Raw genomic sequence first — 72,089 nt, forward strand, 5'->3', positions numbered from 1 at the left:
AAAGCGGGAAGTTTGTTCCTGTGTGCTCAGTTTTGTATCCTGATATGTATTCAGGAGAGTCTCCAGAGAGTACCCACAGATCAGACATCAGAAATGAACCATTTTTGACCCTCTGAGGCAAGGCATGCAGATGAAAAAACATGCTCTGTACTTTACTGCAGATAACCTGATCATCAGAGGCAAGTCCACTCCAGATTTGACAGCTGTGAGCCAGTTAAGCAGTGAAGGATATTGAAAGTGCTGTGAGGAAAAGTTCTAGGCATTGTATGTGCTGTCTAAACAATATTAATTTCCTGAGGTGTTTTTTTTGGTTGGTTGGTTGGTTGGTTTTTTTGTTGCTGTTGGTTTTGTGTACTCCTAAAACACAATTGCAAAGCTTGTTTCAGAGGAGGAAAATAATGTGAAAGCAAGAGGTCTCCAAAGACTCCAGTTACCACTGTATTTGTGTAAATAGGGTGAAGCTTCTCGTTCACAGTGAGGGAGCTCTTTCACTGCTTTGGTTGCAGTGAACTGTGGTCTTTAGAGTAAGAGAGAAAATAAAAAATCCTCCACAGGAATGAGTTAAAGCCAAAGAGCTGGAAAACAGCCAAGTCTTTCCAGTGTTTATTTCAGCAGTCCTAGAAAGACACAGCAGGAAGCAACAAGGCCTGTGACATTTGAGGAAATAGTGTCCTCTTACATGGTGATGAAATTTCCTAAAACAACACCTCTTTCACCCAGTGTAGCATTCTGACAACTTAAATGTGTTGTGTGTAACATTCAAAATAAAAAAGCAGGAATTATGGGGGAAAATGTTCTCTGTATAAATGAAAACACACTGACTTTCCCTTTTCTTTCCCCAGGAGGAAGTAGAGATGCCAACCCACCACACCTCCATTTTCTTCCCATATCTCTCATCCACCTTCAAAATTATTTACAAGATGTTGCGAATGAGTGGTTTAGGTTGCTCAAAGAATCACTAGAAAGGATATTGGCAAAAGAAGGTTTACTATTAAAGTGTAAGTATGACAAAGTTAATTGGCAGGGTTTGCTCTACTACTTACTAGATGGTTAAAGCCTACGGAGAAAAATTGTGCTAAAAATCTACAGTCATTCAATCTAAAACTAAAATCAACCAAGAGTTATTTAGTTGGAGACTAGAGATGGGAAAAGGGTAAGGAAGGAAAAGGGTAATAAGGGAGACCTTCCCCTTGAGTAACAAAGTTCAGAGGGGACCCCTTTGCCAAACTTGGCTCTGGACTTGACCAATGGTTTAGGCTTAAAGGTTTAACAGCACTTAAACCTTAGCAATATTCAATTGATAGCCTAATTTAAACAATTTAACAAAAGATTCTTATATCATTTAATATAAGTACCACAGTAGCTCACTTATAGGCCTAACTTACAAATCTAACATACTTAAGAATCTAGGAAAGCAATTTTCATAGTACATTTTCTGCAGCATATTGACACTCACATACAGACAGACCTAAAGAGTATGTGCAAGAAATATACTCATGAAAAATTCCCATTGAGTTCAGTGAAGTAGTCTTGTCAGATGCCCTTGCATCCTCTCAGTGGGCAAAGAGTTGAGCCTTCAGGAGTGGGGATATCAGCCCAGGATCCATCAGCAAAGTTCGCAAGCAGTCCTATGAGTATAACAAATGGCTCTGAGATGTGTCCCAGTCACAGGGGCATCACTGGTCACAGCCCACTGTGGTCAAGGAGGGCTCAAAGGATCTCACTTAGGATTGCTGCTTATAGGAGGGTCACAAGAGTTGGCTATAGTCATGACAGTTTTTCATGCTGGCTGCAATTTGAGTGGGAAACTTTCTTTGAAAGTTCAGTCAGAAAAGTGTTGTTCTGCTTGGACTTTTATTCAGGCAAGAAAAATAAGTTTCCAGCACAAGTCCCTGAACAGACAGTGTTTCTGATAAGCTCAAGAGTTGCTCAGCCAGGTGTTGTTCATCAGGGCTGAGGCCTAACGAGTGTTTCTGAGGCCATAGTGTGGCCAAGGGGTGGGGCAGGGAGCAGTTTTACCACCACGAAGCCCTAAGATTTATAAAAAGGGGAAACATACTTTAAAAGACTTTTATGACCTCAAAGTGCTGAAAATATACTACCTACAAAAGCATAAACAAAGTCAGAGACATACTCAAGAGTAAAGAAGCAATAGTTTCCTTCCCTCCACCCACTCCTTCCCAGCAGTTGATGTCATTTTTAAAATGCTTTATGTCAGTTTCTGATAGGAAACTTGAAGAAATTTTCTGATAAGAAACTTGAAGAAATTTTGACAGCAAACACCACCATCATTTCATTTTGTGAAGCCCTATTGAAATGTTTTAAGACCCACCCCAGAAAAGGAGGGGGTAACCCAGGTTCTTATTAATAAATCCCTTGGGGTGGATTAGAGTGAAACAACTGAATAATTGGCGTTTGAAAACATATGTAGGTAGGGCTTATTTTAGAAAAATTTTGTTTCAAAGGTAAACAGGTATGTTAGCATTTTGGGTGTTATCATCTATATCTCTCATCTATAGCAATATGTCATAAAATTAACCTTTGGGGAAAAGGCATAAGGGAGAGAAAGACAGGATAAGGGTAAGGGAGAGTAAGGGAAAGAAAAGATGAGAGTGGAAAGATGTATATAGTCACTGCCCACGGGGTCCAGCGATGAAACTTGGTAGTTGCAGCGTCCATGTCTGGCTGTTGAAGTGGAGGCCTTGACCCCTTGGTGGTTGGGGAGGGAAGCCCCCCACACTCAAAGAAGTTATGAGTTATTGTATCCATGGATAGTGCCACGGGCCGTGCCATGAGCCTCCAACATTTCCTGGGCCTGTGCAGAGCTCCTGTGAGGGGCCTGGTAAAAGGGTTTTTCCTGCCTTTCAGGATTGGCAGGGCGATGGGCTTTGATGGGCCATGCCATGAACCTCCAAATCTCGGACAGCCCAGCGCAGAGTTCATGTGGAGGGCATGGTAAACACGGCTCTTCTCGCCTTTTCAGGGCTTGACACCTTCAGCAACACTGGAGGGGGAGATGGACCCAGCTGCCCATCATAGGTATAATGCAAAAGTCTTGCAAAAGCCTACAAAAGCCTCCTGGCAATTCTAGAATGCATAAATCATTAACCGTTTCAGTCTATGACAAAATGTTATCAGTACAAAATGCTACTACCTTTGGTTCAAATTTCAGTGACAGAATCTCTGCAAATACCCAGCTCTCACTCTCTAGTGCCTTGATAGCTGTCTTTTGTGAGGCCCAAACTGCTAAGCACCTTTCTCTTCCAGGACAGGATTTTCTGCCTCCCCTCATACTTTCCTTCATCTTGTTTATGAACAATTCCCTTTTTTAATAACTTGTTTTTATTACCAGAATGTTCTCCAGACAGAAGGCAAACTCTTTCTTTCATCAGTGAGCTCAGAGTCACTGAAACACAAGTGACATACTTGGCTTTGCAGTAAAAAGTATTCTATCCAACTCCATGACCAAATTTTCATATGTGGCTAATTTTAGCATGTGACATAACTATCAACCTTACCAGATGAACGTCCAGCACATTCAGGAATTAACATATTTTCTGAGTCGCTGATATTCAGGTGTCTTTTTCAGGCTTGGTTGGAGTTTAGGAGTAATAATTAATGGATTCCCTGGCCAATCAATTTAATGGTTTTAATTGAAGGAAAAAATTAAGTTCAAGCATGAGTAATCATGGATAACACCCGATAGCATACTATGTAAGGGAGGGAGTCATCTGGAAAAAAGCTCAAAGCATAGTGGTGGCAAGAATAAGCAAAGTTTTCTGGTGATAATTTGTAGAATGCAAAAGAGATTGGCATTTTAGGCAGCAAGACAGACTAGAAGACTGGCCTTGGAGAATAACAGCATGCAAGAGAGATTGAGCAGACATATGAGGTTGAGGAAGAGCCAAAGTTCAAGAACATTAAGTGAAAAGAGAGCAAAAATGTTGTGTGAATACATTATTTGAATTAACAGTGGACTATAAAAGGTTGAGGTACTGTAGGTATCAAAATTAAAGTGTCAAAACAGAGAACAAAAAGGCATGAGCAATGTGAACTAAATAGGGAGTTTAGCAGTGAAGTTCATCTATTTCAGAAGGACATTGGATAGATTTCTACTAGTATGGCAGATGCCCATTACTATATGGATGTTTGAGACAGGGAATTCTGAATTGCCTACAGAGAAGAGGGAAAATTTAAAAGTGTGGAAAGGATAACAATGCCTTACTCAGAATTACAGCACTTAGACCTCTGAGTGGGGAGAGAGACATGATTCTCTCACAAAACTCCTCAGCCAGTTTCAGGGAAAAGGAATAGCTGTGATGACTGAACCCGTCACAAATCCTCATCAGATCAGTGGGTGTAAAGTTGTGCCTCCTAGTTAAAATACATATTCACCAAGGTATGCTTTGGAGAACTGTATGGCTCTCATGAATCTGGCATGCATTTCAGAAATTTTGTCTCAGCTTTGCCTACAAAAGAAAGAATAAACTCAAGTTTTCTTAATCTTTCCTCATTATGAGAACACATAGGTCTGAAGCGTCTTTGACTGAGAGTGCTTTTATGGCCTTTTTGGAACACCATCAAAAAATAAAGATGAAAAAACAACTCCTTACTTTGAGTTATCTTACACTATTGAGCCTCACTTAACTCATTAGGATCTAGTAATTTCTAATATTTCTCTGGCATTTTTATGTTCAGTTGTGTCTGTAGAAATGTAAACTAAAACTCATTGCTTTCTATAGATTTTTCCTTAGTTAAACCAACCAAACAAACAAACAAAAAAACCCTACAAAAACCACAACACCAAAACTCCAAAAAGACAATATTTTGATCTCAAGGGAGAAAGTTAATTTAATGCAAGGTAGATGTAGTTGAAGCACTTCAGTATGCTGTCATAAGTACAGCTTATTCCACTTCCAAGTCATTTCAGTCTAGTATGAACATCCTTTCTTTGCATATGAAATTTGCCCAAAGTTGTCCAAAGGGTAAGAGCCCAAAGTGAAGGAGCCCTATACGTTTTTTTTTTCAAAATGTGTGTACCTTTTTCAGCTCCAGGATTTCTCCCTTTGCTCCTGACCCTGGAGAAGGGTATCAGGGAAGGCTCCAGCAGCTCCACAAGGACTGGAGAGCCAGGAGCTATGTGTAAGCAGCAAGCTCACCAACCAGAAGTTGGGATGAAGAGCGGCAATCCCAGGTCAAAGAAAATCCAGTTTTCTTTGCATAGATAAAGACATGTTCTTACTTAAAATTGTAATATTAAAGTTACTTTTGTGTTCATTTCCTAAGATAAAAAATTATTTTAAGTATAGCAAAGTTTAAGAGACAGCAAGATTCGCAGTCTTGGCTTAAGCTACTGCAACAAGAAAGTCGTCTCCATAGGTGCTGAATAATGACAATATTCCTGCAGAGATGCACCTAGCCCAGTCTCTTCAACCAGTCAATAACAGGATGTCTGTGAAAGAATTTAATAAACAAGGAAGAAGTGGAGAGCATGTTTCCAGTTGAAGGATTGGAGTCCTAAGGAACTTAGATAGCCAAATCCCTACACACTTGTCTCAAGAATTTGTATTCCTCATCTCCACTGGGTCACAACTGTAGTTCCATTCCTACTGCCTCACAGTTACCAATAATTTATGTGACTGTGGTGAATAGCAATGCCATAGCACCACTTGACTCTGCCAACTGTATTGCTTCCGCTCTTATTTCTGAAAGCAGTAATAAAAAAATAGACCCTGAGTTAGAAGCTTCATGTTTTGCAAATGTGTCTAAAGGAGAAGGGAAATACGCAAATTAATTTTTATCTCTAGAGCTGAAATTAAGTTTTTCAATTAGCAAAAGTTGCCAACTAAAGGCCCTACTCATTATCATAAAATCCCTAAAGTGTGGTCCTGACTATGCTGAAATATCTCTTTAATTTACCTTTAGATACATTGTGAAGAACGAGTTCCTGAATTAATACCAACTAAGTTCTGGCTGTTTCCTTGCAATTGATTTCTATCCTGATAGATGCTTCTGTAGTTTAGTGGCTTGCAGTAAAAGTCTTTTCTACTGTTCACTCTTCTTCCAGTGGTCTATGCTAGAATGTGTGATTGTACTTTCATAATTATTTTCAAACAGACAGGTTTTGTGCTGAGTTTTCAAACAGAAAGTGTCTTTACTGATGCAAACACAGCACCCCTATCTGATGGCAATTTCCAGTGTTAAGCAGCCTTCTCAGACCAACCAGAACCCTGAAGACTAAACAGCAAGTAAAGTCTTTTAAGACTTTAATTTTTATTTCCAGAAGATTGGTTTTAAGACTGACTGAGAACTATAAGACTATAAGGAGAACAAATACTTCATTTATTTAAAATTAAAAGCAATGGGAAATTATTTGGGAACCATAGATTGCTATGGGAAAACATTCAGATACTTCTCCCTCTTGTCCAGGAGACATTTGCTATTTCTGCGTTCCAAGGCAGAATACCATGTTTTTGCTACACTCTGGACAGAAAGACGACCAACCACATATCACCAGCATGTGCCAAGAGCAGTCCTGTCTTAATCACAACCATGTGGACACCAGTCCCAAGTGAACATAAGGATTACTGGGGTGTTTCTTTCTGTGGAAAGGATCCTGAGGAGACGAAGGAGATGGAGGTCGGCTGTCAGCTCCATGTGTTGCTGCTTTCTCCTCCTCAGCTGAACACATGCCAGTGACAACTTTTCCATTCACACTGAAGTGTTTCCAAGTTGCTTGTTTTGATTCACTGGGCTGTAAATCAAGCCTACTGCAATTTTAGACCCTGTTTTTAGCTCTCCATGCAATTATAGTGGTTCATTGTAATAGAGATCGGGTACTGCAGCAAGATTTAGCAGCACAAAAACTAGGAAGTCCCAACACTACAGTGGCAACAGCTTTCAATATCTGAGTAATAAAATAAGAAATCATTACTATGTACGCTCAATTTTGATTCCTTATCTTATTGAATTTTAAGGGTGTTCACACTCTAAAAAATGTTAATGCTTCAGTTTTATGAACCTGATATATCAGCTTCTTACTCTTTTCTCATCTGTATTTTCCTATGTATCAAGAAATCTGAGTGTAGGGTAGATAGACTCATGAATGATAAGCCTCAGTGCTACTTGCCTTGCATTTCAATTTCTTTTCTGTCTTTCTGTGCCAAATTTGCATAACCCCTGAAATCAAGATGAGCTTTAGCTTTCAGATTTTTATGGCTTCCCAACTGTGTGCCTAATGGCCAACTCCACTTTTATGTGAGCAGTTTACTTTGCCCAATTAGTAGTAGTGCTAACAGCCAAATGCTTCATTCCTCAAACATACTCTAGTTTCATTTTACACTATTTCACTTAACCATAGAAAATTAGGTGAGTTTAAAATAAAATAAATAAAACAATAAAATAATAACACATTATTAATAGTGAGAACCTACTTCTTATGAAGAAAGATAATCTTATTAGTAACTCATGTCCTTGCACCTGCCCTCTGTTTCTGCATGCTCATAAGTTTAGTTGTTTTCCTCACCCTGTAGAGCTTTAATATTCTCATAGTCTTTCTTTACATGTCTCAGTCCTACTGCTAATTGTCAGTAAACCTAGCTTTTGCTTTCTTCCCTCTCCTTTCCAGTATTTTATCTATCTAGTTTCCCTTACCGTATCACACAAAAAAAAACCTCAAAAAAACCCCGAAAAACAAAATATAGAATATATCATGGTTTTTCTTGTAAATGCCACATAAAATTCAGACTGCTTCTGTCAATTTATTTCATAGCTCCACAGCTCTCCTTTCCTTCAGCAGTATACTGTGTTCCTGCTGACTCCTTGTTCATCACAACAGTCTACAAAATACATGTTTGCCCCTGCTTTCTCATTCCATATCCTTTGAAGTACCCACTACAAACAGGAGACAGTTTGGGGAATTCTTCAGATCCTTTACCTGCGTTATTTCAAGCCTCTGTAAGAATCATTTCAGCATGTTGTACTTTGCAACACTCCATTGAGACTAGAATAAAACAATAACTATTTTTTATTAATACATATATTTCAGTGCAACCAATGGACTCAGGCAAACAGTGATGTTTTAACTGCTTTATTATAACTTTTTAGTGATGTCACCTGACATTCCCAGGTTATGTGGTCCTAGGCAATAAAGCAGATGGTACCTGGCACAACAGATTCAAGGAACTCCACTGAGATGTACCTCGGTACAGACAGCCAACATGACTCTCTCATCTCTATTTCAAGCTGAAGCGGTTTGACAGTGACCACTAAAGGTCATGAAACTAATGTGCATGGTCAGCATGGAGGCAGGACAGCAGGAAACAGACATTCAACAGTCAATAAAAACAGGCAAAAGCAACCTGGAAAACCAGGAATTTGCTGTCGTGCCTCTTTGCATAGTTCACATCTAGGAATATTTTGTTGTAAACGTGTTACATGGAACATGTTTGTGTTGTAAAATTTGGTTGTAAACTTGGAAATCAGAATTATCAGATACCCAAAGTTTACCCAACCACTTGGAAGAAAGTTCTCAAAGTGCAATACATCTAGCCAGGTGTAGAGAAACAATTTTATTTTTCAAGTGCTGCAGTGCCCTCAGGGAAGTGAAGACAGATGCTTTCTTACCTCGGTATGTTGCTTGCACAGGAAGTGAATAACTACAATACTGTCAAAACATCACCATCTTAAAAACACTTGAAAAGCTGTGCAAGATTTAAGGAGATTTTTTCCCCTCATCCACCTGAAAACTTCGAGTCCCAAGCCCACAAAGTTATTACCTTGCCTGTCATTGAAGAAACAACTGATAAAACACATTCCCAGCACTGGCATTTATAGAGAAGGCTTCATGATCATCATCCATTGAGTTTCCAGAGTCAGAAGGCAAATGAAATTTTTTTACTTTAATTTCAGCCTCGTGATTTTTTTTTTTTAATCAGCCTGATCTGGCAGAAGTACTGATGGAAGCCAGAATCTTCAAGTTTCACCTCTATTAGTAAGTGGTTAGCACATGAGAAAAAATGAAGCACAAACTGGAAGATGCCCAACATTGTCTTAACTGTGTGAGGCATATTAATAGGAACAAAAACAGATCCAAACCCCAGGTGATGAAGAGAAGGATGATTGTGGTTGAGTATCTATTGGCTCTCAGCCCTAAGGATGTACTTTCTACTGTAGTTGTTAATTGCATGGGAAATACAAATGGGTAGCAGGTAAACAGCTGCTGTTTACCAGCTGGTTGCTGTTTTAGAGACAAAACCCAAGCACAGTTGTATTTGGCAACTGAGGAACTGGCTCGCTTCAGAGTGGAAGTTTTGATGATGCTTCACAGATCATTGTTCAAGAATTTGCAGAAAAGGATGTAAGCACAGTGCTTACATTTCATCTTAAATAGCCTGGTGCAATATACACATCAATATACTACAACTTGATCTGCCTAAAAGTTAGAAATTCATCTAACTATGTTGCTAAAGCCTAGGCCTGCAAATTGAAAGAATCAGTCTTTAGAGATTGGCATACTGGAAGATGATCCCAATTTTTTCCCGAAAATAATAAATTATTACTCGTTTCCCCTCCCCCTTCACTGTGTTCGGTTAAAAAAGGAACAACAACCCTGATGTGAGTTTGTGGCTGTTTTTAAAGAATTCCCTCCAAGTCTAATAGCCACAATATTATTTTTAAAATCCAGTGTAATAATTCTTAAAAAGTATGCAGCTGAAAAGCTGGAACTTTTTCATAAACAGGAAGGCAAAAAAAAAAAAAAAGAGAGGTTGAGGTCATTAATAAGAAAAACAGCTCTGGGACAATGATACTATAATTTAAGGAGAAATTGCACTAATTATCTAGGTCCAGAGGGTTTTTGCACAGTACCTTATTTACCCAGATCAGTGGTGTTGTCCAACCTACACATTTGCTGCTACGTTCATTAGGGTATATGACCCAACTGAGGATGGTTAACGATTTGTTAGTAGGGAAGATGACATTGTTGACACTGCTGCTTATGACAAAATAGCTGTTCCATCAGTGCTTCTGTTGTAGCATGCCTGAGTTTAACATGTGTTTTAGAGCCACAAAGATGACGGAGAGATGGGGGATCTTATCCAAGTGTGCAGATACCTGATTGAGGGCATTAAGAAAGAGGGAGTAAGATGTTTCTCAGTGTCATCCAAAGACAAGATCAGGGTCACTGGGCACAAATTAAAGCACAAGAGGAGGGAAGGAAGTGAGGGAGGGAAGGGAGGGAGGGAGGGGAGAAGGAAGGGAGGAAGGGAGGAAGGAGGGTAGGAAGGGAGGAAGGAGGGTAGGAAGGGAGGAAGGGAGGAAGGAAGGAAGATTTTTTTTAAGAAAAGGGAAAATTAAAGCAAAACACAGCAGCAACTCAAATTTAAGAACACATTTGTATGACCATTTCATCACATAAGGATGGGCTTGTTTCTTGTCCTATGTACTTTATCAGCAGCTCTGTATTGAATTCTACAATCCAGGGTTGCAGCCAAAACACTAAAAGTGAGAGAGGGACCAACAAAGTGACTTTTGTCCTTTAACCCTTCCCACAGATTCATGTATGATCCATAAAAGGATTAAAACCAGAGAGACCTACTCTCCCTCAGGGTGTTTGAATGTTTGTACTTGTAGCTCCAACAAGAGGTGAGCAGTATTAGTTAGAACTGTGCGGCTATGCTTACTTTCTACAGATGGGATTGCTAAGTGCATTAGAAGACGTTGTGGAATTCAAAGCCTTTTCCCAGGCTTATTCCCAGGTTCTGGTAAGGTCTGGTCAATACCTGGCACCTTCAGGTGTTATCTGTCACACTGCATAATTTTCTCAGGAGGCAAAGTAAAAATTTTCCCCTCTGGAATACTTGGATCAGAAAATTCTGCAGCAAAAGCAACATTGGTGAAAATTAGTTGATCTTGCAGAACTATGCATTTCATTTCTTGACATCTTATAAATGTCACCCTTATAATGTGATTAGAACAGAGGAATTAATAATCCTAACTTATTATGTTATTATGAGAGCTGAATGGGGAATTAAGTACATCTGGTCCTATTCTGAGCTCATAGTTATTGAACAGAACAGTTTCCATTTCTCCGAAGACTTTGTATCTGCCTAATTACTAAAGCAATCTGTTTAGCTTTCCCAGCTGCAGTAAAAACAGAGCTCTCGGATAGCTTGGGGCTGGTGTTCTCCAGTTCCTTTCAAAACAAAGTAAGACCCAGTTACTCTCTAAGGAACTGCCAGTGCTGGTTTGAAGGCACTGTACAGGCACACAGAGTTTGCCTCCAATCATAGGCAAACAGTTGAGCCTGTCAGGGCGTCAAGCCAGCACTACAATCTGGCATCAATAGCCAAGCTAAACAGATAATTAGGAAAAGCCAACTCATTTATGTTTAAATGGAATACAATCTCACTTTGTTAGTCTGCTGTGCAGTGATATTTACAGGATTGAGACTACAGATGTCAGGGCTTAAATCTTTAGAGGTACCTTGTTCTTTCTACCCGCAGATGAATAAGTTGACCCATATTTTAACAAGCATTTCAAATTTTCTGACTTCCTTGAAGTTCCTGGTCCCAGAGCTCTTGTGTAAATTTCTAATCTGCTGTGATTTATTCCCATAATGACACTGTCATTCATGAAAGCCAAGAAATCCTCCTTCTTTGCAAGTAGGTGTACATTTTTACAACATTGCACTGCTGCTGTCTGGAAATGTTATGACTTTAAAGTCAGTATATACGAAAACTCAGATGGGACCACTGTCATATCAGGACAGAACCACAGCACAGAATAGTCCAGGTCCTCTGCACTGATGCCTTAAGCCCATAATGGTTTTCTTATTTTTCTACCTTATAAGTTTTATAGGTAATAGAAGTAGATTTTAGAAACCCTTTCTCCCTCCTCCCCTAGCACCCCTTAGTTTATACATTCCTTAATCCTCTCACCCCATTCCATACTCCCCATATCAACCCTATTCCCATATCCAGTAGAAGATGTTTAGTCTCTTAGTCAAGGCAAGCCTGTCTTGTTTGGGGAACGCTTGTATCTTGGCCTAAACCGCAGGACAGAGTCAAGGAACTGGGTGACTCTGCTGTCTGTACCCCGAAGATGATGAAGGATGATGAAGAGGGGGTCCCAAAAAGCCCCCCGACCCAATTCCAGGAGGTGGGCCAGGGGATGGACCAGGCCAAAAGTTATAGGGTGGACACACTTGGGATTGGCCAGATATTGTTATAAATGTAACATCTCGGGCACAGCCCGGCGCGCGCGCATCGTTTACCATCTCTTGCCTTGGCATAATTAAACCCTTTCCTTATCTCACCCCAACTAACGGCTCCTAGATTTTTTTCTTAGCACCAGCAGAGCAAGCATCAACATATCAAGACAAAGAGCTGATATCCTAGAAGATTCTTCCTAGAAGAATTGCTGGAGGCCTCAGGTGAATCTCTGAGAAAATATCCTAAGGGCCTAACAGCTATGTTTTAACTGTCATGGAGTTTCAGTGTTACTGCACACAAATCCCTGCCTTCCTTTTTCCTTCCTTTTGCACAAACTCAGTAAGTCCTCTTTTCTTCCTACATTTCTTACTATTTTTCTTAAAAGGAGAAATCCAGGTTTTGGTTATTTCTGCAGTGATATATAACACAGATTTTTGTGCTCAGAGGCCAGTATCTTCACTGGAATTGGGAAATTTTTTGTCATAGAAGTATAAAATTAAGTGAGAAACCAAATAAACCAATTAAAGCTTCATCAACACTTGAACAGATGTATGTGATATCGAATGGAATTGGCTCTACATGACTGACTTAAGAATTCTTAGGGTTTTAGAATGGTAATCTGGAATGCACAATCCCTCAACTACTAAAGAGAGGGATCCCAATCTCGAGCAGTTACCTTGGGTGGTGTCCTGACCAGTGGTTTAACTCCAGTGGCTTAGTTCCTTTTGAGAGAAAAAAGGCAAAAATATGCTTCATTCCCTGCCTGAATTTGCTAAGTTTCAACTTCTACCCATGGATCTTGCCCTAACTTTTTACTACTACAGCAGACCTCTACACAAATTCAAGCCTGTTTAAGATTTTGTTAAAAACTCACAGATAATTGACATGTGTTCAGCTACCAGTGTAGTCAAAAGGACACCTCCAAGTGTCTCAAGGACAAGTATCTCCACAGAATGCTCTTGTAAATTCACTGTGCTGTACTCTGAAGATGTCATAAGTAACAAATATTGTTTTCAATCCACCAAAGGCCATTACACAGCAGATCTGATTGTAGTCCTAGGGATTTTGTCAAGTTCTTCCCACTCACTTTTCATTTTTATGCATGCTTCTTTATATTATCAGAGAACAAACTCATCCAAATTTTACTTAATCTTTGTAAATAGAAATATAATAATTGGATTAATACAAAAACGAGTCAATTTGCTGATCACAACAGTATTTCAGCTCAACGAAAAATTGTAACAGAGGAGCAAGCAACCGGATTCCTGCAATCTTTTAAAGCCTTTCTGAGCATATTCAAGTTTAACACGTTAGATGATGAGCATACTAATATTAGCAGTGTTTAGATTAGAAGTCAATTAAAGGGAAATTAAATGGATTTTTCTTTGGGTCTAAATTATTAATCATTTCTACACTGATACTCTCAGAATTATCCAGTGGACAGGTAAAATAATAAAACTGGTAAGCATTCTTATGTTATGTGTTTCCAATAAACCAGCTTACATACTCTACCATCAGTTTCTCAGAGGTTTCACGCTGTGTGGGATTGCAACTTTATTAAACCTCTTAGATGTAAACTTTTCAAACCAGTGTCAAACAAGTTTTAAACAGCTTCCCTTCGTTGTGCAGACTGATGGTGCCTCTATACCTAACAACCCAATGGAGAGGGAAAAGGTTAGGCTTCCATTGTTTCTTTCTCATACCCTGGGACTGTAGATACTATTGCGAACACAGTGATAATCTCAGTGCCAAATTGCAAGTACAGTGGTAGAAAATTAATCACAGCTCAAACACTTTAGCTTGCAAAGGAAGAAACGATTGCAAGGAAACGTGTTGTAGCAATTACTTCAATGAAATGGGACAGACCTGTGACAGAAAGGTCCTGGGGAAATTGTAAAGCACGATTTAATCTGAGCTATATGTCCATCAAAAGAACAATCCCCTGAAAGAAACTGAAAAATCTGATTTCACCTAAAAGCAGTTTCTCTTCTGACTCCAGAGAAAAGCATCAGCTCAGAGAGAGAAAGGTGTAATTTTTATATGCAAATTCTGATGAAATAGGGATTTCCCTGCAGGTGTGGCTTTCAACAACTTCAGAATAATTCCATTCATTTTACAGCTGTGGAAGTGGGGAAGCAGCCAACCCTCACAATATGTTTACTGACTAATAATACTGAAGCAGCTGAAAGCTGAAACTGTTTCTGATATAAGCATGTTCAGAAGCAATTCTGCCTTAGAGAAGTAAAATTGTGACCTTGAATCATAACAGTCCAGGGACCATTATGCAGCAAGCCTGAAAGCACCAAAAACCAATAAATCTCCCAAATATGTGAACAGTAGGGATAACTATGGAGGATGAGTGTTCTTGTGTAGGCTTTAGCTCACCTATGACAAGAGGATCGAAAAAAAGAACATGCAAGACAGCACTGCCACACAACCACCCCTCAGAGAAAGAATAATCAACATCATAAAGTGGACAACAATCATCACTAAACAGGAAGGAATGCAGCTGAGTGTTTTATTCAAGTAATAAAGCTAGGAAATCATACTGTTTTTTCCTAGCTTTCTGCCACGCTAAGGCTGTTTTGTGACCCCACATCCTTATTACCATGTTTTCACTGTAACAGCTCCTAGAGCATTACAGCTTCCAAGGCACCTTATTTCCCCAGCTGAGCTTTCTCAGAACTGACTCATGCTGAAAACTGTACTTTATATAGTTTCCTATACTACTTGGGAAGCTAAAACTATAATTAACTTTGGTAATTAGAGTTGGTATATTGCAATAACTCTTCCCCCAGAACTACATTTACCATGAAGTTATTAATCTTTGGAGCCTATTCTTGCGTGAGCCAATTAATACATTGACAACATTGGGATGTTCCATAAATAGTCTTAAAAAATGAAGCCCCAGAACACTGCAGTCTCAAGGATTAATGAACAACAACCCGAGCATCAGGTTTTAATAATGGCAGACACTGCATTTGAAATTTTTATATGAATTCTAATGAGTTAAGGGCCAGCTTCAGTCCTCAATGGTAATGAGGGGAAGAACCTGGCAGTAAAGCTTTTAACTTTATTACTTGCAATTGTATACTACTGAGGCTCTGCAGGTTTACAAGAAAGGAGGTCTTGATATGTTTTCTTTCATAGCATCATTCCACCACTTCATGACTTTCCACATAAACAGCCCACCACTGACTCCCATCTATTCCCTCAACAATCCTACACTGCAGTGACAAGGAAAGGTTGTTCAGAAAGCCCCTGGAAGGAGCCAAGCTCCACTTTTGCCAGGTGGGCTGTCACAGTGCACTGCAGGAAAAGCAAAGCAAAACCAATGCTGAGGGGTTTCAGAAGTTTCTGTGAGAATCACACAGATATGATTGGCTTAGCTGTTTCAAAATTTAAACTGGGCTGGAATTTTGAATCAAAGTCCATATTTTTATAAAAATTTTAGGTTTTACCAGAGCCTCTAAGATTCAGAACAACCAGAGTTTCTAAGATTCAGCTTCAGACCTGTCCAAATAGCACAGTATGGAGTCATCCTAATCCAGACTACTGCCACACTTCCACTTTATGGCAACTCTTTTTTGTGTTTGATCTTTCTTTCTTCTGTCTTTTCCAGAAACATTTTTTCCTCCTAGAGTCAAGCTGCCACAGCCCACAAGGAACAGCAAAGAGCTCTTTTTTTTTTTTTTTTTTTGCTACTTACAAAAGCTTGGCATTTCTACAACAAATAAAAAACCCAAATTAATGAAGCCAAAAAGAAATAGGGATGATGAAAATACCATGCAGTTAGTCGCTGCAAGTTAAGAAGTGGTTTAGGTAACATGGTTCACGTATTATCACATTATGTGTCAGGAACCGTCTGCCTTTTTCCCTTTTTATCAACACTCTGTATAAGTAAGAGTAGTGAGAATAAGTGATCCTCTTGAGCATCTGAATAGCAACATACAAACTTCTGTTTGGGTTTCAAGGTGGAAATGACATCCAGATTTTGAGTGGGAAATTTGAGAAACAGGAAGATAAAACCAATTTAAAGGCTCCATTAGCAGAAGTGGTACAGATTTTATCTGCCTAATTAAAACAGTTGTAATTCTTCTTCATGTTCTCAGAAAATAGTTTGCATTAATTTAAGAAAGTCAGTTTAAATTAAAGCAGTTGTTAAAATTAGTGGACCACCTTTATTCAGACAGCCTGGTCCTCTTGCTAAATCCATTCTTTCAAGAGAAAAGTATGACATTAGAGTTCAAGACTTCCTACAGGATTAGTAAAAATTATTACATGAGACAGGTCTTGAAAGGAATAAAATTTCACAGGAAAAAGATCCAAGTGCAAAGTCCTGACAATGTTTTTCTTAAAAGTACATATATTAGGAAATTAAACAAATTACAGCTTCTACACTTCATTTCTATTTTCAGAAAAGGAATCAGCATTGGTCAGGTTGATATTGATTTTCTAAGCTACCTTTAATATGCAAAAGAAATATACTAGGTAGTCAAAAGAGAACTCAAATGTTTCAACATACTCAGTTTTCTTTCTGTCACTGTTCCATTTCCTTAACTGAATACCTACACATAGACAGAAACACACCCATATGTATGTATGTATAGTGTCTCTTTTAAGAAACATTCTGATATTTTGAGTTTTCGGGGCTGGAAACCCTGGGGACATCCACATGCACATATGGATAATTCAGCAGCAGCAGTGTTGTTTTTCTGAAAGCCTGGATTAATGCACCATTTATGAGGTTTCTTGCCAGATGGTTCACTATTCACTTGATCTTTCAAAATTCAAAAAGTGCTTTCCTCTAAGTGAGCCCTGCTAGTGAGGGTTATACATCCTTAATTTCTTTTGTCCCACAGCACTCATCTGCCAAATTATTTGTTATATCTGGGTTGGGAGGGTAGTTGGTATTTTCCCTGCAACAATGTGTCTTCTAGATTTTACTTTGAATTCTATCCCTCTGTATGTCCTGTTTAGTGACATGTCACACTAAAGTCACCATTCAGTCAGTGTATAATGTTGCTTTTTAATTAATTTTAGGCTTTTTCTGCCATCTCCCTCCTTAGATATCTGTCATAAATGATTGTTTCTTTTAATATAGACTCTGTAATAAATGATATATTTTTTTTTGTTACTATATTGTTTGCCTTTTTAATATGGCAGAACAGAAAAAATAATAATCAGACTTATTTAAATATAAACTTCTGGAAAAGAAAACTTACAGGTCATTTTGAAAGTTAAAATACTCTTAAAAATATTTCCACTAAACATACCACTTCATTTTGTCCCCTTAAAAATCAATTTTCTCAAAACAGTGTAAAAACCATGCAAACTAGAAAGCACTCACAGATTTACTAATAGCCTCAAATATGTATGTTTTTGCAAATGTAAGTTTCTCCCTGAAACTTCTCCCAATCTCAAGAGATGCCATCATACAGATACTGTTTCTGAAATCACTATTTCAAAGCTTTATTCACCTATATCAGGAAATTACCCATCAAGTAGAAGAAAACACAAAATCTGGATTGGAAGGGGCAGTGCCCTAAATGGTTCAAATGAAATTTTATCTGTTTGTATGAGAGTGATATGGAATTGGACATCCTTTCATTGCCAGCATAGGTTTTCAAGTGACAAGCCTTAAAAGTTAGCCAGAAACAAAGCGACTGTAATAGCCTGATGACTGCACAGGCCAGCCTGTGCTTTTTTCAGTCAGATTTCTGTAGACAGTTGAGGTTGATTTTAACTGAGTCCGAAAACCTCACCCAAGTGACATGTTATTCTGGTAGCACGGAACCAACTACAATTTCATATACTCTGACCCTCTTTAGAAACTACAAATTATGTGCCACATTAGTAAAAGAATTGCCCTAAAATTAACACAAGACAGGTTTCATTGGCTTTCTTTAATTATTTTTCTCATTTCTGCTAAACTTCTTTAAAGCAGACATGAACAGAGAAAGTGATACCCTTTTCTCCCAATTTAGTACCAGCATTGCTGTCAAAAAAAGTTATCAGTTTCACCAAGCAGCTACAGAAAACTTCCATAATGCAAAGTGTTGGGACCAGATATGTTACAAACCACCATTTTTTTTTTTACTAAATTTGGTTCCACTGGAAAGTTCCTGACAAGCACCCATTATTGGCTGATAACAAGAGATAAAAGTTTTAGGTAGATGAAGATATTAGTGTTACCAGCACAGCAGTAGTCAACCTCATTGTACCACATGAGAAAAATCTTTATTTCCAGTCCATGTAGCTTGGTAGCTTTAGGAAATAATATACACATTCGGAGAATTCTGTTTTCAGAACATGTAAAATTAAAAATGAACAAACAAACTGAACAAAACAAAAAACAACCCCAAAACCTAACCAAATACCAAGAAAAAACAAAACAAACCTCTCATACAACATCTGAATTGTAATGGACAGCCTGGGACACATTGAATTATTTCTCACTTAATATTTTGTTGAATAGTGGTTTCCCTTGATTTATCTGGATGCTTAAAGCATTGCCATTCGTGTGGGTTTTTTTCAGGAGTACAAACAGAGATTATATTTTTATTTGATAATTTTTCAAGTCCTGCATGTGGGACCATCATGGGCAAAAGATGTGTTGTTCTCCTGTGGGCACAAGCTGTGAGAGTTGACAGCATGGCACTGAAAAAACTACCATACAGAGGCCTCTGAGACCCTTGGCCACAATAATGCGGAAAAACATTGAAGGGAGAGAAAGCAAAAATAAGAACTTCCAAGATACTTCCTATGGAGTTGCTGTATGTACTGTTAGCATATATGTCTACTGTTTAAAATGACCTCCAGTAAAGCTGTTCAGTAAGTAATTCACTCTCCACTCCAACTTTCCAAAAATCTCACATTTCAATGGCAATTGTATTGCCATGCATAGGGGTTATCCAAGTCTGAAGCAGTAAACCAAACTGTTAAAATTCACTCTGTAGATACCTTCCAAAGATGAGCATGGATGTTCCATTTCTTTAATTAACAGGAATTGACTGTTTGGATCTTTCAGGCAGCTTGGCTAAGGGGAAAGGAAAGGGATAGGAAGGAACTATAACAAATTAAAAATGCTCAAAAGTATGCAAATGCACTCTGATGTTCTCCTTATATGCCTTAAATCCAAGGATAGACTTCAGAATCTATGTAAAGACCCAAACTCCAGGGTCTTTTTGCATGCAAATTTTTAAGTCATGCCAAGAGATGAGTTGCAATGAACTGCAGAAAATCACAGCTGAAATTCTGCAGTAAGGCTGTTACAAAGCCACAGCCACTATTTTGCTATCCCATTTTTAATTCTGAACAACCTGAGCTGTGGAATGTCTTGTTTTTGCAGAAAAACTTAGGGCAAAGCCTCATAGAACCCAAATCCATTCAAACAAGCTGATGCTGCAGGCAAGAACCACAGGAAGTAAAGCACAAACTCTCAGGTCTAGACCAGGGTGTTGAAGGAAAACTGGACTCTGGCTTCTTATGGAAGGCTTCTTAGCATAGCAAAACTGACATTTTTTCACATTTTAAGCTGTCACAATTTCTGCTGAGTGTTACCTGGCACACTAGACTCCCCTATCTATGCATAATTCAGAGTAGCCATCAGGAAACTAGGTAAGGAGTGAAAGTCTTGCACACACTAAAACCAAGGAGTTTGAAGTTGGAATGTCACACACAGACACACACCTGTAGTTCAGGTTTGGATATTAGATGCTGATGATGATCCTCTAAACACTGACCTGGCCCAATATGCCAACACATGGTAAATGCCCACACCACCTACACCCTCGTTCCCACTCTTGTTGCACTGAAATACTACTGCCTGTCCCCAGCCTCCTGATATTTTCCTGCCACCACCCTCAGGCTGCTCTGAGGTCCTCCAGGTCAGAGCTGGGGTCTGTGCTACCCTTCCATGCTCATTTCAGTGATTCTGGCAGAGAGTTGTGTCTTTGCTTGGTGGGAAAAAAAAAAGAATAAAAAATATACTGCCTGAAGACAGAGCACTCTTCACACTTTCTGTGCACTTTCCCTTCCTGCACACAGAAACAGGCTGGTAACCTGAGTATCCCTGGCCTTTCATTGTGGTTGAACTGCCACTGTTACACCACAGCCTGGAGATGGGCTGGGGACAGCACCTCTGAGCATGTGGGAAGATTTGAAAGGCAGGCAATAACATGAGAAATGAATGTGCAAGAACAGAAAGCACTAGAATAGATTCAAATAAAGCTGAAAAAGGCCAGGAGCTTTCTGAGGAATCTGTTTATGACCATTAAGGATCTGAATTCCTACATGGAAGAATGTAAAATACTATTTTTTAAAATACAAAAAAACCCAGCAGTACCAGGTTCCTCTTTGACAGAAAGCTACTGAGACGCTACCTAGAAATAATAGGTAATATAGCTCCCTGGAAGCAGGAACATCACAAGCCAGAGCATAAATTCCACTGAGATCAATCTCCCACCTGGCAGACTAAGCTCAATTGCGTGTAAATTCATAAAGAATAGACATAATCCAGGTTTTCTAGACTCAGAGTAGTAAATATCCTGATTATCTGTGGATCATCAGCCTAGAACTCGGATATTTTCCCATTCCTACAAGATATCTCAACATTGTAAAACCAGATTCAAAGTACAGGATTACTGACACTCATTTTGCTCTCATCCTCATTTATGAGAAGTATTTGTACATACATAAGCTTATACATAAATATATATATATAGCTATAGACATGCAATCACATACTTGCAAAAACACACTACACACATGTTAAAATGTGAACCTCAATCTTACAGGACTGTTATAAAGAAATGGATTCAACACAGCCACCCTTCTCACCAAAGTATTTCCTACCCATTCCTCTCATAACTCAAAGCCATTACTACCCAGCCACCTGTCCTCCACCATTGCTTTTTCCTCTACCATACCAGGAAAAAGCAACTTCATTTTGCCAGTGAAAGGGGAAAAATGTTGACCTTAGCAGGTTGTCTGTGTCTAACAGTTCTACAGCCAGGGTGTCCTTTTCCTAGAGCAAAGTTCTGATGATCACATCATCATGCAACAGAGAAGCTACCCAAAGTAATTTTAAATACCTAGGTGATAGGCAAGATTATAAATTACCCAGAGAAAGACAAAAGGATGAAACAGGGTTTAATTGAAGCCTATATCCTTTTCAAGGAATATTTCCTACTACTTTGTGTGCATTTCACAGGCTCCCCAGAGAAATGGTCACAGCACCAAGGCTGACAGAGTTCAAGCAGCATTTGAACAACACTCCCTGGCACATGGTGAGATTGTTGGGTGTCCTGCGATGCCAGGAGTTGGACTAGATGATCCTGATGGGTTCCTTCCAACTCAGCATATTCTATGATTCTATGATTCTATGATTCTATGATTCTATGATTCATTTTGCATGCAGTAGAGAAGCGATTTTGCCAAGAATTTTTTAATGGAAATGTGAATTCATGCTTAGTAACAACAACAAAAACATCTAACCTCAAATATTAGTCCATTATTTAACAAGGATCTTAGCACAAAAACCCACCCCACGTACACTAATCTTCAGCTGCCTGCTCTGAAGATTGGTCTCTAAATTGCTCCCTCTTTTTAAGAGAGTGAATACTTTGGTGTTGGTTCTGCCAGAGGCTGGACTCTGGGTTATCTCAGCACCTGCTGAAATGGCCAGGACCCTGCAGTGCACACGGGTGCTCACCATTCTCACGGGACCTTTCTGAGGAGTACCTGACAAAGCCAATGGGGTGAACCAAGAAGGAAAGAGAACTATCTAGTGGCATGTCTAGGCTGCTCTTTGCATCTTGTGAAAGTGCTCTCAAGTTCCAGTATTTCACATATGAAATGCTTCTTTTCAACTTTCCACTTCTTTTCAACATTTCTTTGCTATTATGAATAAAAGACCCAAAAAATATTGGTGATTGTTATTATTTCTTTCACAACAGGCAATCAGGACTATTTGAAAAAGACATGAGGGCTTCATTTTTATTGTCTAATTCTACAATACCTCACATTTATGTTCTTCATCAATGGAGAGAGACCAGGCTGCAAAGTGTCAGTCATATTTTTGCCTATAAGAGTATTTACAAGATTAAAACTGCTTGTGAAGTTCAGCACTTGACAGTCTAAAGGTCAGCTTCTTAAACTGTAGAAAGAGCGAGCAAACTGTCCCAAGCATCCTTGAAAAGCAGTAAGTAATACCAAGGAACAATCTTTGTGACTGATGAAAGCTTACGAGTGTTACAGTTATTTATATATTCATTTTACAGATCTTGTCTGTTAATACCTGCCACCATGCACTGGTAGAAACCTCAAGAAAGGAAACCATAGTAGTTCACATATCTGAAACAAAGTTATAGACAGAGAAATAACCTTTTCAACACACTTTTCTGAAGTCTTCCTGAAGTCAGTTTTATTACCTAGACCTGTCCAACCTGCTACATTTCTTTATTCTTTATGTTGTGAGATATTTTAATATTAATGGTTACTTAAAATGCTTTAAAAATTTTGACTTTTTAGCCTTCCTGCAAAAAGTTTCAAGTATCAAAAATATGGATTTTAACTGAAAATTAACAGGCGAACCCCAATAAACCAAAAGGGAGAAAAAGCCCCTAAGCAAACAAAGTGAGAATTAAGATTCCTTACAAGATGTGTGGGAAATTGTCCAAGCTTACAAAATATAGCCAGTTCAGGTGCTCTCAACTGCAAAGGTAAATCCAGTTATGTTACCAGGGGGTGAAAGCCTCAGTTTTCACTCAGAGAGAAAACAGCTCACTTAGAAAACTGCAGAATATCTTGAAAGGTAAATATTACAGGACTCTTGAAGCATCGTGGCTTAGGCTGATGATATATGGAGGTTTTATTAAAATAAGAAGAATTCATATAGGCAGATTACTGGAAAACATATGCAGGATTTATGCTATGCTAGTAAAAAACCAAAGACACAACTAGAACAAGATAAAAACAGTAAAACAGTGGTGGTAAAGGTTTCCTGACACAGGTAAAATTAATCTATACCACATTGCAAAGTGCAGATAAGTCCGGAAGACTTGATTTTGCCAAAATGGTTCAAATGGGCTATCTTTCTCCCTTAAAAAGTTAAATCTTAAAGTAAGTGTCAACACAACAAAAACAAACACGGTTGCAATCCTAGTTCCAAATCTTCCAACAATCAGCTGCAGGCATCCTTAATGCAATCATTTTGCTTGGAAGTACCTCCTAGCATTTTTTCAAGGTCTTCAGGAAGAAGTCCAGCTCACTGAGGTGTTCTCATTGCACTGAAAGTGATTTTTTTCTGGTCTGTTGAGGCTCCTTGTCACTGTTTAAAGAAATCAAATCTGCTTGAGTTCATATTTGGTGTAAAAAGTGAAGTTCCAAAAAATATACATACATGACGCCAGTGTTACAGATATCATCTATGAAATGTTGGCAGTGAAGTTACTCAAGTTCCTGAGACAAAAGTAAAAAGTGATCATTATAGTAGTGTCATTTTCTGTCTATAATCCTTAGACAAAAACTTAGTGGATGTAAGAAGTAATTTTTGAAAGTAATTTTTGAATGTCATTTTAGAGACAGCCTCTATGGAGTCTCTTAGTTGCAGCTCCATTTCAAAAAGTTCTCCATTATTATGTATCTCTATAACTATTCACCCTACTGTGTTAAATTAGGACCTATGAGAGGTCTCAAAATAGAAAATGAAATAAAAGTGTTACCATTCAGAATCCATTAGACAGGGGAAACTGGCTATTATATCCTTTTTTTTGGTGCTAACTCCGTATCTTTCCCTTGCAGTGTTTTCAGCTGTGCAACACTTTGCCTCTGACCATTGACAGGATGTACATCTCACTTTTCGGAATATTCGGTATGAGATCTTCTCTTTTTCCAGAAGACATTCAGCTATTCTGAAAAGCATCCTGTTGTGATCAGGAGGAAATACAGTGCAGGCAGGAAAGGAAAGGTGGTCATTTTGTCATTTTTCTTTATTTTTTCTTTTCTTTGTTCACCTTTACAAAGTAAAAGCAACTCAAGACTGAAAAACAGCTTATGATTTCAGAAGCAATATCATGAAAATGGCAAACTAGCATACCCTTTCTAGCACTAATTAGCCTTCATTGAATGATTCCCAACAATCATTGTAAATCCATACTTTAAAGATTGTGGCAACTGTGGACTTTTAGTTTGCAGAAGAAGCCTCGAAGTGTAAATATGTTGCCGTAATGCACATTATGCTACTGCCAGATGTTAAATGATATTGCTTTTGTTATTACATTCACTCCCCTATTTGTTTTTTCTGGTTGGTGAAGATACAGAGTTTTGGAAAATCCTATTCTCATGTAATTCAAGATTGCTCATAGTCACAGTATGGCTTCTTTGTCCTCACAAACTACTTCATAAATATGCACTGACAAAAGCAATAAAGCTGCTACAAAATGATATACAGATTTGTTTTTAAGGTATTCTCATAAGAAAAAAGTTTCACTTACACAAATCCTCTGAACCAAAAGCTCAGCTCTTAATTGTAATGCTGCAAGCAAGATTAGTAGACAGATTTAAAGAGACAAATTAAAAAAGAAATTCAATATGATAAACTATTCTTTAAAGTACTGTTATGAATCGTGACCTTAACCTTTTTGAAAAATTTAATGACAACATGGGACTGAATAGAAATATTCTACAGTGCCAGGAATCTGATCTTCAAAATTAGTTAGAGTTATCTAGAATTTCCTGAAGTGTTTTCTTTCAATTCAGAAGTAGCAGCAAACTTTGCATGAGAACCTGGAAAAAGAACTGTTTTGTATCCAGGAGAGACATAAAACTAGTGGATTCCCTGTATGTGGGAATATTTTCTGGCATCCTTCTTCCATAAAGAGAGAAATGTCAATCTTGATCCCTCAAGGGCACAGTTTAAAAGTCCAGGGCCAAAACTCAAGAAACAGAGCACCACAAACCTTTCTTTGCCCACCACAGGTTACAGTTGCTGTATCCAGTTCATTTTGCTTCTTTGAAGCTTTGGGACAAGATGACTTTTGGAAGCAGGAGTAGCATACGAAGAGGTCACAGCCTTCCTTCAGTTGTTTTAAACTGTAAGAACCATTACTTCATCAAATCAATGCATCCAGTGGCTTATAAGTGCACTTTCTTAGCCATTTAAGTAAAGATTGAAATTGTTTGCAAATCCCAAACATCTGAACTGTTCAAGCCGAGCAGGTACCTCTAACCAAATACATACTCAGGAATGTGGTAAGAGCAGTTCACCCAGCACATCTGAGAAGACGGTAGCTTTCAGCCAGAATGGACATTTGGGAATATAATCTCTTCACTGAAAGACTATGTCTGACTTCATCTTAAACATAACTTTAGTAGGACAGCAAGCAGAAAGTCTTCTGTGAGACTACCTCCAAAGTGTTGTTTCTCCTGAGTCCTCAGTAGAAAAACCTCAGCTTGTCTGGACCATCTCTCTTTCCTCAATTCTGCCAGTCACACCTCAAGGGAGAAGGAAAAAAAAAAGTAATTCAAGTTCATAAACATTGGAAACTACAGAATAATGCAGAATTATGCCCTTACCTATTACTAAAAGGAATTTATCAATGAGACTTGATATTATTGTGATATATAGAAATGTGTAGAAATCATCAGGTATATAAGTTCTGTTGATTTCTTTAGTAAGAGGGGACTAGGAAGTAGAATAGCTCCTCTGGTATACTGACAGCAGAAATCTGGTGAGCAGGAGAAGGCAAGAAATGTCACTACTAAATATTTCTATGGAAGTGGAAAACGTTGAGTTAGAATAAACTCTCATAATAATCCAAAGCAGAAATTTGCTTCCAGAGTTTTTATTCCCCAGTGAACATAAGCAGGTGCCTCTGTGTGTGTGTTGCCTCTGTCTGTGTGTGTGAGGGAGGGGCATACATTTCTTATGCAATAGTTAACTTACAATGTACTTACTTGTTTGAAAGGTCTGCAAAGTAGGATGCTGAATAAAATCATGGCCACATAAGAGGCAAAGGACTTGCAGTAAACACCTTATTATTTACAAGTGCCTAGTGTAATTTTTGCAGGAATTTTGTAAGCATTTTATAACTACCTCTAAAATGGATTCTTCATGACTAAAAGAAACAAAATACTGTTTTCTGTATAAGACCACACTCTATACTGTTATAAGATGGTAAAGCCAGAATCTGATTTACTTATTTATATTACTTTTATTGTCAGCAATTAGAAAAAGGCATTCTCTTTGGAAATCTGCATTGCAATGAAGTCAATTCATCATAATTTTGAGTCTAGGCATTCATGGAATAGATTTGTTGATGTTCCATATGAGTACATTTAATAATTTTTAATGATTCATTTCTTATTCTGTTAATAGCTTCTCCAAATCAAATGTTTTAATCAAATTCAGTGTCTATAGTTAGATGGGTAGAAGACTAAAAGCTTTAGGTTTTAATTTTTTTCATGCTAGGGCATATTTTATTGATGAGAGTACATCATCGACTGGTTTTTATTTATTTTATTTGAGGGTTTATGCAAGATGGGAGATAATACTATCTCCAAGCTGCATCCAACAAAGTTTAGTCACTCACCCTCTATTAATGTTGTGTGGTGATAACAGGTTTCTGATACTTAGAAGCACTCCTCCTCGGGAAAAAGTGCTGGAAATTAGCAAAGCTCACTCAAGGAAGCCCTGATCCTTCTTTAAAATAGAAGATTTATGCCAAGCTGGCTTGATTTCACAAAATTTTTCTCTTTTCATTACTCACAGCAGGTTATAGCACAACCTGGCAAGAGCCAGCAGGTTTTTCTTCAAGTGATCTTCAGGCACAGATATGAATGCTGGTATTTTATATGTTGCTGAGGGCTCCAAACTTTTGGTTATTGGATGTGACTTAGGAAGCAAAAAAACTGACTGATCCTGGCAGACACATCACTATTTTGCAAAGACTGACTTAGATGCTTTATGCATTTGGCTCCAGGACAACCAACATAGCTGTCACATTCCTGAGAAAAGAAATCCCTTCATCCGGATTAGAGCTCTAGCACTTAAACTGTTACTGACATGGACTTCAAAATCCAATGTATTTAGGAGAAGCAGTCTTCCACTTCTCCTTTTAATAAGCCCATTCAAAGCGACTCTTCTTTCTTTATGCATTTTAGATCACGTTTCCAGAGCACTGCTGTGGCTCAGTGCTGTTGTGCCTCGTTCTAGATCCCCTTTTTGGTCTAATTGGATTTTCAGTGCCAGGACACTTTGCTCCAGTGAAAACCATTAGAAGCTAGTTTTCACTTTTAGCCAGCTGTTCTCATTATCAACTACCCAACTGGTTGATAGCCCTACTCGACATCTTATTGCATGCTTGAAAAGCTAATTTGCTTTAAAATTTGGCTATTTGCAGTAATTTTCTTAGTGTTTATTCTTGGACAAGAAATAAGAATGAACTTCAAGAGAGATCAGAAACAATCAAAGCTTCTTCCCCATATTAACATCCTTGCTCAGTTTGTTACCTCATGCCACTCTTATTTCAGTGCTTCAGCGTTATTTGAGAAATTCAGTGTAAATGAAATAAGGAATGTTGTCTTCCTTTCTGTGTTGTTCTGACCTCATATCCCATTAGGGTTAATCACAGAATCATACAATCACTTAGCCTGGAATGGCCCTTTGAGATTATCAAGTCCAGCCACTAATCCAGCACTGTCAAACCCAGCACTAAACCATGTCCCTAAGTGCCACATCTACAGGCCTTTTAAATCCCTCCAGGGAGGGTGACTCTAACACTGCCCCGGGCAGGCTGTGACAGAGCTTGACAACCCTTTGGGGGAAGACATTTCTCCCAATATCCAATTAATCCTCCCCTGGCACAACTTGAGTCCATGTTCTCTTGTCCTGTCACTTGCTACTTGGGGCAAGAAACAAACACTCACCCCACTACAACCTACCCTTCAGGCAGTTGTAGAGAGCAATAAGGTCTCCCCTGAGCCCACTCTTCTCCAGGCTGAGCCCCCCCAGCTCCCTTAGCCTCTCTTTATCAGACTTTTACTCCAAACCCTTCAGCAGCTCTGTTGCCCTTCTCTGGACACACTCAAGCGCCTCAATGTCTTTCTTGCTGTGAGGGTCCCAGAACTGGACACAGAATTCAAGGTGTGGCCTCAGAAGTCCCAATACTGGGACGAGCACTGCCCTGGTCCTGATGCCACACCATGGCTGGGACAGCCCAGGTGCCATTGGCCTTCTTGCCCAACTGGGCACACCTGGGCATGCCTTATCATTGCAGCAGTACTCCTAATATCTGTCAGTTAAGAGAAGAATATCAGCTTTCATTTTCCCCAAATTATAGCAAGTTTCTAGTTATCTACTTTGTATCTTTATTCATATAGTAATTTACTTCATAATAGATCCTTTTGGTTTCTATATAGTACAGATCCCTCAGTGGGATCCCATTATCAATGGGATCCTCAGAGGTGCTTGCAAAGTTTTGTTCTTTTGTTCTATCACAAAGATGGTAATTTTAGCCCTATAATGGGGTTATCTGCAGAGTGTGAATAGCTGAAATTGGTTGGCCCTACGGGGACTAGTCAACATTCACACTCAAATAACTGAAATTTTTGCAAGGGCTAAACCCACATTACTTTGTGTTAACACCTTTCTGAAAACTGAGCCCTGTGAAAGCGTCTTGATTTGGGAATTTAAGCAAGGCATTTTATATTGTTAGACTCTTCTGAAAACCTTAGCCACTTGCTACATAAAGCAAATCAGAATGAGATGCCAGGAACTTCAAAGAGGGGAAAAAAGAAAAAGAGAGGCAGGTCTTCAACACTAGAATTTTCTCTATTAACTATCCTGGGCACTTAGATTAAAACAGTCCCTCCAAAAAGGTAACAAACAAGAGAACCTTTCTTGTATTTTGAGTAATATTAATTTCTTTTTCTTTCAAGAAAAGAGGGAGGAAAAAGCTCTTGGAGCTCTTTTCAGGGCACTTACAGTCTCCCTTTTCATATAGTTAAGTAACCCTTTTACCATCTAAATAAATTTGTGTCTTGTGCTGACTAAAAACTACTGTTGCTCTGATTCACACTGAGAAAACGGAGGTCACATATGGCCACGTACAAGAAAGAGCATTAAGCAGTCAGTGACTCAAACCCCCTGTGCATGTTTCTCTCTGTATTCCATTCAGCAACCAGTCATCTATTCCCTTTTGTTTCACTCTTCCCTGCCAGCTGCTTTTGCTACAAAGCTGCCAATTTGCATTATGTCTTGACCTCCTGTTCCTGAAATTAACAGCTACTGCTAATTGTGCTCAGCTGCAGGTCATTTTGCTACCAGCCCTTGAAGGGACCTCTCTGTCAGTCAGAGTGCTCCATGATTCCTCCTACACTCATCCTTTGGCCTTTACATAGCTGGGAAAATAAAATATGGATACTTTCTTCTTAACTACTAAAAGAGAACAGATACATTTCTCAAGGAGAAGGTTGAATTTCCAAAACTTCTCTTCTCTTCTACAAATTGGTTTCTAATATCCAAACCATCAAGAAAAGAGCATCTAAAAAAGCAACAAGAGAAATTCTACCTACTGGAAGAATACCAGTGCACAAAATCCTGATGACAGTTAGCTTTTTTTTCTTAGTAAATAATTGAAAATAATTAATCTATGTTAATATTTCTTCTGAATGAAATGAAACTACCAATAAATTCACTCCCAGACTCCTATTAAAAAAATCCAAGTAGGTATTCCAAATATGTATAACTTATTGCATTAAAATTTTGACAAGGGCAGATAGACAATGGGACAAGGGGGAAGAGTTTTAAACTAAAAGAGGGGAGATTTAGATTAGATGTTAGGAGGAAATTCTTTACTCAGAGGGTGGCAAGGCCCTGGCAGTTTGCCCAGAGAAGCTGTGGCTGCCCCATCCCTGGAAGTGTTCAAGGCCAGGTTGGACAGGGCTTGGAGCAACCTGGTCTAGTGGAAGGTGTCACTGCCCATGGCAGGGGGTTGGAATAAGGTGGTGTTTAAGGTGCATTCCAACCCAAACTCTTCTAGGATACTTTCAAACCCATTATTTTGCCACTGACATTCAAGTAATCCTAGGTGAAATAAGTTAAAACTCATGCAACGTAAATCAGTATGTAACTAAATGGTTTTGATGGTGAGGAAAAGACATTTTCAAATGCAGAAAATCTACCCTGAATCAAATATGCTACAGTTGTTGTAATTGACAGCTCTTCATTGCAAGGGATCATTCCACAGGTTCTTAAATTTAATGACTCCATAACTAGGACTTCCTGGCAATTTCATGTTCCTTTGTTCTGGTCACCTAAGAATAAGAATAAGAATAAGGCTGTAAGGTTTAGGGTTAGGCTTTTTTCAGTAGTGGGTGTAGGGCTTGGAGAATTCAGCCAAAAAGCATGGAGGAAGCATAATAATAAATTAAAAATTAAATTGAAATTAATCTCTTATACCAACCCTACAAATGTTTGGAAAGTTTTATGAATCATTAGGTTTAGGATCCATTCATAATGCTTGACAATTAAATAATTACTTTAACATTTTAGGTATTTCATTGTTGAGATCAGTTTAAATACTTACGTTGAATTCTACTTTTATGGTATGTCTTGAGACCAATCTCTTTTTTCAAAGATTTTAAAGATGATCAAGAGGTAAGGGTCACCAAGGATTACTGAATGTAAAAGACTGAAGTGCATAATTCTAATATTCCCTAGTCTATGGTAATAACTTAGACAAGTAAAATAAACCAGAAATTTTGTTAAAAGATTATTCATTGTTCAGAAACCACTTTTGGAGGACTCATGCTGTCCTTTCCACAGGTAAAAGCATTTAGACAGAACTGACTTACCCACAAAGCAGACCAGTCTTACCTATGCATTCCTGGCAACCCAATAAAACAGCATAATAATTGGTAATCACATTAATCATATGGTAAACATGAGTTTCTTTCCTTCTAGTCTCTCCCTGTTGCTCTGCTCCAGGGTTTTTTTCCTTCCCAACATACATCTCCTTCTGTCCTCCTCCCTTGCCCAAGCCCCTTGTCCTGGGGTAAAAAGTGTTTTCCCCTGGAGTTAGAAAAGTGGTAACCCCCGAGGGGGTGGTGTTCTTGGTGTAGGGCCCAATCAGAAGCTACATTTCACTCCTTTGAAATCAACATATTATAACAGACCAGAAAAGAAGGAGGATGACGTAGTTGGACTTAGTAGCCATGCTGTGAAGCCACAAGGAGAGAGGGGCCAGGAAGCCCTGCTGGGGGCCAAGGCCCCCCAGCCCCAGCTGGGGGCTGCAGGAACTTGGAACAGTGTTAAACTGGGCCAAGTACTGTGGCCAAGAGCTGAGGGAGTTTTTCTCCACTGTGAGTGGGCAGCAAGAGCAGTAGCAGAGACAGCACCAAATAGAGAGCTGTGGCTGAAAGCCAAGAAGATAGCCAGCAGCAGCGAGATAGCATAGAGCCAGGCTGAGAGACGCAGAGATGTCCTGCAAGGAGGGAGAGCTGGCAACAGAGCAGAGAAAACTCAGCAGAGACTGTTTTGGGTAAGACTGGATTACCTTCCCAAAACCTAGAAACCTCCTGAAGAGGAGGGGTGGGCTTCCAAACTTTTAGGGAGTCTCGAAATGCAGCACCAGCTAGAGAGAGAGAGAGAGAGAAGAGTTGAGAACTCGGAGACATACTGTGAGCTGGACCAAGATGGAATGCGGGGGAAGTGGCCTTGCCCTACCCCTGCTGCCACATTGGCAGTTGAGACAGAGCTAAGAGCTCTGGTAGAACACTAGGGGCAAAGACTGAACTGAGAGCTGCCCTAAACTTTCTGACTTGAGGGAACTTGACCCCTCAAGGAAGGGACTTACCTTAATGCAGGGCATCCCGTGATATGACCATGGTGAAGCAAGTTTTTGTCCCTGCTGGCAGTCCACGGGCGAGACCTTCGGTTGGAGCCAAAGGGCTGAGAGGGGTGAGAGAGAGACCCCTGTGCTGTAATGGAGAGATAGAGGAAGATGTTTTCCAGCTACAACTCCAGCTACGACTTCTGCCTTGAAGAGGAGAGACACTGCTGCCCTGAAAGTGGAAAGGATCTTTCCTTCTTCCCTTCTGAACTTCTATTGGAGGGAAAGGAGGGACTTGATCTAATGTAAATATATTGCTTTACCATAGGAGAGATAGTCAGAATTGTGTATATAATGTATTATAATATTTATTTGTGTAAGTATTAACTGTAATATAGTTCCCTTCCCCCCATACTGAGTTTTGTTATGTCTGGAAAACCCTCTCACACTGAAACAAATTGTGGGAGGGGGGCTTGGACTTGGAAATTGGATTTTTGGGGGTCTCAAACTACGACACCCCTGTGCTGTGTTCTGGACTGACAGGTTTGCTCCTATCTCTTTGACATAGAGAGAAAATGAGATTTATTACTGGTGTTGCCAGACTGTGCAGCTTTTGACAGTCCTGCCTCCAAGCCCACAGCTGGGTGGGGGAAGAGAAGGCTGTGCTTAGTTTTGGTCACAGAGCAGGGCTGGCTTATCCTTTGCACACCTAGAAGAGACCTCCTGCCCTATTTCAGCAGTGATAAAAGACTGTGCAGTTTTTACGATTCATACAAAGAAAAGGTCCAGGGTTTTTCTTAGAGGAGAATTTGGTTGCACAGACCCTGCTGAAAAGACAAAAGGCACGTCTATATAACCCATTTTCTTGAGATGGTGGAAGGCACTTGGACTAAAGGAAGGAGGTGGAAGGAAGGATTTGCTCTTGGACTTCTTTCTCATGCTTCAACTCATCAGCTAGCACTCCTTCAAACCATTTATCAAAAAAACAAACAAAACACACCAAAAAAAGCCAAAGAAACCCCAAACAATAACAACAAAAAACCCTCTAAAAATACTTTTTTTACAGAACTCTCAGAATGGAAGGTTTCTATAAGCTGCTTCTGTGTCTGGGCTGACACAGAGTTTCCCGGAGACAGGAGCCTGCTGAGAGCTCCCATGAGACCTGCTCACTAATATGAGTGTGCCTGGGAAAGCATCTACACCACAATTAGATATGTTTCTCACCAACAGAGGAGGGGAAGCAGGCTGCTCTGGTGCCCAAATCAGAATTCCCCCTCATAGTGAGTTCCAGAGGAAGCACTATTATGGGCATCACTATCCTGCTGCCTGCAGGTATTACCAGATGGTTTCAAATAAGCATAGTTCTTCCTCTTGTTCATAATTTTTTTTTCCCTCTCTTCCTCTACCAGCCAAGTCTGGCATGATCTAGATTATTATGATGATTTTTTTCTTGTTTCTTTCTTCTCCAAGTGGTATGAAAGAGAGCTACAGCCCTAGTCCTGTCAGCAAGAAAGGATTAATCCCACTTAACAGAAATAAAGCTCGTCAGTACAAATTTAAGTAATGAATGTAAGCAATGTCCCTTAATCTTTTGGTAAAGTGTTCTACTATTTATTCTAATTATTAATTATTTCTGCATTTTTGAAGGAAGAATCCAAAAGGCAGCTTTTGCCTGTTTTCAAGAATGCTTTGCTTTTCAACATCAGAAGTGTTTATGCTCTGAAAGGGAAAAAGATATTTTTAAAAGTTGTGGGGAAAACTGAATTCGAATCTGGGGGCATGGGCCAATTGGGAGATTTAAGCATTGATTTAAAAATAAATAAGTAAACAAGTAAGTAAATAAATGAATAAATAAAAAGAAAGGGAAAAAAACCCTAACTCATCCTTTGTCAAATAGGTAGTGAAAAGATTCTGTGTACTTGTAAACAGCTTTCCACATCAGTCATAAGGGGCTACAAGAAGATCATTTTCTTCAGCTCTTTATGACAGCCTGAATCCACAGTGGTTAATGGATTTAGTAGGTTATTGTATTTGTTATCTTCTCAATCAAACTAAAATATTTATTATCTCAGGATAGAGACTGCCAAGTGACCAAGGCAACAACTTGGGACTGCAAACCTGAATTCAGATCCCAACCCACTATGAGCTCAGCTAAAGCGAAGTTTGCTACCTGAAGGAGAGATGTCAGGTGACATATATTAGGAACTGCAACTCATTCATATGCTAGAATATTAAAGACTTATAAATGCTGCTGTACCTGTAGCTTCATTAAAGCAGCCTGTGCTGGTTTAAAAGTTAACCAGAGGGGAAATGAACTCAATTCAAAAGAGAGATTATAAGTCAGAATAACAATTTATTAAAATAATACAATAAATACGATTATACAGACAGACAATTGGTTTTAACCCACAAAACCCAAATGTATAATCCAGCACCCTGGGGCATGAACAAAAGTGGTGTTCCTTGCCCCCCCCCCCCGAGTCCAAAGTAAAGGGAGAGGGGAAAATCCTGCTGGTGGGAGAGCTGTTGCAGTCTGGTCAAAAAGTGGTGATTGCAGTCCAGTTGAGGGTGGTGGTCTCAGTCTGGTTGAGAGTGGTGAGCTGCAATCTGGTTGAGAGCGATGAGCTGCAGTCTTCCTCTGGATCCCACGAGTGGTAAAAAGGTTCCAAAACCCCAAGTTTATATATTCTCCAGTTCAGGCAGGAATGCTCAGTCCCTCCCTCAGAGCGGGGAATTCCATGAAAGGGTGTGAGGATGCTCAGTCCTTCCCTCAGAGCGGGGAATTCCATAAAAGGGTATGAGGACAGGAACATCTTCCTATCTCGCAGGCCTCTACTGATAACAGTTTCTGGGAAATGGCATGGAAGGCTATAGAATACACAGTTTTGGGTTACACCCATCCAGTGATGAATTGGTCCCAGCCGTTCTAACTAGGACACAGCCAAGTTCTGGACAAACCTTAGCAAACTTTGAAAATGAGACATGTTTTCAACATTTTTTAATGCTGAATGTCTAATTCAAGGCATTCAATGATTTCAAACAGTCATTTAACATAGGTGGAGTTTTTGGTGTTCACTAATGTTCTCACTGTAAGACAACTTCAGTACTGTTGTCAAAGCACATAAACATCCAAATTCTACTGATGTTGCAGAGTCCTGATTTCAAAACACTTCAAGTCTTTCATAAAGTTGTTTTCAATATAAAAGCAGCACAATTTAGCAATAACCTTGGTATTATCACAGCATCACTACACTGGAGGGGATGTCCAGTCAAAATCTAAGGGCTCAGCTCAGGACTTTGCCTCACTGGGCCTTGAAATTTTCCAAGGATGGGGATAGTGCAATTTCTGAGATTCCTCTGAGATGCTTCACTTTTTCTCATGCACTGAATACAAAGCTTAGACACTTAACCTGTGGCTGAGAAATCTACTCTGTTAGACTCTGTGATTGGATGGTTGCTTGAGTTTCTTTGAGCCCACTAACCTAGCAGTGGCTGCTTTGTACTGGTCTAGAATTCAATAAAAGTCTCCAAGCTCATGTGAAATTCTACTGTTATCTGTCTTCAAGAGAAAAGATATCTTAGTGTATCTGGGTCTCAAACAAGTGTCTTATTCCTCTGTCATTTTTGACTACAGCTCCTCACAAGTTTTAAATTTTAATTAAGTAAATTTTAAGAAGCTTTTTACTCATATTAACAATCCGCAAAACAAACAAACAAAAACAAAACAAAGAAAAAGAAAACCAAAGGAAAAAAAAGAGAAGCCTCAAAATTATACTAACTAAACAGGAGCACATGCAGAAGGTTATGCCAACTAACCTGAGGAACAGTTCTGGGAAAGCCTCAAAAGGGTTTCTTAGGTTTGGATTTATAGGTTTTTTCCCTGATAATATCCCATTTAAAAGCATGTTATCTGACACATGCTCTGGCCCATTACTTTACCCTTTAGAGACTACTCTGGTACAGAACTTTGGCCCTACAGGAAAGTCATTGCAGCTATTGCAAAAGTTAAAAGATCAGAAGCTGTAGAAATTTTTATATTAATCATTTAATATTAATCTTTTTTATATTTAGGACACTTTTACTTTAATTCTGCCTATACTAAGTGTCAATACATATCCAAAGAGATTGAGCTGCATTTACATATGTATGTGTTAGTCACACACTGCATTTCTGGAAGGAGATTCTTGAGAGTGGTGAGAGTGAGGTGGAAATTGTGACGGCAATCTCAGGCACCTGCCTCCTGGCAGGAAGTAGAGGAAAGCTGAGCTAAACACACCTATCTGACACTCTGTCAAGTAATTATTTCCAATTCCAAACAATGAATCACACCACTAAGTCCCCCATACTTAAAATAACAAGGAAAAGCAAAAACTACAATAAAACAAACTTCTATGATAACTAAACTGCTTTCTCAAGACTGAAATAAAGCTTTTCCAGGTTTCCATCATACTTCCCCTAAGACCATGCAAAGTTTGTTGGTAGCTTTCTATGCCAGTAACTGGATGTCTTTCATGGTTATGACCTACTGTGTCCAGGGCTCTGTAACACATCCTGCAGTTGGAAAGCTCTCACCCAAGCTGCTGCTTTTGGCCACTCGCACTGAGCTCGCCCTCCCACGTCCCCAGGCACAGACAGCTCTCAACTGCAGGGAGTTTTATTTCCCAGGTTCTGTCTGCTCTTTACGAAGACTACATACAACATCCAGAACCTACATACAACTTAATTTTGGATATTATTATGCCCACTTATTTCAAGCTACTGATTAGAATGAGGCCACCCGTGCCACACGCAGAGCTGGGTAGCCAGTTTCATATATATTAAGGATGAGTGAAAAGAAGGCGAGCAAACAAGATTGATATAGAAATTAATTATGTTGGAGTCATGGGCCCCTTTCATTGTCTCTCCATGAGATGTCAACAGAAATCTCTTGTCCATCTGGGCTTTTCTCTACTCTTATAAGTTTCAGACAGCAGCTAGCACACACACATCTTTGTTTACAACACACAGAGAGAGCAAGTATAAAACAACACCACTAAAATCAAATCCCATTTCCTCAAAAATATTGTGATGCAACATTCCTTTGAAGTAGCTCCATTAGAGTTTCCACTGGAAAGTAGTGACAGTCATTTGTAGCCTTTTTAAAACCATGTCTATGTGTGAAGCTTTACTCAAAATACTGCGTCAGTTACAGCTGTGATCTTCATTTTCTGGACAATTTTAACTGTAAAAGACCTCCTGCAAACCAAATTGCCTCAGTTGTAGGGTATTTCTCCAACCTACACCTGCTGTTGCTGCATCATAATTCTGGAAGGCCATGAAATGCAAAAAAAAAAAAAAAAAAAAAGGCTATTAGTGGACACTTGAAGCAGCAAAACATTTTCCCACTTAAGATAAGTGGAGCATTTAATGGAGTTGCACTGAGATGTCCTGTACGAATGGATAGACCATGGGACTGGGGTGTTCGTGAACCACTTGCTAATCTGAATTCCCCTTCTAGCTTAGTAGACAATCTGATATGTATTTTCTAGACTTTTCCAGCCTCCTGTCAGGGGCGACAGCAGGTCTCTCAGCAGCCTGGCACTTATCGACAAATCAATAGACATAAACCAGATTACAGTATACCCCTGAAAGGAGGAGAACACACAGCATGCAGAGGAATGTGGGCAACTTTCAGAAAGGAAGAAGACAGAAGACAGAAACGGACTTCCTCTACTCTGCTCTAGCTGGGTCATGATGACTCGACAAAAGCTGTGTCAGCATGAGTTTACTATTTTGCAGCCAATCCTGATATATTTATACATGAAGACACCAGTAGTTGATTGACATATGTATGGCCTGATATATGTGTACATGAAAGTACCAATACTAAATTGACGTGTATGGCCTGATGTATGCTTACATGAAGACACCAATAGTAAGTTGACATGTGTGTTGTGTGAAAAGTATAAATGTCTGTAACCTGTTGCAATAAAAATCTTCCAGCCTTCTTGCTATACTGTCCCTGCTTTGGAAGAAAATTCTATGTTGCTTTGGCCATCTCAACATAACAGCGACAGCCTCCCCCTACTTTTTCTATGTGTAGTTTTAACATTAGGAAGAAAATGTTTTTTTTCCTGTTAAAACCTCATGGTCATACTACCTGAAATTGAGGAAGACTACAAGTTATTTAGATATTTTCTATGTAATTCTCCCAGCCTTATTCTTGCCAGAAGAGGGCTCCATTCAGAAAAGAATAATAATTCCATGTTTTCAAGTAGATGCAAATAGCAATATACAAGATGGGTCCCATTGATTTTATTAGCTGTTAGCTGAGGCTATCAGTTCACACACAAATGATTTAAAATAATTCAAGTCTATAAAATCAGTTATGCACTGCTCTTCATGGTTTATTTTTTATAATTAAATGATAAAAGTTTGAACACTGCTTTTCCCAAGGCCTCTTAAAACAGGTATTTCAGAAAAACAACTAAGCCACATTACCTTGCTTCATCTATATGATGGCGAACGTACAATTAACTCTTCTGTTCTAAAGGGAGGCCTGAATTTGTTACTCATTATGAATAACATGTAAAGATAATAACATTTTCATAAGACTAACATCATGGAGGATAATTATCTTTTAAAACAGCCCAATTGAAAATCTATTTTGAGGGCTTTATTTGGCAAAGTGTGTAAATTACTGGAGAAGCTAGATGGAGCATTAAAAAAAAGTATGGAAAAATAAAGGATCTAATTTTTATTTGCAGCGGTTTTTGCCTGACGCAGAGGAACTTTCAAAGTTCAAAGTATCAAAGCTTTTTCTCGGTGAAACTCATCCCCTTGCTTACTTACAAATTTTTCCTACAGAATTCTAGGATATGCAGTTACAAAACTATTTTGTTTAAAGATAATTGATTTTAAGAGTACAAGATCAAATGGAGAGAATGTCAACCCTGATAGTGGTCAGCAGCAGATATATAACAGACACAAATCTTCCCTCTTCCTCCCTACTACCTTGACTTATTAAATGGTGCTGGTTCAAGAGATGCAGTGGCATGTCTAACTACCTGGGTGTATAGTACTAGAAATAGCAACATGATTTAATTCTTTCTCTCCTTATAACTTCTAATTGATTCACTTTTCTGCTGGTTTCTGAGGACAGTCATTTTGTGCCAGCACCTGTCATACCTCTGGGATCTTGTTCTCCAGTAGTAACATCCCTCCCTCTATAGGTGATTTTAGGATTGTTCTTTTCACACTTGCTTTGCTTCATCTACACTGAATTTTATCTAAAATGTTTTATTCCTGCAACTCCTTTGTGCAGCTCTTTGCAGATGGTCTATCCTGCCACTGTCAGCAAAGCATTGCAAGATTATGCATGATCGTGTTGATTAGCAGAGGCTGGGCACAAATTTCAGTTCTTGGTATCTGACATGGCACAGTCAAGCTGCAGAGTCAGAGACAGTAACACCCTTCATTATCCTATTGTCTTTGCATTTCTTTGTGGGCAAATATACCACAAACCCCTTCCAGACAAAAGAAACTCATGGGAACCGCTGGCAACTATACAAGCCTGAACATGGGAACATTGTTTTGAGGCACATCCATTGCAAAACAATTTCACATATGCAGTATAAAGGTGGTACAATCTGAGCAAAATATTTACTTCAGTTTTAGAAATATCACATCTTTCTGTGTGGAGCAAACTTCACTACAGGGCATACATGAACACCTCACAAAAAGGCAGCACAACTTCTATCCCCGCATGTGAGCACTGTGAGTATCCAACCATCTTCCAGTTTACCATTACACTATGTCTTTTTTGATCAATTTATGCTCAGACACACAACTTATCTAGGCACTAGATACAGGTCAGACAGTTAGCCAAAGACTGGCACCTTGAGACCTCAGTTGAGGTATAGAGAAAAAGCAGGTTCTTGTGTATGGAAGTTTGGGAGAGAGTCAAACTTCTTCTGTTGGGACAGTTACCAAAAATCTGTTTGACAGTGTAAAATCAGATTAAATACAAAACACTCTTCTGTATTCATACACAGAGAGAACAAACCCAGAACAACTCAGATTGTCTTTTCTGAGTTACCTAATCCTCAGTGTTAGAAAAACAGCCTCCAAAGACAGCATTATCTATCAGTCTTATAGAATATTTCACAAATTCTCTATTCACAATATTCAGTTTTATTCTGAGGAATGTTTTCAATCTCTTAAAGGCTCACTGATTTTGTACAAAACATCATACACAATAGCTTGAGAGCAATCACTCTCCACATGGTCTTGACATGATGGACTCTGACTTCAAATTTCATGTCAGGCATTGGATAAGCAAAAAAATGCAGAAGTTAAAACCTATTTTAGTTGCTCTCCTCATTGGTTTCATTACAAAAGAATTCAGAATTAATAGTGCTTCATCAGTAATTTGATAATTCACTGAGTGAGTAAAAGCAAAGGGATAGAGAGAGAAGCCAGCAAAGAAAACTGTTATGAAAGAACTCCATACACTGGCAGAAATCTTTTCAGTTCAGTTTTGGACAATGAAGGTCTAATTATTTTACTTAGTAATTTCTGGCATTGAGCTGGCTTAAGGATAATTCTGTCTTTCTCAATTAGTCTCTTTTCCTTGAATAATCTGCTTGGCAGCTCTGATGCCAGCTCTGCTATGAAAGAGGTGATAGATAACACTTTGGTCCAGCTACTAACAAGACACTTTCTGTTTAAGGGGCTGGATGTTCCTAATTAACTTGCTGCAAGACCCATATACTACTATTACGAAAAGAGAAGGGTGAAGAAAAAAACTGAAGGATGGCAGCTTTTTATACTCTTTTAATGAGATTTGTGCTCAAACCATTAGAAAACCTTTCTTTTTCATGGAATTGGAGTTCTAGCATAGCATATTTTGAACAGTTGACTTGAATTAAATCTGATTCACCTCATTTCCTATTACATGAACCAGTATAAAAATACCCAGAGACAAAAGCATAGCTGGAAATCTATGATCCCTCTTCAAAATTCCCTTTAATATTCCACCTCAGGACAGCACTTTCTCACTGATCTGAAGAACTCAGATAGTTACAGTTTGGTAGTCAAATGTTTGTCCTTTACCATGAGACACAGGTGAAGAGAAATAAAACCCGTAAGATGCAAAAATACTCTCCCAGCTCTTTTTGATTCTGCAGACTACAGGCTTATTTTCTTAATTTATTCGTAAAATAAAAGATTGCATTTAAAACTATCCATTTACAGACAGAAAAAAAAAGAATTACATGTGAGAAAATGACACTCACTTCTCTCTGCCTGGTTACTGTAGCTGACTGCTTTACACCAGAAAGCACCACTCAATTGGGAAAGGCTAAACTGGATTCTAATATTTTAACAAAGTTCATATTCTTGCAATGATTCCCAAGCTACAGCAGACCTAAACCTTCTCTGGCTGCACTATCATCCAAATTCATCAAAGAAACCATGACCTGCATCAGTTACAAACTATTTTGAATGCAACAGGAAGACACGGAAATTCAGCTGAAGCAGGAAGAGAATTCTGCCACCTAATCTGTTAAAAATTAATTTCTGTTGACCCACTGACCCATGAGAAAAGGTTAGGGGTTCTTCTCTTGGGTGGAGATTTTTAAGAAGGAAAATGGAATAATTCTGGATGATAAGAAAAATGCCTGGCATCCACAGGGGAAAAAAGAAAAGAATAAAAGATGTCTGAACGGGGCAGCCACAACTTCTCTGGGCAACCTGTGCCAGGGCCTCGCCACCCTCATAGGGAAGAATTTGTCCTGTATATCTAACTTAAATTTATACTTATATAGAAGCATAATATAAGTAAAAGAAATGTCCTGGCTTTAACAAGCTTGTGGTTCACCAAAGGAAGCTCTTTATTTTTGGTGTATGAACCTGTTTTAAGAGACGGTTTCATGTCTTACTCTTTTTGTTGTTTTCTCATTGACCTGTTTGGTGAACAAAATGGCAGACTCTGTCTTTAACTCCTGGCAGGGCTGTCTTCATCGTCCTGAGAGGACATTTTTAGACCACTTGTCAGCCCCCTTGGAGAGTCTACAGCAGAGAAAAGTTACAGTTTCCCACCTTGACAGAGCCAACCTGCCCAGATACCCACGGTCTAACCAATCGGCAGCGTGGAGGAGTCTGCCTGGAGGCAAGCTGGCCAATGAGCATCGACTGTGGGGTATTTAAGACTGTGCCAAGCATTGCCAGAGAGAGAGTTTTTTGTTGGTGGTCTTCTGTTTTGAGGGTCCAAGACAGCCAGAGTTCAGTTTTGTTTGGACCTAGGACATGTGGTGTTCAAGATCCAGTCCACCAGGTTCCAGTGTTCCAGTCTGCTCTGGTCTTGGCCCCACTCCTTGCTCCATCGTGCCTGACTCCATCCTGCCTGCCTCCGTTCCACCTCTCCCGCTCACCTCCAGCTTGGCTGGGTTCAACTCAGGGTCCAGTGTTGGCTGCTGCTGCCCGTGCCTGCTTTCGTCCATCTCGCCTGCCTGCCACCTACCCATCCACCCTGCTCACCACCTGCCTCTGTTCAGTGGTCCTCCTGCTGACTGCCTGAGGTCGTATGCACCCAGTTTCTTCTCTCACTGGTGGTGGCAATCCTTTTGTAATTTAATTTTTTAGCTTTTCCCTTTCCTTATTTTTCTCCCTTCTCCTCCCCCCTTCCTTCATTTTTACCATTTACTTATTGATAAAAATAAAGTTCATTTTCTGTTTGAGACCTTAACATTTGGGTTTAGTGCCTTAATCTCATCTTCGTAGTATCCATTTAAAGAACCTCGTTGGAGCTGCTAACCGGACTGTAACACCTGTGAAGCCTTGGAAGCAGTTTTGAGTCAACTGCTCAGGACTGTGCTGACACTGACCAAGTCAAAGATATATATCTAGTCCAAACTTTTTTTTTTTCTACTGCAATTGTAACGACACCACCTCAGAAATAGGCCTTACTAAGTTATCTGACTGGCATCAGTTGTCCTAACAGCTGCATTTTCTGCACTTTAAAGGCTTTTTTTTTTTTTTCACCACGTCTTCCTCTTTATGAGAAAACCACAGCTATATTTAGCATACAGCTCCACTCTCTGATTTCTCCTGCACCCTGGTGTGAAAGGCTGTCCCAACGTGTATGGCTATTTATTTGAGCTTTCTTCATCTCAGTGACCTCTGGAAGAAAAGGCTCACTGTGCAGAACAGCGTGTACTAGAACTACCAAAAAAAAAAAAAAAAAAGCACATGAGCTTTGTTCATACAAAGCTCTTCACTTCCTTGAGTATTGCTTGCATTCTTAGAAATTAATATTACTAGAAGCTGGCCTCAAAATAAGAGCACAAAGCACTTTGATAAATGGACTGGAAAAGGCTGTTTAGTCATACTGCTACTTTTACAGCACAGCAGCACAATTTTTTCTGTGTTTGACTGAGAAACAAGAACACTTTAAAATCAAGCAAAGAAATATGTCATATGATCTGCTGGGCTGTCCAATGGTCAGGGTTTAATAGTCAGGTTTCAATATCACCAATGATATGTGTTTATCTTTGAGAGAGAAGAAAAACTTGTGCTTGTCCTTTTCACGCACCCAATTCTTGTTGGTGTTTTTGTGGGTTTGGTTCTGTTTTGTTTTTCACTTTTCTCAAGGACTTGAGACAGAGAAAGCAGCTGACATAAAACTCCATCTTTTCTTTAAGGCATTTCATAGTAAAGCTTTAGGATTTCTAACACTTGATTTTTTTAAGAATGGAAGCTCTCAGGAAACACAGAACACAGTCTCTAAACTTGTCCCAAAATGTATCTGTTTTGTGGTCCTATGTACCGAGGAGCAAAAACAGAAAAAAATAATCATTTCAACCACTGTCCACTGCTGTTTGTACAGCACACTGTTGGGCACAGGAAGAGTACAGGGTAACAGTATTAATTGCTCATGAACTCACATTTCCCACTTCCATGGTAAAGTTTCTCAGGTTCTCTTCAAGAAAAGGATTCTCACTTTGCAGGCTCTTGCCTAGCTGGAAAGAGTTGGATGAGTTTGTGGCATCCAGAAATAGGGAATGTAAGCCAATACCTGTTTGGATTTAGGTATGCATATAGAGAGGCAAGGGTCAGAGCAGAAAACAGCCAAATAAGCAGTAATGTTAGTATTTCGCCTTGTTCTGGGACAGTGTTCAAACCCAAGGTTTTTTGTTGTGTTTTGAACTGTAGTTCCCTGTTCTGATTCAGGACTATGTGAAAGCACATGTGAATAAAAGATCTTGGCACAAACTGAAGCACAGGAGGTGTCATCTGAACATCAGGAAGCTCTTTTTGACCATACAGGTGACCAAGCACTGGCACAGGTTGCTTAGAGAGGATGTGGGCTCTGTCTTTGGAGTTATTCAAAAGCCATCTGGATGTGATCATAGGCAACCTCCTACAGGAGACTTTGCTTGAGCAGCAGCTTAGACCGGATTGGCTTCCAGAGGTTCCAACCTCAACCATTCTACGGATTCATGTTTTTTTGTTTTTCCCTGATTTAGGTGCTATGAATTAGGTCCTAAGGGACAAAGAGAAAAAAGTTGTGTAAAAAATTGTGTTAATGAATACTAGTTTCATTAAGGTGAATTTTTTTTTTTTGACTCTGTAGCTTTTGAAGTAAGTACCATTTTGTCCTATCAGATACCATAAAAATAAATGGTGATCTTTCTAAGTGGGCTAGTTCTCTTGTAATAACAATCTGCTGGTAGAAGCACAAAGAATCTTCTGATAAACAATAATATTATTGAAAAAAAAACCATGCAAAAATTTGCAGCACATATAATTCAGAATAATTATCTTAGTAGTTTAAGCATTTGCTGATTAAACACAAAATAAGCTTCATAGAGCAAAAGAGAAGTATGCGTAATTTGGCAATAACATTATAGGAGCTGGAAAGATAAATAAATACCCTGCAGCTGCTCATTCACACACATCTCCCTGTGGGTTGGGAAGGAGGACCAGAAAAAAAATAAATTCTGTGGGTTGAGATGAGAACAATTGAACAGTTAAATAACTGAAAGAAAATAAAACAACCACAACAACATAATAATAGTAATGAAAAGGGAGATAACAAAAAAAAAAAGGAGAAATAAATACCCAAAACCCAAAAGTGATGCACAACACAATTGCTCATGACCTGCACACCAGTACCCATCCCACCCCCAGCAGTGGTTGGCCCCTCCTGGCCAACTACCCTAGTTTATAAACTGAAGAGAATGTTCTGTGGTGTGGAATATCCCTGTGGCCATTTCAGGTAAGCCCTCCTGGCCATGCTCCCTCCCAACTTCTTGTGCACCTGCTCACTGGCAAAACTAAACTTGAGAACCTGAGAAACTGAACTTGACCTAAGGTGAACAGAACTTAGCAATAACTAAAACATCAGTGTGGTATCAGAATTACTCTCATACTGAATCCAAAACACAGCAGGGCACTAGACACTGGGAAGAAAACAAACTCTGTCCCAGCTAAAACCCGAACAAATGCAAGGCACACTTCAGCAGTTCTTTCAATGGTGAACAGTGAGAATTTAGAACTGGAACTTAAAAAAAATAAAAAAACCAGCAAAAAAGCAAAGCATGCTGCCCCTCAGTAGCCTGCACTGCTGACAAACAGGCTTGGAAAGCAAGTAGTTTGAACCAGACTTTTTCCAATTATGATCTATTTACATTCTGTGATTTTTATAAACTTTCTCTGGGTAACCAACATCCAAACAGTCCTCTTTTTTACTTTTTTTTGGTACAGACAAATAGCAAATGGTAGGCGTGAGCAGTAATGTGCTCTGTTGCCATGCAAGTGATGATATAGAGCCACAAAAATAGTTAAGAATAAAGACATAGAGTAAGCAGATTAGAATTTCATACTAAACCCAAGAATGAAATGCTTCTTTAAGAGGCAACAGTGTCTATATCTGAGACAACAATCACTCACTCAGCACAAAACAAGAAGATAATGTGAAAAACTTCCCCAAATCAAATTTTCCTTGTACAGGAAGAGTCTATTTGCACTTCAGCACTGACTCCTATTTTTCTTTTTGAAATGTCCTGCTCTTCCTTTTTCCCTGTTTTCCTGGAGTAGCTGTGTGCTTTTTTCCTCAGCAGTCAAATTAATCTTAATCAATAGCAGGCTCCTATGAGGTATATTATTGTACAAATGCTAATTTGAATGCCCTTGCACCCCAGTTGCAGTGTGGTCCCTGATCACAGGTATGATAACATACAATGTCAAAATGATGTTGCAATAGGACAAAGCATAAGGGCTATAAACTAAAAGAGGGTTGATTTAGATTAGAAATTAAGAAGAAATTCTTCCCTCTGAGGGTGGTAAGGACCTGGGACAGATTGCCCAGTGATGCTGTGGCTGCCCCATCCCTGGAAGTGTTCAAGGCCAGGTTGGATGGAGCTTGGAGCAACCCAGTCTAGTCAAAGGTGTTGCTGCCTACAGCAGGCAGTTGGAATGAGATGGTCTTTAATGTCCCTTCCAACACAAAATGTTTTAGGATTCTGAGCCATACAGATCTTTGCACACCGATGTTGATTAATGGGAGAAAAATAAGAAGGATTTTTTTAGTGATATCAATTCAGAGCATATACTCATGAGCATTCTACAAAAAAATTCAATATTTTTCACAGATTTTTGGACCACTAGGGGAACATCTGACAAGCAGTTTGCTATTCCATATCTAAAACTTCTTCAAAGAACAAAGCACTCCTTAATGGCAGGTGCTGTATCACAAACTCATAAGGGGCACAAATCTACTTCTTTTAAAATTAAGCATTGTTCCATCAGTCAAGTGCAACTCTCCCATCTATTTCCGCAAAAAATAATCCATTGCTTACACTCAGGGCCACAAATGATCAGAAAAAAATTCCTTTACAGCTTGCAGCAATCCATAGGGAGTGTAAGAGAGGTCCACTAGCAGTCTATGTACCAGTCACCATCTAGGCTCAAACACATGGGCCATTTATAAACTCATTATTTCTTAAGGAAAGTGAACAAATACCTTGTTTGTATAAGGTTAGAGTAAATAAGTGGAATCTCTGCTATTTTATCAGTAATCAGTAGGAAGAGACTTGAAAAGAGACCACATTATAGCAGAGTTTGTGCTCAAACAGTATCAACAGATACCTCATGAACAGTTTAAATCAACTGATGAAAAAACTAAAGAAAAAACTCTATAAAGTTAATGAAAGCAGGAGTGGTTTGGTTTGGGGGGGGGATTGTGGAGTTTTTTTCTTTCCTTTCTTAATTATTGCTTTGCTGTCACTGTTTGAGATTTTTGTGGTGAAATTTCATAGCTCAAATGTAAAACACGGCATTTACCAGACTGAGGAGTTCTCCTGGTACATTAACAGGATTATACTGTCTTCCACAACACAGTAAACATGACAACAACCGAAGACGAAATCTTTAGCAGTCTTTTATTAGAGTACTTAATTTTCTTTCTGAGACAGATGACTGTTAGTCAGCCATCTGATATTTTTGCTATGGCTGGTTAAGAAATAAAAATAAAAATGTAGAACAGTGTCAGGGGCTGTAGTTCCAATGCACATTGTGGGCCCAAGGGTCCCTACTCCTTTTGAGATATAGGGGAGTACTTATACATTTAATTTTAAGAAAGAGAGTAATCCCTTTAGAACTGATGGGTCTATTTCAAAAGTATTTTAATACTATGTTAGATTGAGGCTTATGGTTTCCTTCTAAATGCAAGTAAATCTGCTAAACATCTGTGGTATGAAAACTTTGTAATTAATCCATCACTTTAATGCTTATTTCTTTCTTAATAGTAGCTTGTGCTGGAATATAATTATAGGCAGCTTTATTTAATTATCCAATCTAGGTTTATTTATTTAATTATCTAATGACCTAATTATTCCTTGTACAATTGCAATAATCAGTAAGAAGCCACCAAGAATTTGCAAAATGACATCCAAATCCCTACATTTCAGAAACATATTCACCATCTCAAAGCTCAACTGTTCATTCAGTTCAGAAGTTTTCTTAGTGTAATTTACCAACAAATAAGCCCAAAATTCCTACCTAAGTTTGCACCTGCTCATGATGTTCTTCTCCTAATTAGGAGAATTCTTCTCCTAACAGGAGCATGGCACTAGAAGATACTAATTTGGTTGTTGAGTCTGGTCTTCTCCAGGGTAATTCATCTTAAAAGTCTCTTCTGAAGCTGGATCTTAGGGCTTTTATGCAGGAAACATTTTCACCCTCTTGCTTTGAAGGGAATGCTGTTGCAGAATGTGTTTGCCCTAAAGCAGCTTAGGAGCTTCTACCTAATCTCCAGCCTTCATTTACCGATAGACAACTTTTATACATGTGCTTTGCGGTCAACTTTACTTAGAAAAATTTCCCTTCTTAATATTTAACATGCTGGCAGAAGTTCAATGAGCTCCAGCCACCTCCGAACCTCCAATTTTCTGGGGCAAACAAGACAAGATCTTCTGTCCTTGACTTCTGAAAGATGATCACAGCCCTTCTCCACAGCTGCCTTGTCAGTTTACCTGGTTAACACTGCCCAGACTGTGTAGTTAGTAGAGAACATCTCAATAATGAGAAATCATTATATCTCAGGTCTTCACAGTATCCCACAGCATTTGAAGTTCCTCACTGTTTCTTAAAATGGGACATGAAACCAGCCAGTTTCATTAGGGAAAGAGGTAAATGTGCACCTTTAAGCAACCTGGACTTCCCACTTCCTCACAATTCTGTCACATTACTGCCACAAGCCCAAGCGGCAGGTATTGATAATATTGTGGATTCATTCAGTGCTAAAAACCTGAGCTTCCAGTCTGCTCTCAAGAAAGAGCAGACCTTTGATATTACCAAGCAACACCAGGTAGCACTAAGATACATCTCCTTTCCAAGTAAATTAATATTTCCTTTTATGGAAATTATCTTGTGACAGCCAAGCAGTTCAGATTACCCTGGGCATGTCCTTTCCCTGTAGGACATTGAAAGATACAATAGGCACAGAAAAAGAGAAAAAAAAAAAAAAAAGAAAAGAGAAGACGGACCCACAGCTAAGATATATGTAGATATCTTTTCCATTTTCTAAAGTTTTGTTTCTACTGGAAAGGTTTTGCAACAAAACAAACACAAACACAAAAACAAACAAACAAACAAAAGGCCTTTAGGTCCAGGACATTATTTAACTTTGTCTGAGACATGCATGTAGGAAAACAAACAACCTAACCCTAAACAATGACCAACCTGTTTTTAAGTAATTCAGATATTTAAATCTACAGCTTTTGGGAATAACTTAGTCTATGTTTCAACATAGTAGACAAATCCAACTGTTCTTTGTGCTTCTGAACTTGCCTTGGAGCCTTCCTTCCTTGGTGTAATATTTGAAAATCATGTTGGAGTAACATTTGAAAAAAATGGATTCTTACTTGTCCTTTCCAGTTTAAAAAAAAAAACAACAACAAGAAACCTCCACAACAAAAAAAAGAAAACTAAACAAACCAAAGGAAAAGAAACTGAGTTTCCACTGGACCATATCTACACTGGTCTAGATGCCACTGGCTAATAAAACACTTCATTTGCTGGGACTTATTTAAATCCCATCAGCACGTACTCCTCAAATTCAAGCATACTCTGATCAAGTTAAAATTAGAAGGGAAATGAGAAACTTTACATCATGCAGACATTATAAGGCCAGAGTTCTGACTGACTAAGAAGAAAGACTCCAGGCAGCTTGGAAGCAGCCACCTATTACTGTGAATTAAGAAACTGAAATACTTCATGTAAAAAGAAATATCCTTCTGTACAAGCACAGCCATTTCCTGTATGATTTTAATTTATGAGTGTTTGGGCAGTCAGCTTCCTAAGGGATTTGAGAGTGTGGTTGTACAAAAAAAAGGTGAAATTTAGGCAGTCTTCAGTATTGTTAACAAAGTTAAATCTATTCTGTAGGCTCCATCTCCCTCTATTACTTTTATTTATATCAGTAAGTACAAGTCAACCTATGGAAGCAGAGCCCAAATCACTGAAGCTGCTCCAAAGTACTTCAGCACAAAGCAAACAGAACATCCACTGCTTATGAAAGGGATTAAATGCAAAACATAAAAAGTATCAATATTTTTGTTGGCTGTGAAATGCTGTATGAAGAAGAGATCAGCATATGTAAGACATTTCTAAATCTTTCCTATGCTGTGTACTGAGATTGTAACAGAAGCACAACACGCTCTCTCTTGTAGACCTTGCCTGTTTTTCACTGAGATATATAGTCTTGAAGGATGTTGCTCATACTGATTTCATTGATATTGCACCGCTTTCCCATCAGATAAATCTGGAATTATTCTTTAAGTATTTATTTCACATGCCTTCTGCCAGTTCAGAACAGGACTATGTTGAGCAGCACAGGCATTTGCAAATAAATATGTTCTCAGAAAAAATTAATTAACACAGTTCTGTTTTGAGTCACAGTAAAATAGAGCACAGTCCAATCTGTGTTTCATCCAGGATGAGGCCTTGCACATGCAGCTGTTAGATGTCACCATACTCTTGTAGAAATAACAGGAGTTGAAGTTCAGTGTACTATTGCAATCAACAACCTACAATATGTCAGAAGAATAGGTGGACGGGAAACATCCTCACAGAAATATTGTAAGTTAGCATGTACTATCCTTCAGACACTATTAATTAGAAACAACTCTTGCAGCAGAAATGTATTTTAAGAAATGCTGAAGACAGCAAGTGCTTGTTGCTCAAATTATTTCAGTCATTCTTTAAAGACTAACAGCAGCTACAGAAGTAGACATTTCCCTAGAGATATCCTTGGAACAACCACTTAAAATCATCACCTTCATTTGTTGTGTACATGCTACACCCAACAACAACAGGATCTGTAGGCAGTTCAGATGTGTGGCCTTAGTCTAACTGGACACAGGAAATTACTTCCGAACTCTTGGCTTTCCCAGAAGTGTTGATCACTACATCACTATTAACTCTGCACCAGGAGAAAAATTGTCTTTAATCTGACATCTGCAGAGTCTGAAATTCTACACTTTCGTTAAAGGCAGGACTTCACAGAAGAAGACTTCACATTCAAGACTCCTATTTGCTTGGATTGTGAATTATCTTTGTGGTCTCCATTATGCCTAAATTTACTCATCTGTTATAAATAATTTTTTATGGCCTTAAAGTGAATGTGTTGCTAAATCAGCCTGCCATTCGTATGCTATTTGATCTGAGCTCAGGGTGATGGATGGTGTCCTAGAACCTGCCAAATGAACTGGAGCCTTGCTGTTATTCCCCATCACTCACATTAATAAGATGATTCTTCAAGATGAGTGTTAGAGAGGCATCATACATGTGCAAGTATCTCTTTAAGCAGCAATATGGTCTGTGGTCACTCGATCTTGCTCTGGACAAATGATCATTATCACTAAACCCTCCTTTCTGCTGGTTGTGGAAGAAGCAGATTTGCATCTCCATCGTTAGAGTAGGGCGGAGCCATTGGCATAGTGGACACTCCTCCAGCACCTTGCAGCTGGTCGCCTGAAACATTCTCAACATTAGTGAACATTCTCAACATTAGCAGTCATGCCCCCATAACAAAATACAACTCATACTAAACCAAATTGCCCTTTTAAGGTAGAGTGAGAAGGGAAAAAAAAGTTTCACTGAGATTACGCCAGAACAAGGCATACATTTAATACTAATTTCAGTGGAAATGAAGTCTTAAAAAAGTCCCCCAGTATCTTGCTGTTCAAATGACTGCTTCTCCTTTTAAAGTTCTCTCATTGCCAGAGTTTCTTCCTGTCTTCATTTCCTAATTTTTGGAGAAGACTGTTAAATATAGCTGACTGTTACAGTGATGGATGAATTATGCAGGAAATCTGAAGAAGACGTGTTTTATACAGTCTCATTTAAACATTACAACTAATGAAAAGTGTAATTTCCTTCTGTCTGCTTTCATTTTGGTAAGTTATTAGTAACCACGTTGGGAAATGTGTCAATTATTCCCCATTTCTGGTTGGGAAGCATTTGTTTTTGCAGGCCAATAAGTGTTTCTTAAAATAATTAATCAGATAATTAATGTACCATAGCTTTTTTCTGCAGTAACTGCATCAAACTTACTGCCTATGTTTCTTAAATTTGTTCCATTTCCTTCAGGCTCCCATAAGCAAAACAAAACACAAAACAAACAAACAAACACACAAACAAAAAAGAAAACCAATGTTGATTACATTCTCCAAAGTGGTCTTTGTTGTTGGGCAAAGGTACATGACTCAGTTAACAAGCTTAGGCTTTTGCTGAGATATAATGAATTCAAAGCCCTTTTACTTTCCAGGGCCTCTGTAAGTAGATCACATAGAGGAAATGCAAAGCCTGTGAACAGGTTCATTCTGAAGGAAGTGTTCTGATGAGTTTGACAAATACTCGGTCTATTTTTCCTTTGGCCTCTCCGTGAAAAATTATTACACCTGCTCAAGGAAACAAAATGGGAAGAAAGCATAGTTTGTGTGATAAGGCTGTAAAAATGTTGCTGAAGCCATCAATCATTGTGATACAAAGCAGTCATTTGGACCTGAAGAATAGCATCACTTTCTCTTCAGCTACGCCATTTTCTCTTCTTCTCATATGTTTTCTGGAATAATCTTCTGTGCAATTATGTGGGGCACTAATTGCTGGGCCTTCAAATACCTCCTTCAAAGTGAAAGTATCCTTCAGAGTCTTATCGCACCAATGGCAACATCAGAGTAAAGAGATCCATCAGGAATTAGACCTGTACCTGTGCTTGTGCCCAGCTTGACATACTGGATCATATAAAAATAGTTGGGATTGGAGCCCACTGCCTCACCTCCATCCTGGCAACACATTAGAAGTCCAGGGTAAGCGCATTTCTTTTGCTTATAACAAAGAACTACAAACATGTCCCCTCACAATTTTGGACTAACAATCATTTGGGATGTAAAACTTGAATCCATTTTCCTCTGCTCTTTTTCACGGTTTTGACTGCTTCAGCCTCCTGGTTGCACCAGGCTCCCTGTCCCAAGTCTAATATCTCAAGTGCTTTCCCCTGTAAGGCTCCATTAACCATGATTTATTGTACAGAATGGCAAGCCAGAAAACATATTAATTTTTTACAGATGCTGCCTTATGCTTTAAGTAAAAGTCAGTGGAAAGCTTTATTTTCTGCAGCATAAAACTTGTGCATTTGATGCACTACTGCCCTTGCTTCTACAGTGCTCTTACACTTTTTACATATTTTTTGTAGTAACACTAGCAAACACTATGCAACTTTAAAGCCAAAATACTCCATATTTTAACTGAGATGCACTAATGCTACAGTTCAGGAACTAGTTTCAAAGGATTCAGCACAGAGAGACAGTTTAGTTCATTTGCATGTATGCTTATAAAACTTTTTGGAAAAGTAGGCAGCTGAAGCAATATTCTGATGATAAACTAGTAGACTGCTCCCAATGTCTGCACATCTAAACATCTACTGAAATGTAATATTTAGCACAAAAAGTACCTTTTAGGATGCAGAATCTATGTGAGAATGGTTGCCAAAGCTGTAACCCTGAAACCCTAATTCATAGCAGGACACCAAGGATAACCAGCGGGCAACTCAAGAACCTCCTCATATTGCATGGAAGTGGTACAAAAGCACCTTTTTGTTAATTAAATGTGATGTCCTACAGGGCTATAATAATTTGATAGATAAGTCCATGCCCATGGTGGGATCTTGCTGTCAGTGAAGGAAGGTTATTTTGGTTTTGGTTTTATCTTTAAAAATACATGACTAGTTCCTTACCAAACAATCAAATAAGCAAATAAAAAATCCACATTCCATCGTCTCCATCCTACAACTCCAAAACCCCCAAACAAAACAACCAAACAAAACCAAAGCCAAACAAAAACAAAACAAACAAAAACATAAAAACAAACAATAACAAAACCCTAAACAAAAACAAACAAAACAAACAAAAAAAAAATCACAACCAAACTCAAACAACTCCAATCCTCAAAAAACTCAAGCCCTCATCTTCAGAAGAATGAAAAAAAGTATGAAGCAAGGCAGCAAGCCACAAACTCTTGTGTACAAAACGAGAAGTACCTGGGACTTGAAAAAAACTCATGATAAACATAGCAAAACACCAGGGTGGAAATATGCAATACAATGAATGGTTATATTATTTCATATAACATTCACACACACACCCCCTCAGAATTATACTGTGAAATGTTATCACTTTTCTGGTCCTGGAAGAAATGGTATTAGCAAGTATCTGTAGCAGATAGAGTTGCAAAGCTTGAGAGCATTTGAGCATATTTTTTAGATGAACAATTTGCCTTTCAGACATTAAGTAATTTGCAGTATATTAACATATCACAAGTGTAAAAGCCACCCAGATATCCAGTAAGGAAGACATTCAGTCACCTATGAAGACCAGGGTGGATGGGGCTCTGAGCAACCTCATCCAGTGGAAAGTCTCCCTGCCTATGCAGGGGGTTGGAATGAGATGATATTTGAGGTCCCTTCCAACCCAAACCATTCTGTGATTCATTCTATGAAAAAGACATAAAACAGACATTTTATGTTACTTAGCCAGATGTTTGTCATGCATATTAATAAAGAGCAGAAACATATATTAACGTATAGAGCTGCAAGAAATTTTTTATAGGTTTTTGTTCGGATACTGAGCAAGAGAGTGTGTGGGGACATACATTTTGGCACTGACAAAAAAAAATTGAATACATACGTCAAATCTGGATGTATTTTAAAAGGATATTTATGTAATTCACACAGCAAATCCCCAAGCTCCATCCGGAGCACCAAAATTTTAATTCAGACCTCATCTTGTAGAAATGTGTATAGCAAAGAGATTATTGTGTTTTAAGCCAAATGAAGAGTACACACCAAGGAAATGATTGCAAATCTATGGTTATTAGTTACACGAAGATAAAACTTTGCAAGTGTGAAACCTACTCCTTGAGCTTGTGAAGCTAATGCCATCTTTCATGAGACAAGCTGTATCAAGTTCCATGATATTCTGGCACAGGAGAAGCCTTCTATTCCTCACAGATGGGTAACTGGTTGGTCTGAGAGTAGAGTTTACCCAGTAGTTTCAACACACATTTTACAAAGCCACCCTCTACATTAAAGCAGAGCACAAATTATATATCCTCTAAGATTTCTGCATATCAAGTTGAGACTTTTCAGTTTCTGTGTAATCCAGGAGGAAGCAGTTAGTGATCTGCTGAGTCACTTGGATCCCCACAAGTCTACAGGACCAGATGGGATCCAGCCAAGGGTGATGAGGGAGCTGGTGAAAGAGCTCGCCAAGCCACTCTCCATCATTTACCAACAGTCCTGGCTCACTGGGGGGGTCCCAGATGATTGGAAGTTGGTGAATGTCACACCGATCCACAAAAACGGCTGAAAGAAGGACCCAGGAAACTACAGACCTGTCAGCCTGACCTCAGTGCCTGGCGAGGTTATGGAGCAGATCATCCTAAGTGCAATCACACAGCACCTATAGGTGCTGTGGATGGACAAGGTATCAGATCCAGCCAGCACGGGTTTAGGAGGGGCAGGTCCTGTCTGACCAATCTGATCTCCTTTTATGATCAGGTGACCCGCCTGCTGGATGAGGGGAAGGCTGTGGATGTGTCTACTTGGACTTCAGAAAGCCTTTGACACTGTGTCCCACAGCATACTCCTGAAAAAGCTGCAGCCCACAGCTTGGACAGGGGCACTCTGTGCTCAGTTATGAACTGGCTGATGGCTGGGCCCAGAGAGTGGTGGTGAACAGTGCTGCATCCAGTTGGCAGCCGGTCAATAGTGGTGACCCCCGGGGATCAGTGTTGGGCCCAGTCCTGTTTAATATCTTTATTGATGATTTAGATGAGGGGAATGAGTGTACCATTAGCAAATTTGCAGATGACACCAAGTTGGGGGGGAGTGTCGATCAGCTGGAAGGCAGGAGGGCTCTGCAGAGGGACCTGGACAAGCTGGAGAGATGGTCTGATTCCAATGGGATGAGGTTCAACAAAGCCAAGTGCCGTGTCCTGCACTTTGGCCACAACAACCCCCTGCAGAGCTACAGGCTGGACACAGAGTGAGTGGCTGGAGAGCAGCCAGGCAGAAAGGGACCTGGGAGTTTGGATTGACAGGAAGCTGAACACGAGCCAGCAGTGTGCCCAGGTGGCCAAGAAGGCCAATGGCATCCTGGCCTGGATCAGGAACAGCATGACCAGCAGGACCAGGGAAGTGATTCTTCCCTTCGCCTTGGCACTGGTGAGGCCACACCTGGAGTGCTGTGTCCAGTCCTGGGCCCCTCAGTTCAGGAAGGATATTGAGGTGCTGGAGCAGATCCAGAGAAGAGCAACAAGGCTACTGAAGGGACTCAAGCACAAGTCCTATGAGGAGAGGCTGAGGGAGTTGGGGCTGTTCAGCTGGAGAAGAGGAGGCTCAGGGGAGACCTCGTCACTCTCTACAACTCCCTGAAAGGAGGTTGTAGCCAGGTGGGGGTTGGTCTCTTCTCCCAGGCAGCTATCAGTAAGACAAGAGGGCATGGTCTTAAGCTGTGCCAGGGGAGGTTTAGGTTGGATATTAGGAAGAAAATCTTTACAGAGAGGTAATCAGGCATTGCAATGGGCTGCCCAAGGAAGTGGTGGATTCTCCATCCCTGGAGGTTTTTAAGATGAGACTGGATGTGGCACTTAGTGCCATGGTCTAGTAATCGCATTGGTAGTGGATCAAGGGTTGGACTTGATGATCTCAGAGGTCCCTTCCAACCCGGCCGATTCTATGATTCTATGATTCTATGATTCTATGATTCTATGATTCTATGATTTAGAAATTCTGATTTTTTTTATCTTGATGGCAAGTTTTGTCGTTTTGTCTGTGTGTATAGGGAGATGCATGAACTGGAATTCAGTACAAAACAGAGTATAGCTTTAACATTGATTCTTTTAGCTAGATTACTTTGTATCTTCTATTCATAAACAATGCAATAAAAATATACTGTTTTGTCAATAGAACATAATTACATTTTTATAGCAGTTTTTTGTGTGTTTCCAGTTTTCACACTAATCCCAGGGTCCTAATTTATTATTCTCCTCTAAGAAATTCACATCTGAATGCACTTTTCTTCATACTACTTCCCCCTCACAGCAACATTTTAGAGCTGAGCAACAATCACATCCTTATTTCCTCTGCATTAGGTCAGAATATCTGGCCTCAAGCTTAACTACAACACACAGACACACACACAAAAAAAGGAAATATAAAAAAAATGTTGACAGAAATCCAAAACTAGTGCTTGTTTTGTAAATGCACTCACTGGCTAGGAAAATAGACCTCCCACCTACCTCATACCCTTCATAGGAAGTGATGTTTTTAGAAAAAAAGTTATAAACTAAAGTCTTGTTTGTCAATAAAATAATTCACTTATGTTATTAATACAGCAGCTTGATCACTTCTGAAGCACTTTCCAGTTACTCTACATAGGTTTTTTTACTAATACAGGAGATATCATTTACGCCTTTTATTTTTTTTGCTGATGTCTCAGCCCCAAGCGAGCATGTAAGAGGTAAACGAATGTAACCTGAATATGGCACAGGAGACTTCCAGTCAGGCAATGGCTGTGGATTTCCCCATCTATCCCAAAACAGTCTCTGTTGCTGTTGACAACCCAGTGGCCAATCTGCACTGCAGGAGAGCCAAGCAGTCCCTTGTGGATTCCCTCACAATTCCCAGCAGATCCAGTCTAAGGCACAGCTCATTTTATGAAAAACATTCCTGCTTACAAGTCGGCTGCTTCCAAAAAACCACTCCAACACTCCAAAAAGGGCTCCAATATGCATGAGGCCTCATACCCTGCAATGAGCAAATTAACCTTCATCTTAAAAAACTTCCACCTTGTTCTCCAGTAGGTCCCATTTATGATACACCACCACCCAGAATACCCAAGTGTTGTGGACGACGGGAAAAGTACTCACACGACCACAGTATTGATCATGACTAATCCCACTTTATTGCTGTAAGCCTTGTGCTTATAAAGGTTAATAATTAGCCTCATACATATTCCAAGCATAGGCTCATCATTGGCTTCTAATTACCTAAGGCATATTTATGCAAATGCTGCTTCTTTCTCATGGCTATAGTTACATTTCTGTTACTTAGCTACTTTCACTACTTTTCCCATCCTGTTGTTTTATTCTTTCTATCACGTATGCAGTTTCTTAGACAATACAGCTTCACATCAGACAATGCAGCTTCACAGTTTCTTAGACAATGTAGTTTCACAAATACAGTGAACAGTGACCTTCTGATAGTTTTCCTGCTTTAGCGTGAGACCAGAGCTATAGAATCTTTCCTCTTTCTATTAACCAGGTTTCTACAATATTTACCACACCCAAGCGAGCCAAATTCTTCACAAAAGATGAAAAAAAGAAAGTCATTTTTGCATTCAGAGCTCAGAGTCTGAACACAAAAGAGATCATACCAGCTATCTTTTCCAGCTCAGAAGGACATACAAAGAGATCGGGCAGTGAGAAATCACATCCAAAACCTTGATCTAGAGATAGACAAGCACAAGCCTCCACTCTGGTGTGTGACGTATAGTGCACACACACAACAAACATGCATTTATCACACAGCAATTAATGAAAGGGCATCATCTTTCCTCAGGAAAAGCCCCAAATCTGCTCATTATTTTCAGTGATGCATTTTTTTCCTTAAAAATCTGTCTTGAAAACAGATCAGAAAAGAAAGATGTTCCCAGGCTCAAAACATTATTTCAGACACTATTCTGAATTATTTGTAAGCGAATGGTAGAAATCCAAAAGGAGTTTAACCAGCTTGTGTTTCCTTACAGAGAAACCTCATCCCAGCAGCTCTGCAGGATTCAGGAGTTACTTTCAGAGGTCACAGCTGCTTGTAGAGTGCACATTGTTCCCTCAAACTGTGGAGTCAGAAATCCCTTATGTGATTTACAACCTTATTCTGTTTCCCTCACCCGATACTGTTAAAATAAGGATGTATTTCCCCTGTAGCATTTTCATTCCTATAGACACCTTCATAAGAATTATGGCTTCAACTAATACACAAAACGTTTAAGAATAGAAAAAAGCATCCTGAGCACAGAAAAGCAAACAGAGACAGGGAGATTGTGTTTCTAATAAGATTTAAAATCCAGGAGTAGTTTTACAGGCAAAGTGAGACAAAAAGCCTCACTAAGGTAGTGTCCTGTGGGCAGGAATGTATCTTCCAAATGCAGAGACTGATTTAACCAGATGAATAAGGAGAGAAAAGGGGAAAGGAGAGGAAGAAGGCAAAAACTCCAGATGTTTTTAATCTGTATTTAGTAAACTACATACTCAGGACATGATGCAGAGGAAGGAATTGGGGTCTCACTCACCCCTGGCACACACTTTCCAAATGTAGGAGCTTTAGAATCTGCATATGCTAGAGCTATTTTTGTTTTGCTCTTAGTTCTGGTAACATATGGACTCAGTGGGGCAGGATTTGCTCCTTTGGATGAAGCACAAGTTGCCAGCTACTCAAGGTTGGCAAAAAGTCAGTGCTGAGGAGGGAGGTCCTTTTGCTAAAACACAGGCTCAACTCCTGGGGTTGAGGGGTTAGTCTGAGCACAGGGTCTGAGGACATCAGCTGCAACTGTGACAGCAGCAATTTTTTCCACAATTTTTTCCACACAGAGGCTTAATGAACTCTGTCTGCTGGTGGCTAGATCAGTACAGCTGACACATCCCGTGGATGATGACCCTGAAGGAGGTCTGCAAATAGCTGAGCAGATTATTTATTAAAATAAGATATGAAAGTAATTTTCTGACTGTTGCTGATGTTTAGACATATCCCCTTCTACAGAGGGGAAAGTCCATTTGCTCACCCTCTTATCTTTCACTTGCTTCAAGGACCTTCTAATTTAGAAATGAAGGTCAGAGCCCATTAAGGATAGTGGCAGAGCACCACAGACATGTAGATCCATCTCATACAGCTGCTTTATTTTAGCATTTTGATTTCCACATTCTGATATCAAGCAGTAGAAGTCCAGGGATAAATAAAGCTGATTGGATGATATAAAATCTTACAGTTTATAGGTCAACATCATGAACTAACAGCAGAAGTTTCCCTTTTTTCAGCTAAGTTGTTTTGTATACTTCTGGCAGCTGGTGTTTCTGGGAGGGATATGAGATTGCATGATAAAAATCCTACAGCATGCGAACTTTAATAAAGAAGAAATACAAAGAGGTTGCAATGGTGGAGGAAAGAGGGTAAACAGGCTCTACTCTGTTGTTGTGTAAAAGCAAAGGGAAAAGATGACCTGCAATAGCTTGAAAGGACAAATCATTGACACCAAAATGAAAGGAAACAACCACATCAACTTTGTTTACACTGCATAAGTAACAAATGTGAAACTTCAGCCTTCTGGATAAGGAAGCCCACAAGATTTCTACAGTAGAGGGAAATTAAGTATTGCAATGAGGAAGATGAATAAAGGTAGAGAAGATGCAGAATCATAGCCTGTTTCTTTTAGCCTCTTGAATCATATATTCCCCTAAACCAGTCATGGCAATACACAGGACCACAGAGGCAAATACATTTCTTTTGATGCTGCTGTTTTCAAAAGTGGTTCTAGCATGCTCTGGAGCCAAAAAAAAACTGTATTTGGTTCTACTCTGTCTCCAAGTGAGTAAATTAAAAAAAAAGAGAGATATTTTTGTGACACTGTAGTAATGAAAACCAAGCTTTTATGCACAGATACACTTTTGTAACCCCCTGGGCCCGATTCAAATTGACTCACACGTCACAGACTTTTCCCTTTGAAAAGCAGCTGCAAGAAACTCACCACTTTAAATAGAGTTAGAAATAACTCCAGCAGACATGGGCTGCAGAAAGGAATTACTCCTCTCTCCCATCTGAGACCTGCCTGCTTGAAGCAGTAAATATTAAACATATCAGCATACTGAGGAACACTTCTGCAACTCAGATTAAAAATTAAGTTAGTTCCCAATGTAATCCATTGCCTGGTTATGCCTGGACTTTCTACTAATACTCTTAGAGAGCTGAAAACTGAAGTCCTTTTACAAAGGTGGAATATAGATGTAATTGTGTCACAAAAACCCATTGCATTAATTTACTGCAAAGACACCTGTGCTTCACAATTCAAAAGAACAAGTCAAGAGATTTTTCATTGTGAAATATCAGTTGTGCAGTTATGATCTCTGCAGAAAAGTGATGACTGCCTTTGCAAAGTCTTGTGGATTCCCACAGCGAACTCTGCTTGCATGTCTGATAGTCAGACTGCTGGTTCACTTCCATAAACAAAAAATAAGTGCAAAAATCTCTGGAACTTTTCTTTCCTATATTCTTGCTCTTTGAAAAAATAAATATCTGTGGTGGAGGAGGAGATGGTGAGGATCACAGTGGGACTCTAATAGACTAAAGCTTATATGTGCAAATTTAAAAGGGATTTTTCTTTGCTTTTGTAAGATCTGGCATCTGAATTGTGCAGGTCCACCCCACCTTTATGAATAACTTCACCAGGAATTTGATTGAAAAGAAAATGAAAATGAAAGTTATTAAGATACTTTCCTTTTTTTGTTTGTTGGTTTGGTTTTTTGTTTGATTTTGTTTGTTTGTTTGGGGGTTTGGTTTTTTGTTGTTGTTGTTTTTTGTTTTTTGAAAGCAGGGGTTTACATTTACATTGAAAGAAAAAGAAGATGCTCTCGGAAAAACTAAATTAAAATAAAAATGTTTCTCTCTATCATGGAAGCCCATCAGAACTCCAGATGGGCATCAATGTGTATTTAACCATCTCTCTGGATTTGGGGATGAACCATTAAAGAGCTATTGATAGCTCATAGAAAATGTGGAAACAATCCTATTTAGAAATAATTCTACTTATACATTACACATGCTTTGAATTTCTTTCCCCTTGTACTTTATTCCTAAGGAGATATGAATGATAACAGTTTTTAAACAGCTCATCTGTTCATCTTCTTCTGCTCTTCATCCCTGATCCACATTTTGAAGATGGAGTTACTGGTTGTAGTAGAAAAGAGTGTTTCTTATGGGAAAAGGGAGCATCAGAATGTCAAAAGAATGAACAGATTCTGTAATAAAGAGATGCAGAAAACATATTTTTCTTATATTGGAAAGACATATAACCATCACATTCAAAACTCAGCCAGAGCCCCTGCTGAGAAAAGTACTTAAGCACATGCTCAACTTCCAAGTGGTTGCTTACGTGCATCAGACTCAGATATGGATCTGGAGCTGTTCAGCTGGTTAAATCACTTCTCAACAGGGTAAACCACTCAACCAGGGCCTAAGAGAATTATTCTTACGCCATGCACATCTGACTTCAGACACTACTACTCAACCAAGTTCTCAGTGGGGCTAATGTTCTAAAATCTTATTACATAACATTAGCCCCAGAGTATTTTTTAATAAATTAATCAGCAGTCCTTTACAAAATAATTTTCTGAATTACATATCAATATCACCCAGATGCCCAATAGTTGATATGTGCTACAGGAGGCAGAAGTTCCCACAGAGACTCACTGCTCCTATATGCCAGCTTCAGTAAAAATAATATTTTGGAAAGCGATGTCCAAAAATCTATTAAGTCACTTGTGTCTCCTGGAAAACAAGCATCAGTAATTCTTACCCTTCAATACCCTTAAAACATTTTTCATCAGCCTCTCCTGTCACCTAATCATGGCCATTGAAAGTGTTATTTTACTGCAAGGCAGTCTATTAGTAGCATTTTGTGCAACAGAAGGTGTCCTTTCTTTATGATGTAGCATACCTCTATTTCAAAGCATACCTGTATTTCAAAGATCCATTGGTAACATAGTGTGTTCAATATTTCTTCTGTGGAATGGATTCCAGCTGGAACCCAAAATCCAGGCCAGCCTGAAATTGTTGTAAAAGAAATATTCCTAAGAGATCTGCATCTAAATTTCATAAAGCTTGTCTCCAGCTACAGGATCTCATTATCACAATCTTTCTAAGACAAACTAGCAGAACATTCAGATAAGGACAGAGTTGAAAAATACTGTTTTGTGTTACTTATTTAGATGCCATTCCTGTATAAACATTAACTAGTTTATTTAGGAACTGCCATAACAATGCTGAAAGACATATCTCAATGAAAATTTCGTAACGGTGAGGAACTAATTCTGTTCCCATAAAAACCTATTTGAAAAATCAGCCAACTGAACTGTATTGCTCCTAATAGCTATTTAAAAGACAAATGATCAGTTTTAAATGGGAAATCTAATTTTGGTTTAGATTAAACACTGTATTACAAAAAGAAAACTTCGTCTAAATATAATTGGATGAAATTACTTTGAACCAGTGCCAAAATCTACTAGTCGAATGCAGCTCATTATGGCTTTGCTCTTCAGCTGGAACAACCATTAAAACTCAAATCTCATGTTTGGTGAATTCTAAAGGGTTTTTTAGCCACTTGTAGATGGGTCATACAATCCAAATCCCTATACACAGTTGTCTGTGTTGGTTATTCTGTCATGAGGGAACATCTATCACAGTCACAGGGTCAGAGAATCACAGAATTGTCAAGGCTAGTTAATCTGAAAGAACATGGAAGATGGGAGAATTAATTGTGCAGGCAAAGGTTTGCTCCATGACATGGAGTAGTCAAAGACATAGTTCTGACCAAAACCTCCCAGAAACTAATCAAAATCCTGAATTACATCTGAAAGCTCAGAGCAAAATATCCCAGAAGTGATAAGCCTGTTGAATTACATTTTTTCAGTGGTTTTTTGTGAAGTGTAACAGTGTTCCAAAGCTTTAAAAACAATCTGTAGTAATCCTTCATACTTTAGTTTTAATTACATTCCTTTGTACAGACTCATCCCCTCCAGAAAGAGAAGGGATTGGTACCAGCTGCTTGGCAGGAGTGATCCCAGATCACCACGTCAAATCAGACAGGGCACTTATAGAATCATAGAATGGTTTGGGTTAGAGAGGATCTTCAAAGCTCATCTAGTCCAAAATCCCTGCAAGGAGCAGGGACATATTCTACTGGACCAGGTTCCTCAGAGCCTCATCCCATCTGACCTTGAATGTTTTCAGGGCCAGGGTATTTACCAGCTCTCTGGGCAACCTGTGCCACCATTTCCCGACCACAACAGCATTCACAGAAACTTCAGAAAAGCTTTACATACCTCCAGAAAGATGACATCATTAGCCCTTCCCTTGTCCACTGGTGCAGTCACTCCATCATAGAAGGCCACTAGGTTAATCAGGCAGGACTTGCCCTTGTTGAAGCCATTTAAAACCTAAGTCTGGCCCCCACACAGGAATGACCCTCAAATGGACACTGGTCTCTATGTCTCATGTTGATACTGAAAGTAACACAGAAGAGGGTCAGAGATCTGAAATTTTGTTATGAAGCACAAAATATCACCAGCTATCTTGCAAGACTAATCCAGCAGGCCAGTACTCAGTATACATCATGCTCCAAACCACTTAGTACTGTCGATAACTTCGATGTCGTGGGGTTTTGCCACACAATGTGTGTAATTTTATATTTACAATCCTACTAGAATATTAATAAGACTCTCATTAGTAATTTGTCTTTTTCCTTTATCTTGGTACCTAGGAGAGAAGATAGAACATAACAAGAATAACAAGAAAATCAAGTTATTTCATGTCTGAATCTTCCTGTCTCTCTCTCCTTCAGGAATAAGGTTTGTTTCAGTGCATGATTAATGGTAGCTCTAATTGGAATGTTGAATACAGGCTGTTTTCTTCAAGTTTAGCTTGAAAATCTGCCTGGCATTTTCAACTGAGAATTCTGCTTTAGATCTAAAGGCTCTGTATGTGTCTATCTCCTCTTCGGTGTGTTTCTATACTATAGTTCCAGGAAAATAAAAGATAAGAAAAATTATTTTTTAGGCAAAGCAGAAGATATATGCTTACAACTAAACTTGGCACTGAATTATTTCAAATATCTATTTGTTTTAAAACTGTTCTATTTATATTAGAAACATATGCTGCAGATGCCCATCCCAAGGGCCACTGAACTACTCTCACATACCGTATGGAGACAGAAATGATTAATCTTTGTGTGCTGGGGAACAACATGGCACTCTGACAACACTATAAGGTATTCCAGAAGTAGCATATAAGGAGTTATGCTGGGACCTTCTAAAAAGGAGTTTTGCCCTGAAACAGAAGTGATGGCACTAGTTCTCTGAAGAGGGTGAAAAATCATTGAGGGAAATATCGGCATGCAGTTTAAGGTCTATTTAGCTGAATAGCCTGCCGATCTTAGCCGACCTTCTCTGACTCCACATGTAATCAATAGATATGCCTCTTTGCTGGACAATCCCAAGCAATGAGGACAATGAGTGTCCTGCTTGGACTCATGTTCTGGAAAAACAACTTCTTGTTCAGCCCAGAGATACTTCTCTCTCTTTGGCTACTGCCATCCAGGCAGGTTCCAACACCCCTTCCTTCCCATGGAACTTGAAGGTGGGAGCCATCCACCCCCAAAGCACCTATATCCAAGCTAGTCAGACTCAGCAGAGATCCGGACAAGAAACTTTCAAAGGCATTTTTCTGATCATATTCTACTTCAGGATGAAATAAGTTGCACCGAATCCTCGGCTGATGCTGACAGCTGGCTCTCCAGTGCCTGTAAGGAGAATGTGTGTACCCAGCTCAGATCCATCTGCCTTTTTCATAGGAAATCAAATTAGGCAAATGAATCCCTCTCTATGTCTTTTAATAGGCACTAAGTGATATGACTAATATCTGCCAGTCACAATTCCCATTCCACTTTCATCTTCTCTGGTGAAAAATATAGGCTTTCCTTTGAGGAGAGAAAGGAAGAAAAATTGTGACATTATTTAGACACATGCTATGCATCATTTTCCATGTTCATGACACAGTAAAGCTGACAACAATAAAAGTGTAAAGGAGCAGTTGAGGTCTTTGAAAAATTTGGTTCTGTGTGTTAGTTCCTGAGTCTTTTCAACTACAAGGGCACTTTCCCTGGGTTTAAATAGCTTTGCTAGAAAAGGTTAGCTCATTACTCCACCTAGCAGACCTCAAAAAGAAGTATCAGTGTTGATATGGATGGATATAAGTAGCACTTAAGGGGTTAACAGGTTGTGTTTCCAGTTAAGGAAGTAACAAAGCCAATAATCCTAGAGAGAAACAGAGTACAAAGAACAGCCTTGCATAAAAACCAGTGAGCTCGAGGACATGAATTAACAATGTCTCTATGTCTGGAGGAAATGGTCATTTTCATAATGCCATGTATGCCTTGTATTAAATGTATTGAGCTAGAGTTTCTGGTTTCATCCTTCCCCCAAGAATATAAATTAGTGCCCCCATGAAACCAAAGCTATAATGTTGCTATGAGGTGAAGACTGAGACCACAGCTACAGAGGTTTTCTGAGGCAGTATAATTTTATACCACCACATATTTTTTTCCACGTCTAATCCTTTATGCTGAGAGCAGATTTCTGCCCTGGTAGTGGAGGCACAGCTTCTGTCCTGAGCCACTTCCAGTCAAGTTCTGTCAATGACAGACTCCTGGGCTGATTGCTTAAAATGATTATTTTTTTTAAAAATTGCACTCAGAAAGAAAAATACTCTGGAGCATTGCCTAATTCATTGAGCTACCTGATCTTTCATAGAAGTATGCAGAAAAACTCATTTTATCACGAAAAATAAGTCCCTAGTAAACTCTAAACAAAAAGAAAGAATAAGCTTGTTATTTAACTATCACTTTTTATGTGTGTCAGATAAATCCAATTTTGAGACACCTTAATTGAAACTTAATTGTTTTATATATGTGAATATTTGTGAGTTTGAGCCTCAGTTTTTACCTTTATTGAAAAATGTCAGAATCCAAGCAGACATAATAGCAAAGAACACCCAAAGTATCAGAGAAGAATTGATAGCAAGAAAACAAAGGGACCATCTGTCATCTGCTGCTCATCAGTATGGCTTTGCTAGCACCAACAGAACTGAGATAATTCCTGGAAATTGGGTCTAAGGAATAAAACACTGTAATCTTTTGGTATCAGAAGAAAACCTATTGTTAACTTGAGGCTGCAAAAGCAGGGAACAGAAGTGTAAAAGACACCAAGAGGTGTAAAAGACTTGGGTTTGTATCAAAGAGAAAATGGATGTCATTGCTGACGAGAAGCTTCCTTGACTCCAATCACATTTACTGATTAGCTACCTACACAGGCATGAAATATGCCCCTTTGTTTGTTTTGAGCATGTTCATTTTACCTGACTTCTGCTGTTTTTTTGTTATAGAGAACAATCATTCCCATTCACCACCTTGGTGATTGCTCCTCTGACATCCCATCTCAGCTGATCATTGTCCAGGCTGCAGAAATTAATCTACTGTTTCCTTGAACAGAAATCATCCCCTGACACTCTTTACCACTGTTTTTCATAAATTTGCTAGTTTTTCTTTTACCTTTTCTGACAGGGAAGACTAGAACTGGACACAGTACTCAACATATGATTGTACAATAGGAACCAAAAATATTTTCTGTTTTATTCTTATTTACACACACACACTTTTTCATTCAGGTCTTCCTTTTCACAAGGCTTTGCATTTTACCATTCCATTTAAACTCATCCTATTTGTGGTCAGTCTTGCCAGCTTGTGTCACCACTTCAATGCTGAGGCTGTAGCCCTGAAGATGAGGGAATAAATTCCCAACTTGTCCAATCGAAGGTGAACGAACTCCAAGCCAGAAAAAAAAGCATCAGCTGTGGCCACTGTCCAGGCTGGTATAGCTAATTACAGTGCATTTCCAAAAATAATTTTTTCCCAGTAGCATCTGAGATATCTGCAAATGAAGACATGATCCAGTTGCCACCGAGAATATTGAACTTTGGCATTGACCACCAGTTTCTTCTCCTAATAGAGTGAATAATGTTGTTATTTGAAAAATCAGCAAATTACAGCAGCCAGAAAACTCAGCATCTGATTAAAAACACAGGGCAGACAGGGACATCCAGCTGAACCGTTCAGGAGCAATGACCTACCAACCTAGAAGGGAACCAATGTAGAGAGATTTACTGCATCTCTCCCTGTGGAAAAAAAAGTAAGCAGAGAGCCTCAGGTTAGATCATTTGCCTGCTTAAACTGGTTTAAGCTGCTAAAAGGCCTCATTTGTGCCAGGGAGTGAGGTGCTTGTTGTTGCACGAACCCCACTACTCACACCACGGAGTGCGAGAGCAGAATTACTTTATTACAAAGGGCATCAGTTTAAATACAGTGTTTAAATCGTGTCACATGATCTTTCAACCAATGACATTATAGTATTTCATTGAGCATGTGTAAGAGTCCAGAAAACTACAAGTCCCAAAATCCTTTGCCAGATACTTCTTTAAACATGAACCACTACAGGAAAGGCTTTGTTATTTCATAGCAACTCCCAGACCTTAATTGAGAAAATATATCTGTAAGGAACCAATTTTTCATCATTAAAGAATACCTTTATGAAGTACTTTTCTACCTACAGGCCATGAATCCCAAGGATTTAGGCAGCTTAAGTGTTTAGCTCTTACCTTTCAATGTTTGTCCTTTGTCACACAAGACTCCTCTCCTAAGGGAGGGCTTGTACCCCTAGTCCTTTATTTCCATCCCTACACTCCTTCTCTTCCCTTTCATCACAGTGATCTTCAGTGAGAGATAAGAAAGGTCTAAAATAAGCTACAAGAAGCAAGAAGAGAAGGGGTCCACAGTGAAGGGACACCAGATCAGGGCATATTCTCCAGTGCCTTTGGAGAAGCTGTTACCACTGCTGCATTCCTAATGTCCCGGGGCTATATCAGCAAACTAGAACTTGGTCTCCATGAACCTCGTGTTTTTCTGAAGCAATCACTTCTACTCCCATGTCTGTTTCTTGTTTCAAGAAGCAGTGAGCCAGATCTCTGAGGTGGCCTTGCTGGACCTTCACACATAACCAGCTTCTCAAAAAAGTTTCCAAAAGAGCACTGAGAGGCAGACATAACTGGAATGCTGTTGTTTTAATAAAAGGAGGAAAACCAAATGAAGAAAGCGGAATGTAAACAAGTCCAAACATAATCTTCCTCTCAGCATCGTGTTCTTGCAACTCAGTTCCCTCCCATAGATAGAAAATTGAGTGATTTTGTAAGTTGTAGCCAACCCCCTTCAGTTCCCTCCAGACTCTAGTTTCAACCTCTGCGTCTGACTCTAAATAAGGTTCCCACCAGCACCAGGAAATGTGTCCCTTAAGCAGGCTAAAGCCTTCCTCTGAAAAAGCGACCTGAGCCCTTGTTAAAGAAATGTAACACCCACCTCCAAGGATAACTGTGCTGCTCACTGTACCGACACACCTTCACTGAAATTGAACAGCTTGGATAAAAGGGTCAGACTTCAGGCTGTGCCTGGGTTTGAGGGCAGACAGATGTTTTCACACTGCTGTGATTTTGGGAAGCTCCATGACTGACTGCAGTTGCAGTATTGACTTTCCCCAATATCTTATTCTCAAATAGTGCAAAACCAGGACCTTATCTGAAGAACTGCCTCCACCTTTCTTTTTTTTAAATTTTCCTCTAGAGAATAGCTGGATCCACTGTGTTCGTGTTGGCAGACCTACCGGAATGTTGTAGGGAAAAGAATGACAGGGCGATGGGGGCAGAAGGGAAGTTGCAAACTTCTAGAGGCCTATCTCAGAAAAAAAAAAATCTTCTAAGCCCCTAGCAAGAACATAAACCACTTGTTCAAAATCCTCTTATGTGGAACCTACATGCTATAGCATTGTTCAACCAGTGAACAAAAGCAGTTTTACTATCTCAGTGCAGCCACACTAACTTGAACAACTTTTTATATTCACATCATGCATTCCTGAGTACAATGATACTCAGTATCAAACTGCCCTCAGCTTGACAGATGCAAAAGCAAGGTGAGCTTTGGATAAGCAGCCCCTCTGTAGGGGCGTGTCTGAGGTACGGAGGGACGTACCGGAGCAGTGATGCCCAAGAGAGCATGCGCCGAGATAGACAACCCTATTGGATAAGGAGATCACATGGTTCTGGGATATAAAAGAGAGCGCCGGATTCAAATAAAGTCTCTTTGGTTACCATCTCTCAGAGAGCGTACTGCATTTCTTTATCATATAAAGGCCAGCAACATGTTAACCCTACATGTGGCGCATCAAACAGGGACATAAAACCTATATTAGGGCAGAGAGCTTAGCCTGAACCAGGGGATCACCGGTAAACCCCGGGCATCACCTCAGTTTTATGCAGATGGGTTTTTTTTAATTGAAAAAAAACAAGACGTCTATAATCGTTACCTCGGCGGTGTCTGAGGAATGAGAGTTAGTTTAGTGAGCTCAAAAAAATTATAGGGAAAAGTGCACAGGAACAAAGAAGAAAGAAGAAAAGAAGAAGGAGAAACGGAATGGTGGGCGGGGGAGACTGGAGCCAGGGACCAGCAGGCAGGAGCGGGCAGCGAAACAGCAAAGCTGAATGAATTATTAACGCTGCAGCCCCTAGCCCCCAACAAAGGGGACTCGGAGCTGCTGTGTTTTATCTTGTGAGCTGCTGCCGGAAGCTCTGCAGCTAAAAAGCAGCGGAGACCCCGAGAAGAAGTAGCTAAGCTGCCCCGTACCACCACCCCGGACGCCTCGGGGACCCCAAGACCCCGCGTGCCGCCCCGCCGCCCCCCCTCTCCCCCGCGCACGCCGCTGGCAACTGCCACCGGCTGCCGGACCGGCACCTAGTGCCTGTTGCCTCGCGACCCAGCAAAAGCCGCGGTTTGCAAGAGCCGAGGAAACAACCAAGCTACTCACGTGCGCTGGCAGCCCCCCCCCCACCGCCGCAGGGACCCCACACCGGTCGCGCTGGGACTGCCCATCTAACGCAGCCCAGTGCCGCCTTACCATCGCCCGCATTCGCCTGCTACCCCTGCCGACCCTGCACCGCGCTCAAAAGCCACGTGGAACTGGCAGAACTGCACCGCGACCCCACCGGACCCCCTGCAGTGCCCAGCGCACTGGAGGAGGCTCTCAGCCACCGCCTGCCGACCCACGCATGCCGATAGCCACTGTGGAAAGCCTCCACACCAAGGAGAAACCCACCAGAGACACCTCAGACCCAGAAGGAACCTTCCGCCGCTTTTTGCCGCTTCTCTGCCGCTTTTCGCCAAGCCGCCACCGCCTACACCGAGAGCAGCCCCGCGCCGCCATCGGAGCAACCCCTGCACCCCGTGCCGCATTGAGGGACGCCTCGCAGCTGCACCAGAGCCCCAGGGACCCGCCCAGACCCCACCAAGATGCCGAGAGAAAAAAAACGCAGAGGAACACCGAAAGCAAAAGCAGTCCAGACAAAGAACTCCCCACATGTAACTGCAGACTCGGGACTAAGGTAAACAGAGGAAATTTGTTTCCATGGAAACCTCACAACACATTGAAACACTATTGCCACACACCCACTACCAGTAGCAACTGGAACACATTCTGAACCACAGCACATGAGCGAAGGAAACAATTAACCCACACACCCCCCACACACACTGCTAGGAGCAGCACAGCCCCTAGGCATGATGGGGGGAGGGAAAGCAGAAGCTTGTGAGTTAAAGTTAGGATTGGGATCCGAGACCTAAGGGAACGCAGCTTGTCGGGAGGGAACGGAGCCTGTGATGCGAGATCCCAATCCATGGGACCAGCGCAGAGGGCTCTGTTACAGCGATGGGGGGGTAACCCAGCAGATTTGCCACCCGCACTGTGTATGATTGCAGGCTGCGTGGTCCATTGTGGGTGCCGCCATCTTGCCCACCACATGGACCAGCAACTGACCCTTCTCTTCTGGCCCCAGCGCCACCCCACCCCACCCATAGACGCGAGGAGGGAGGTAGCTCTGCCCCCTCACCGCCTCCACCACCCACCACCACCCCCCCACAGGGAACCGGGTTTGCTGGGACCACAGGGGGGGAGGCATGGGGGAATCAGGAGGAGGGACCCGAGAGGGTTTCACCAGGAGGGAGTGAGAAGGCAAACAGAGGAAAAT

The sequence above is a fragment of the Neopelma chrysocephalum genome, unplaced genomic scaffold (assembly GCF_003984885.1).
Source record: "Neopelma chrysocephalum unplaced genomic scaffold, ASM398488v2 Primary Assembly neopelma1_97034, whole genome shotgun sequence".
NCBI lineage: Eukaryota > Metazoa > Chordata > Aves > Passeriformes > Pipridae > Neopelma > Neopelma chrysocephalum.